Source organism: Echiichthys vipera (genome assembly GCF_963691815.1).
Source record: "Echiichthys vipera genome assembly, chromosome: 12".
NCBI lineage: Eukaryota > Metazoa > Chordata > Actinopteri > Perciformes > Trachinidae > Echiichthys > Echiichthys vipera.
Genome location: NC_139837.1, coordinates 7,165,330 through 7,226,277, shown reverse-complemented (window position 1 = coordinate 7,226,277; position 60,948 = coordinate 7,165,330). Strand labels below are relative to the sequence as shown.

At 39.7% G+C, this 60,948-nt stretch overlaps 4 protein-coding genes across 4 annotated transcripts; 1 reads left to right on the top strand and 3 right to left on the bottom strand.

Annotated features, from left to right (window-relative positions):
- Window positions 1-202: 202 nt before the first annotated feature.
- On the bottom strand, window positions 203-16,410 carry asxl2 (ASXL transcriptional regulator 2). Its single transcript, XM_083924299.1, has 12 exons — window positions 16,292-16,410; window positions 14,087-14,169; window positions 12,903-13,011; window positions 11,656-11,797; window positions 10,145-10,263; window positions 9,004-9,115; window positions 8,640-8,699; window positions 7,537-7,697; window positions 7,107-7,203; window positions 6,870-6,975; window positions 5,103-5,829; window positions 203-4,692 (listed from the first exon to the last, which is right to left on the bottom strand). The coding sequence occupies exons 1-12, from the start codon at window positions 16,346-16,348 to the stop codon at window positions 2,899-2,901; spliced, it is 3,567 nt and encodes a 1,188-aa protein (XP_083780425.1). The 5' UTR covers window positions 16,349-16,410; the 3' UTR covers window positions 203-2,898.
- Window positions 16,411-17,692: 1,282 nt separating this feature from the next.
- LOC310954788 (kinesin-like protein KIF3B) lies at window positions 17,693-24,969 on the bottom strand (the record flags this gene model as incomplete). Its single annotated transcript, XM_083924471.1, has 8 exons — window positions 17,693-17,843; window positions 18,982-19,160; window positions 19,578-19,692; window positions 20,970-21,086; window positions 22,412-22,530; window positions 23,110-23,232; window positions 23,365-23,466; window positions 23,566-24,969. 8 exons carry the CDS (start codon window positions 24,967-24,969, stop codon window positions 17,693-17,695), a joined length of 2,310 nt encoding a protein of 769 aa, XP_083780597.1.
- A 450-nt stretch (window positions 24,970-25,419) lies between these two features.
- On the bottom strand, window positions 25,420-33,303 carry hadhab (hydroxyacyl-CoA dehydrogenase trifunctional multienzyme complex subunit alpha b). Its single transcript, XM_083923614.1, has 20 exons — window positions 33,170-33,303; window positions 32,415-32,456; window positions 32,182-32,252; window positions 31,967-32,100; window positions 31,556-31,694; window positions 31,315-31,434; window positions 30,851-30,953; window positions 30,496-30,618; window positions 30,269-30,387; window positions 29,976-30,032; window positions 29,779-29,888; window positions 29,053-29,187; window positions 28,665-28,836; window positions 28,419-28,505; window positions 28,194-28,334; window positions 27,901-27,969; window positions 27,526-27,721; window positions 27,306-27,420; window positions 26,504-26,649; window positions 25,420-26,068 (listed from the first exon to the last, which is right to left on the bottom strand). Exons 1-20 carry the CDS (start codon window positions 33,234-33,236, stop codon window positions 25,923-25,925), a joined length of 2,292 nt encoding a protein of 763 aa, XP_083779740.1. The 5' UTR covers window positions 33,237-33,303; the 3' UTR covers window positions 25,420-25,922.
- A 5,782-nt stretch (window positions 33,304-39,085) lies between these two features.
- Window positions 39,086-60,436, top strand: rps6ka5 (ribosomal protein S6 kinase, polypeptide 5). Its single transcript, XM_083924187.1, has 17 exons — window positions 39,086-39,354; window positions 42,559-42,630; window positions 42,818-43,036; window positions 43,245-43,360; window positions 43,442-43,543; window positions 43,991-44,074; window positions 44,228-44,331; window positions 44,427-44,577; window positions 44,767-44,928; window positions 46,430-46,555; window positions 48,272-48,405; window positions 49,429-49,522; window positions 50,401-50,571; window positions 50,886-51,077; window positions 53,440-53,599; window positions 54,249-54,412; window positions 54,909-60,436. Exons 1-17 carry the CDS (start codon window positions 39,285-39,287, stop codon window positions 55,212-55,214), a joined length of 2,427 nt encoding a protein of 808 aa, XP_083780313.1. The 5' UTR covers window positions 39,086-39,284; the 3' UTR covers window positions 55,215-60,436.
- The last annotated feature ends 512 nt before the right edge of the window (window positions 60,437-60,948 follow it).

The following is a 60,948-nucleotide window of genomic DNA, read 5'->3' as shown; positions in this document are numbered from 1 at the left end:
TTCAAGCCCAATCCAAGGTATTTATGTTTTCAAAGCTTCTCCCAGAGCCACAGAGGACATTATACAATTGTGTTCACAGACTGTTTAGGACTGAATTTCAGGTTTTCCCGATACACAGTAAACACACAAAATGCTTTATTTTCATTATTTATTCATAATAGTCTATAACTTCTGATAAAATACACTTTGTTTACTAGTGCTGATTACTATATTACATTCCCCCAGAGTGTAAATGGAGACAAAATGACACAGACATAAAATTCACGTAGGGATAAACTTGACATTTCAGAGTGGTGGTGATTGCCCATGACACTTTCTGGCCCTTTCTATATGAAGTGCTCTTCTGAATGCACACACACCAAGTACTTCAGTGGCGGTGGGGACTGCTGCCTGACTCACGTTTCAGTCCTTATTAACAAAGATTTCAGCTGCCTTTTGGGTTGATTGTTTTTGTTCATTGTTTTTGCAGTGCAGTCCAGTCCCCAGCTCTACACCAGTAAATACAACATCCTAACATCACATTCGACCAAATAAGACCTAAATGTTTATGGGGGGGTCATTTGTGTTAACAGAATCAAATACTGGTTACTCCAATTTTAGCGAAATGACTATGCTAAATATGTGGAAAAATCTCCTGATTCTAGCCCTACAATCTTAAAAAACTAATTTCCACAAGACAGAACCCCTTATTTAAGAACAAATACATTTAAACATGGACTTTGATTAATTTGTTGACCTAAAATGGTGATTTAAAAAACGTATCTTTTTGTTTTCATTAGGTAATGACACAATTGTAGACAGCTAAAAGGGTACACACATTAGACAATATCTCTATGGAAACATATAGACCAACAGATGCATTGGATAAAAACAAAAACTGGGCCATACAGAATATTGATACCTGGGCAATTTGAGTTATAAAAGTCAAGTTATTCTCTGTATGGTGGTCTGTCCAGTCCAAACAAAATTATAGGAAAAACGGACAGCCGATATATTATTATAGTAAATACCCTGTTGATTTTCAAAAGCAATTAGCAAATAGATTTTTTTTTATATTAAAATATATTAATTAAAATATATTACTTTGATTAACTAGTAGACATTAAAAACGGATTATTTTGTTTTCTTTAAAGGTGACTTTGGCATATTACCTTGGAAATATTTTCTATAAAAACAGGCCGTCTTTGCACCTCGAGGAAATTTCAAAATAAAGTTGATGCGTATTAATTTGCAATCAGCGTGAACACCTGCAAAACCTGCGGAGGTAACATGTCGCACTGGCCTTTTTGCACGTTAATAAGTAAGTAAGAATTTATACTGCAGCTACAGAGCTGTTACAACAGTAATCACACCACACATGTGTTGGTTCATCCTTCAGCATCACACACATAAATTATTGTAAATAACATTAACATGATCCAGTATTATGTTGTGCTTACAATACTTCAGACCACATTACAATGGAGGGTAACTCTCAATTCTCTGGAAAAAGGCCATTTTGAAGTGAAATGTTACACCCGCCTGTTAATCGGTGTCATATTGTACCTCCAAATAATTCTCTAAAACTGAAGCATGCTATGCTGAATCATTCTATGATCAAGCATTAAGCTATTAGCATAACGTGCTGTTCTTCTCCGTTTTCTTTCCACAGTAAAAATTATTTTGAAATAAACAAGATATGCTCAAGCAATGTGTGCTGCACGAATAAAATAAAATACATTTCTACATCTATGCATATACCGTAAATGAGCAAATATTTACATTGAAAAAAACAGAATTGTCTTCATTTTCTCCCCTGCCTTGAGTGTTTTTTTTTTACTGTTTGCCACTGCCGCTCTATCTTTACAGACATACAAGCATGAGAAAACCCACCTCAGGGGAGACAATATCTACAAATTGGCTTTTTTGGGGGAGAAAATGAAGGTTCACACAGTAGGAAGTGACTCAGACCTTAACCTGGAATGGAAAAGATCTCAATTTGCCAAAAGGAACATACAGGCATTTTTTTTATAAATGATTCTTCTTGTATGTAAGTGCTGTACACAGTTACTACCATATATCTAGGTGGTTTTCAAGTGCTTCGCCTTGTAACTGTTCAAAAAATGATGTGGTGTGCAATACTCACGAGTTGATTATATTATCATTCATATTCTCTCTCTAAAACTATACATATTCTTTCTAGTTTTTAAATCTGAGTGTGTTCAGTAATAAATGTACAGTTTTTATATAAAATGGTTACTGTGAGTTGCACTTCCCTGCCACGCGTGCATAAATGCCAGGAGGTACTCTACAACCAATGATTATCATTTGCGCCCTTCTTTTTTGCCTTTCAACCATAACTGATTAGGCCCAATAATAAAAAAAAGTGTCAGTCTTAAACACAACAGTCATTATGTTATACAAAAATAGCAACATTCATTTTCCCTCCTTTTTTAAAAACTACACATATCTATATATATCTATCTATATATGTATGTATATATATGTATGTATATATATATATATATATATATATATATATATATACCGTATATATAGATATGTATGAATATATTTAAAAAATATATCAAAATAATCCTAGCGGAGTGCAAACATTGCCAGATTTTACATTTGTCACGCATCTGACAGACTACTGATTTGATTGAAAACAGATTAACATTTCTACCAAAAAATCGTACAAAACAACCTTTCATTGATGTTAGCGAAACAAAAGACCGTCCAGTGTAAACCCTTGTCTTTCCAATAGCGACCACATGCTGGCTGTTTAGTCTGGAGTGCAGCTAACATGCTTCACCCCAACGATGATTTTGTATCGATTCTGAATGACCTGCTTCTGCTTTGTGTCTTGCTTCAATACAAATCAAACCATGAAATGTTCTAATTATTATCAATTTCATATCATCGTACAACTAAACATGACACGCACAGTTTCGAGGGGCCGATGCAGTCATCATGGCAGAAGGCTCCACATCCTTTGCACATGATCATCGCCTTCAGTCGGCAGTAGCATTTAGACTGTACTTCCTCCATGTTGGAGCCCTCGATGAACGACTGCTCAGGTGAGGGCTCACCCTGGTTACCATGGTCTAATGAGTGGCCGGCAGGTATGGTGGTGACAGTCACTGAGAAAGACATGACACTCCCGTGGACGCCGCCGCTGTCTGCCTCTGATGAGGCTGTGGAAGGGCAGATTCCTGCAATGCTGTGGTTCAAAGTGTGAGGTACAGACATGCTGATAGTGCCACCGTAGCATGATGCTGCCACAACTTCCTGATTATCGAGCGTTTTCTGGGTTTGAAAGGCAGACTGCCGCTGGTGACTGGGCTCCACTTGGGTAAGATATGGCTCTGTGTTTCCTTGGTTACTATTGCAGAGTTCGAGGTGCCTAGGGTGTGATTGAGAAAGGGGGCTGGTGTCTTTGGCTGTCGCACTGGTGCTGTTGGTATCTGCACAGGCTGCACTATCCTCCGGTCTAGGCTCAGTCTTTACATTGGAGCAATGCTGAATGCTCGCTGCTTCATCTGACTTGGTTATTGAGTATCCAAGCTGCTCTGTTTTAACCCCAGAAGCAGACAAGAAACATTTACTGGCTGGTTGTTCTTCCTTAACGGCCTCCTCTCCTTCTGTGCTTTCCCTTTTTAAACTGGACATAGACGTGTTCGGGATCACAGAGTGGTGCAGTCTCTTGCTCTCTGGTCCTCGGCCATATGTGGACACATTGAGCAGGTAATGTCCTGTCATGGCAGGCCTGGGCATCATCCTACGACCCAGAAATCCTACCGAAATCCTGGATTGGGCTTGACGCTCTTCTGCTTGCACCAGCTGATGTACTTTGTACTGAGTGTGCTGAGGCCCCATACCACCATAAGGCTGGCTCTGCTGGCCTTTCCTCTGCATTAGAGCCTGCAGGATCTGCTCCTGAGTCTCCTTATCAGGAAGTTCCCTATGGTGTCTTGTGTATTCTGAGAAAAAGCCTCCTGCTCCTCCTGCAGCATTGAACTGGTGGGACATCTGCTTATCAGCCCTGTGCTCAGGGTGTGGTACCTTACTACCGGAGGGTATGTTTGACATCTTTGCTTCCACCTTGGATAACGGTTTTGGGAGGATTTGCTCCAATGGAACCTCTTTGCCCTGCAGAAGCTGAGTGACCAACGGGTTATTTGCAGGGATACAGGAGCTGGTCTTGGTTGATGATCCAGCAGGTGATGGATTTTCCTGTCCCACAGATGGTGGAGAGGGTTGCATTTGAATGCAAACAGGTTCTGCAGTACCAGCAGAATAACATTTGTGTTTTTCGTCAGTTTTGCTTGAGTAAGACATTTGAGACCAGTTTGGGCTTACCTGCCCAAAAGATTCCAGTGGGCGAGAAGAAGGTGTACTGGTCTGATTGCTGCTGATAGAGGCTGGTAACCTGATTGATGCCTTTGGGGATGTTGTGCTTGGACTGGACAATGGCTGTGTCTGCTCACTACTGCCTCCCCCTGGCCCTGGGCCTGGAACTGCTCCCTTTGATGCAGATGATACTGCAGCAGCCGCTGCTCGCTGCGCTCTGGCTAGCTGGGCTTTGGCTTTAATGTCAGCCAAAGTGCGAGCACCAGTACGGCCTGGGCTGCTCAGTGGAGCCGGGAGTGGAGTCCTGGGCGAGACTTGGCTAGGTGACAAAGGAATGGGAAGAATTCGTGACACTGGGATCTGCAAAGTGAAAACAGGAGATGTTAGAGAATGATTTTAATATATGCATAATTAGGTAAATGAAAAACATCTACAGCCCGTCACTATGTCACAGGTACAAAACTCTGCTGGAAGTTTCTAATTTGGGGATGGAAGCGAAGACTTTGTGGAACATACGCATAGAGCAAAAGAAGCATAAGACGCATAAAGATGAACAGCAGAGAAATGCATGAGGGTTTTGAGAAATTTCTGTGCGTATTTGATCCTTGTTTGATAATTTTTGCCATTGGAATCAACACTACTGTGAATCCAAGCTGACTACACCTGCAGAAAAGCAGGCTACAAACTTGTCAGAGTCACTGTTTAATCTTTGAATACTCAAAGGATGGATGGATCAGTGGAGACATTACCCTCACAAACAACATTCCTACCTTAAGTGGTGGAACCCTCTGATTTGTTGTTGAAGTTGGTGTTGCGGGGCTGGATATTGATGACGGTGAAGGAGAGACAGAAGAGACTGAGGAAACTGAAGAAATGCGGGGCCTTTTCTCTGGTGTCAGTTCATCCCCAATCTCACTGAGAGATTTCCTTTTCAGAGGCTCTGAGGGGCCCGTGGGCTCAGGGATGACCTCTTCCCTCTCCACAGCAGGCTTAACCACAGACACCGGCTGATCCTCTTTTAACTCTGAGCTTGCATTTGGTGGGTCACTCTTCTTTACAGGCAACTGCGGGAGTTCAGTGTTGGCCTCCTTCACTTTCTCTTTATGCTCCTTTTCAGGCAGTGTACCAACAGCGGCCCGTTCAGTCTGCCTCTCAACCTCTGGTGTTTTCACTGCAGGTGTTGGCCCAGACTGAGCTGTTGCATTCAACTTACGATCCTCAGCGTACTGTGAACGGCGTGTCTTCATGGGCTCTGTGGTGGAGACTGACTCTCTCTGAGCAGGCTGTGGCTTCAGAGGCTCCTTTGTTGGCTTCATGTCTTTTACAGCGGTAGCAGCAGCAGCAGCATCAGTCTGGCTGCTGTCCTTGGTGCCCTTGGGATGCTCTGGTGCTTGGGCAGCAGGTCCTGTCTGATGAGGGGGGGACTGGGGCCTGGCAGACTTCTGATTCACATCAGCCTTTGTCAGCTCTTTGGATTCCTCAAAGCTAAGCCCAGAACTATACAGAGAGAGAAGACGAAGGTGGAAAGACAAAGAAATAAATCCAAAAATCATTTCTTCAAAGGAGATTTTATAAAACCCTGAGCTATGACAGGAACTGTTAGGAATACACACAAAGTTGAACATGAGGGTGTCAAAGAAAACATATTAAAAACAACAATTTAGTTGTAAGCATTGTTTTATACATCACAGGAAAGAAAAAACATTATTGTGTAGTTGTTACTGTTATTTTAATAATTGAACGTATTAATAAACTAATAATGAATTAAACAATTAAATACAATGTGATGAATGCCGTGAAAAAACACTGTGATGGTCTATGTTCCTGAAAAGAAATCTGACTCCTGTAATGTGAGAGGGAGATGAGGGTGGTGTTTAGCTCATATATAAAAACTCATTCAACTAATCCTTTTAAACACGCCACCATTTAATAACAATGCATTCATGAAATTAGATATTTGGCCCACGACAACTATCTTTATAAAGTGCTTTTGGCTGCAACCAAGAAGGCCATTACATGGAAATGGCCGCAGACAACTTTGCCATCAAGGATCTTCATATACAATGCATGGAAAAACTGACCTTCACCCTAAGACTACGGGCTGAACAGTATACAAAGTACTGGGAAAGGTGGACTTCATACTCCTTAACGTGTAATTCATTGTGTGAATGATCAATCCATTTTGAACCAATGTACGACCTGTGTCAGCCTTTATCAACCTGCCTGTTTCGCTTTACTCTCTGTCTATTTTTGTTCTTTATTTGTTTTTTATTTGGTGGATAAACTGAGAAAATTAAATTAAAAAGAAAGTTTCAAATTAAATTAGATATTTAATCTTGGTAATGACGTGAAGAAAAAATCCTGCCAATTAAGCCTGCCATACTTATGTTTGTAGGTCCTATGGGTTGAGGGCTTTTAGTTAGAAAGGAACTGTCTTATGGTGTTTGTAAAATGTGAAACAAAATATGCCTTCCACTTCTCTAAAGCTGGATGGGATTAATGATTGAACAAATAATATGTCATAGAAGAGAACTTACTTTTCACCATAATAGTTTTCAAAGAAGGCTTCCTTCCAGTGCTCAACTCTCTTTTCCTTCTCAATTTCTTGGCGCATCCGTAGCTGCAACTCAGGAGTGAATTCCCCTGTAAAGAAAAAAGTTATATAATTATAAAAAAAAGAAAAGTTACACTTGCACTTACAACCTTGATGACATAACTGTTCATTGCATATGAACTAAATGCAGTTATTATCAGTTGGAAACTGTTGCACTGACCCTCAGCCAGTCTCTCCTTCCAAGACTGAGCTGCCGATGTGAAGAACTCATTGTTCAAGGCCGAACTGGTGACCTTCAGAAGGCCGTCCATGCAAGCCTGGGGAGAGGAGGCACAATGTTATGACTAACATCACAATCACCATCACTGCATCGGTAAATCGACTTTTCCTTCCCATTTGTCACGTACAGTAAACCATGTAGAATTGGTCAACATGATTTAATGCTGTACAGAGGTTAGCTGTGTGTAAAAATGTATATCCACATGCAGAGATGTTTTATACATTTTTAAAACAACAATTTTCTGAGATAGTTGGATAGAAATAACACATTATATGACATTCGAAAGAAAAGATGTATAATTACATGCAATAATGTTACACATTAGATAACGCAGCAAAAGCATAAAAAGTATGTAGAATTTTAGAGCCACCTGCCGGTCAACTTCAGGCAGAAGTTTGAGCAGTCTCTGTTGACAGTCGGATGGCAGTACAGAGAAGGTGTGCTTGTTGATGATCGCTCTCAAGTTGGTGTTAACCAAAATGGAGTCTGGTGTTTCCACATCTATATTACACTTGGTACGTTTCAGCTGCCCTGCAATACAAAACAGGAAACAGATGTAAGCCAAGACAGATCAAGCAATGCAGAAACATGCCAACTGACATCTACAGCAATGTACTCTCACATTTGATCATTAGATTATTTTTTAAAGATTCAGTTTTCCAATCCTTTATTATATAGGACGGACAGGAAATTTGGTGAGAGAGAGATGGGGAGACATGCAGCAAAGGGCCACAGGTCAGCGTCAGACCCGCGTCAGACCCGCGTCAGCTGCCTTGAGGACCTTCTGCCTCTTTACACTGTGCCACCGGCCACCCCTGTCGACAAATTTTGCCGCAGTGACAGTATTGCAACTGTGCAGGATACAGTCAGGAAACTTTGCAGGTGTGTTGTTGAGAACAAAATGGGTGTGATCCGAGCAAGAAAGCCTAAAGTAACTCTAGTCCAGTCTCCAGTGTATTTTCTTGTTGTGAACAAATCCCATGAAAACATCAAAACTGCACCCTCCTCTCAATACTGTCCGCCTCCCTGCCCTGTATATGGCACAAAGCCCTGAACAAAGTTGTTCCTACTGAATAAAAAACCCTTTAGAAACACAAATATAGAGTTTCATCCAAAACACAAAAGGCTAAATAATGTCATAAAAACAGCTGGGTGTGTATTTAGTGAGTATTTACATCACCAGGACAGTGCAGCTGAGATCGACTCAAAATAAGCTGCAGTGTCTTGTGCTCACTGTTATGAAAGAACATGCCATTCAGTGTATCTGTGTGGTTTGTAATAGTTGTTAGACAACAATGGAGGACTATGCCTAAGAGGAATATGCTCTACTAGGCTTTGACAACACGGGCAATACTTGATAGTAGGATAGGAATGTTGGTTTTGGTCTTTTTGTTGGATATGTTATCACCACCCTTTCCTTTAAGATTTCCAAACCAATCGGTTGAATTATAGAAATTAGACTTGCTGACTTACCTGCACTAAGGCGGCCCGACCTCTGGGAAACCTTCCTGGGGACAACTGGGTGGCATAAGTCTGTTTGGACAGAAGGAAAGGAGTAGAAGGGCTCTGAGAAATTGCAAGCCAGAGATGTAACTGTTTCCACTCTGATGCTGCCAATTCTATGAGTCATGTTTGGAGGGTGATAATATAATGCCTTTTGTTGTGTAGTAATGAAAACCTGTAATAACAGTTACAAACCTAAGAACTGCATGAATATCAGTCATTTATCGTCAAGACTGTGTGTAACATCTTACAATGAACGTCAGTGAAATATCCAAAGGGACCACTGCTAACTTCATTTTATATTGTATTTGATAATATAATAGCAGCCACCTACCAGTCTTTGTAGTAATGTTGTCCGCCATGGTTTTCAGAAGCAGTCTAGGACTGGAGGAGGTTGGCATTCCCCCCTGTCTGCGCTGGTTTCTCTGTTGCTGCTGCTTCAAGGCCTGGAAATAAGCAAAATAAGGAAGGAACAAATAGCCAGCAGTATGAGAAAACAAGAGTGTGAATGTGTGTTTCCCTGCAACTACTCCCCCGGGGCCACTTGCCTGGTTAAATAACAGCTAAATAAGAGTGCAGCAACGAAGCATAGGTTGCATAACACAAGCATAAATCAACTCTGTGCAATCTGGCAAGAAGTCTGAACACCTCACAAACACAATGTCCACCGATTAAAGAAGCAATCCAAGACAGTCCACTGCCTTTATTTTGTTTTAGCTGATTGAAATAAAAAAGGAAATTTCAGAAGGACAATACACAATAGGTCTCTCCAGCACTCATATTTCAGCCCAATCACCATCTTCAAGTGTTGCTTACACCCAATAAATGAACACAAATTGCTCTTACAGAGCTGAAAATTCCACACCAGCACAGATGGAGTGAATTACAATCTGTGCAATCAAGTGAAATCTAATTTAATGGAACACAAAAAGCAAAAAGCAGCCAATAGGAAAATGTTGAACGGGGTGGATTATGAGGACATTAATACTGTAAAACCAGCTATAGGCATTTTTCCTGCCGCCTCGTTGTTTTTAAATAATCAGCACAAGATGTTTTACAGACAGGGAATGGAAGGATAGTTGGCGCCTGCTGACCCGCTATCATGGGTTTTGTACATGTTTACGGAAAAAGTGTCAGCAAAAAAGTTTGGATAAATCTGGTGGTGAAATCTGTACAAAAGTATGAGTAAGTATTTTGATGTGGATTAGAGGTGTGAGATTCAGACTCAGATCGGCACTGTTTTAGTACTAGTCTTCTTTAAAACCTCCACACTTGTTATACAAATGCAGGGAACGCTACATAAAAACATTACTTTACTGAACAATTATGTATTTGTGTGTTGCAGTGGTGGCAGGGATTTATATGGGTGTATGTGAATAAGAGGGTGTGGCAGGAATTCCCTCTGAAACGTGAAAGAAGCTGTTCTTAACTCCAATAAACAATAAAACAATAAGGAATAGCAAACCCATCAGTACCTGTTTCAGAGCTTTCTTGCTGTGTTTCTGCGAGGGCGAGATGAGTTTACTGGTGGGGACAGAAGGCGACGAGCATCGAGGCTGCGGAGAAGACGGCTGTGACTGCAGCATGGAGGGAACTATGAAATACAAAAGCACAAAACAGATGTTACAAAATACACTTCCTGAGGGAGGTATACAGACTTTATCACATCATGCTTTTGTTGTGATGAAACTGAAACCAACACTGTGCACAAAAAAAGCAGATTGCATTACCTTGCTAAAATATCATATTACTAAAAATGGGCTTAATATCTCAATAGAAAAATAGTTCACAATAAACTCTGTGTTCTATATTTCTAACAAAAGCACCTTCTCTACTCACTGTAGCAGCTCCACCTTTTTCTTTTTCTATATCACTTAATCTGCATTTGACTTTGTGGCTTTTCCCATTGATTAGTTTAAAAATACAACAACATGAATCCTCCCACTCCCATACAGTATAAACCAAGTTTATTTGCTTGGCAGTTTCTATCTTGTGCATAATGAGGAAGTGGTCACAGGTCATACTGAGAAAATACAGCTTCCTGTTTGAACCGTCACTTAAAGTATTGAAGTGGCACAGAGGAATAATGAGTCAGTGAAAGCACAGCCTGAGGAAAACAAAATAATTGCTACTTGAAGAAAAAGCTCATTCTCCGAAGTTGCTATACAAGCCAGTGCAACCAGGTGTGTAATTCACCATAAAGCAATGATTTGAACCCACAGACACACAAAAGAGCGAAAACTGCTGTGATGTAAACGTTGTGTGCAGCCTGCAACTTCTCTGCTGACAATTAACGGGAGACATTATGGACACAGCGTGTTTGTTTAAAGGATAAAACCCACCTTTTGCTATCATCATGTTTGATGCTCAGTGTATTCCAGTAATTACTTTGTGAGGAGACGGTGTAATTTATGTTTGCCTCTTCTACTGCTACAGAGCTGGTTTCCTGTGTTTCCGCAATGACTTTTAACAGCGGCTGGGAGGGGGCGTTAACACTGATTTTAATAACTTGGTAACCAGCCAACGAAAATCAGCTAATGACCAGAGCTACAGTCAGCATTATTTGCTGTTGATGGAGAACAGTGGATCTTTCTGTTCTGTTGATTCGACTGTTAAACAGCAGTGACAGTTACTTAACTCCTTAACTATTTAATATTTTAAACAGAGCTTGCAAATAAAGCTAATTTGAACGCCAGCTTTTAATATTAATTAGCTTGTGAAACTGGTCTACTATCAGGAACATCTAGGTATGATGTAGTGGTGACTTTTATTTTAGTTTCTTTGTGAATTTAATGCTGTATGATAATTCCTGTTAACATCTACATTAAATACCCGTGTTCAAGCTGTTATGAATGTTGATGCGTGAATCCTTAATGACCCAAAAAAGGTTTTGGAGATAATTGTCTGTAAACTCTACTTAGAGAAGTGACTTAAGGGAAGTATAAACAGTTAATAATGATCCTGTACGCGATGCGGTGCACAGTACCTCTTCGCATCCACCTTCCTCTCCTGCCCTCTCCTGCGATGGCACTGCTATTGTTTTCTGTGCTCTGGGAGTCCGAAAGATTTTCGCTGCTCTCCTCAGAGTCCTCATCAGACAGCTCCTTCACATCATCTGAGATGTCCTTCTACATAAAAATAGGAGATAGACATAAAACACAACACATAAAAATAGAGTACATAGAATATATAACCTTCATGTTATAGATGCAGAACTAGAATTATCGCCTTGAGGTTGTATGCCACCGCCAACCAGTCAAGTTGCAATTTACATCCAGATAGTCCAGACTTACATAATCAAGTGAAGACTCACAAGGAATTTAATGAAAGGTATTAAGTGTATTTTTTGGAGAAACGTTGATGCTTCACACACATCTTCAACCTGGCAGCACAGAAGCTGTACGATCAGCCCAGTTTCAAGATTACTGTCATTAGTGTCAAGATCAGTAAAGATTAGTGTCACCAATACAGTACTGGACCAAATGTTTTATGATATGATTTATGAAAAATTCCCAGAAAAGCGGCCATTATAAAGGTCACAGTGATGTAACTTTGACCTTTTGGACATAAAATATCATCACATCATAATTTTATCCTATTTGCTATTTGTGTGAAATGTTGTCCTTATTATTGTTGAAATTCAAAAATGCATTTTGTGAGGTCACAGTGAACTTCTAATCAGTTCATCCTTAAACCAAAGTGGATGTTTGTGCCAAATTTGAAGACAATCCCTCCAGGGGTTCATGAGATATCATGTTGACAAGAATCGGACGGATGGCCACAGCTGTCGCTGGCGTGGAGGAATAAAAGGAGGAGCCTAGCAGTAATTCAAACACTTCTTGTGGGGTACACACACACATTGGTCACAGAATTCCTCCAAAGCATTCATATTTAGGTATAAGAGAGTATAACCGTTTTTATCTATGGTTATCGTATCATGATGCTAACCAAGATATATGTTTTCTTGTCCCTGAAGTAGACTGACATAATAATAATAATGAGTAATAACACATTTTATTTGTATAGCGCTTTTCAAAAGTACTCAAATACACTTTACATACAGTAATACAATTTTTAAAAAATCAAAACATTTAAAACAAGTACAATTAGCAACAAGCATGCTACAAGTGAGTACATTAAAAACAAGCAGGCTAAATCTAAGACATGAATGATCTTTTACCCATTCACAGTATTTGGCCTCAGGGCACAGTTGCTGCTTTGTGCCCAACTAACCTTTAACGTGTAGACCCCCATTCTGCCTGGAACTTTGTAGAACATCCCCTCCTCACCACGAGAGTTTGTGTGCAGCATTGCGTTCAGACATGCCAGCGGTGAGGTTCCACTGGATCATGAGAGAAAAAACACAAATTACACATCTGTTCCCCAATAAATCAGACAGCTGGGAGAAAAATGCAAGACGGGTAAAGGCTGCTCTGATATCTGGGGAGAAAATGATATCTTGCGTTAAGAGGACATGTATGAGTTCACATCATATTCACATCATTGTAGTTGTGGGGTGATTAATTACATTTTCAATACAGAATCAGTTGCATAAAACTGCTTCAAGACTAATCATTGTAAGGACCTGATAGTGTCATATAAAACTGGTCTGGCATAACTACGTCTGTTGCATAAAAATCTGCTCTAGTTAAGTGAAACCTTTTTAAAGCAAACTTGAGTTAATTAAGTGTGCACAATAATGCCGCAGCAGTCATGCAAGATCTGTAACCAGAGCTATAGTACATAGTGAAGCAAAAATATGTTCTGTCAACTTACTTAAAGTGCATTAAGCAAAATGTTTAGTAATAAAACACACTGAAATTGAGACATCTATTCTTCAGAACAGAAGATTACACTAGTGCAGCATATCTCATTACATTTACACTCTCACTAAATTCTTTACATGTCATGCAACATTGTTCAACTTTTGAATCTAAAGAATAAAAACAATACATTGGCATCGGATCCATGCTTTACTGTGTTAGAGCGTAATTTACCATACTGAAAAACAGAATTATGCTTTTATGCAACAGATAGCTATGGATGGCTATAGCAAGTCTAGGTAGAATATGAGAGTGAGACTAACACTGTCTTTATGCAACTGAGCCTAGGACATGTTATTGTTAATAACATGCAAAAGGTAAAACCAAAGTGGTATTGCGGTGAGCTTGTTAAGATAAGGGGTGGGGGCTAGCTTTTTCTTACCTTCTGGATGAGAACAGTGACAATGAAACAAAAAGAAACGAACAATTATTAATTGAGTGAAAATACTTTACTATGTAAACAAGAAAAAGGGATGTACATGATATGAGCAATCAACAACTGAGGGAGATAGATGTGCGCTCTCTTTAATGAAAACGTCTCCTATCTGAAGGGTCCTTGCCGTGGTAAACCTAAAATTCCAGGATTATATTTACCTTATTTCCTTAAGCCTTTCTCTTTGGATCACCTGCAAGATCTCTTTATGGCTCATGGGCGTGTTAGGGTATTTCTCCAAAACCTACAATAATAAAATATCATTAATAATAAAAAGTGGTTAAGAAGAGAGAAAAAGAGAGTGGTTATCAGAAAACATGACACAGCTGAAGCCTGCGATTTCTCATACTTAAGATGTCTGACTTCTTTCATCAGTTCATTTGACTGCAATTGCAGAATAACCAAGACCCTAAACATGGTGGCCTTTTGCCTTTAATACAGATACATCTTCTGCTATGATGTTGCGCCAATCTCTTGACCAAATGCTTAGTTAACTGCTAAGTTATAACTTCCACATGTCTCTGAGGCACTGCCATCCTGTGAAACACTGCTATGTTATAACACGGACAGGGAATGCAGGAGGAAACAAAATCACAGTAATAAAACATTAATTTAAACAACCAAACATGTCAACAGAAACATCTCAGTACAGTAACCATACAGAAACGTTCACTCCATGATTAAAAAACAATATAAATATACAACAATTGGCACGTTAAATTTTTATAATGTCTAAGGTTAGAGATGTTACGGTTCTCACAGAAGGGATCTTTGACAGCAATCCACAAAACTTGGGACCCTCTGCTGACTTTTATTAATAATAGTCCTACTGTTATTCCTGATGATGCTTCCTAATACTTAGAATAATAATATATTAATAGTATTACTAATATTATACGACTTGTGACTCCACATGGCCGTCCTCCACAGAGCTGGGTCTGTCTGACGTTCCTGTCTGTTATAGGGAAAGTTTTCGTTGCCACCGTACTCTACGGGGGAATTGTTGGGTCTATGTAAATCATAAATAAGTCATAGAGTGTGGTCTTTACCTAGTTTATAATATGTCCTGAGATACTTTTGTTATGATTTGGCACTATAAATAAAATTGAATTGAATTGAATTGAATTAATACATCCTTTAATTACTTTATTTACTTTTACTATTACTTTTTTACTCTGTTTTGTCTCTTTGTACCTTGATTAGTAACTTATGTTACATGTTAGTTAAATACCTAGTTATTTACTGTGACTACGTCTGACTTGGGTTGTTGGGAGGGATATTGGGATTCATGTTGGGGTTTTTTGTTTTTCTATTCCACTTTAAAGCAGACACCTTTATTAGCCTGTCTGCAAAAAATCAATAAATACATCTGAAAAAAAAGAAAATATATAATATTGCTTTTATTTTGCTCCCACCTTGTGCATGTTTGTAACTACTGTCTATGTATCCTCGCATCACTGTAATATATTGAGCATCTCAGCAAAACAGGACTTCATGGGTGTTTAGACTCAGAACCAGAATCAACTTTATTGCCAAGTATGTAATCACATTACACACCAGGAACTGGACCTGGTGGTTTTGTGAAATAAACAGAAATACACAGTAAAAATACACTGAATTTAAGTTACACGCCGAAATCAGGAAGGACGACTATATAAGAATAATTATTGAAAGTTATAAACATTGAATATAAAATAAAAAAGTTACTACAATTAACTATATATAGAGTTACAGCTAAGGTATGTGTGACAACAAGTTACTGTAAATAACTCATGCATATCTGAACAGTGGCTGCTTGAATGGTGAAATAGTTGAGTTTTAATATTCTGCAGATTAGCATGCTAGGCTACACAGCTAGCTACAATGCTAGCACCATCCGTAACTGTATTCTGATATATCGCCAAACGTTGGCATTATATATATTAACTTCTATTATGGATTTAAGGTAAGGTAACGGGGGTGCGTTAAACAGTCGTTTCCTTGCGATGTATTTCCCAAACTTGTTGACGAGCTGAGTTAGCAGGAGCTAGCGTGCTAACGTGGCTAACTGACGTGATGACTTCACCGTTACTTTACTCGACTTCACAGCGGGACAAACATGACACCCGCACCGCGTGGAAACAACACGCAGCAGGGCTGTGTGGAGATGTTTGGGTGCACACAGACGACACCTGTCACCTCGCTGCATTAGTGCTCAACTGTGACAGCTGCTCTCCCCCGTGTCTGACCGACAACACGGACCTGGCGCGGTGCATGCAACATCTCGTCTCCACTAGCGGGTCATGAACTCATAAACACAGTTGTACAAGTGGGAGCGTTCAAGGAAAACAACCACAACAAACGACACGTAAAAACACCCAGAATACCGTTTTAGCGGCTTCCGCCCACGTCCTGCCCTTCTTCTTCTTCTGCCTCTCCCTCATTGTTGACGTCTAGTTTGCAGAGTAGTGTTGAATGCGTCTGTTCCAGTTGAAATGTTGCTTTAGTTACCGCGTAAGATCCACTCCGTCTGCCATGTTGGACTTACTGTAAAGAGTCATGTGACTCCGAGGGAAACGTCACCTTACTGTATGAAGCTGTCATTGCAAAGTCTTTAAGTTTCCCACATATGTTTATGAAGCTGTCAGCTGCAGGTATGTCCAGGTTTACAGGGAGACAGCGACATGAGTGAAACACAGGAGGCACTTCAAGATCGTTCAGTGTTTATTTATCATGTCTAAGCAAATGAACTTTGCACGAAGAAATAAGGCAGCTATCAAGAGAGAATTGCAAGCTTTTTTTTCTCCACACATTCTTTGGCTCACAATTACATTAGCTAGATACTAAAGCAACAGTTCATCAAGCATACAGGCTAGACCAGGGTGGCCCCCGAGTGTCCACTGATTTGGTAAATTAAACATTTTAATAAGAATAAGTAAAAATAAGAATTAAAAGATCCTCCTAACAATTTAGAAGTTTAAGTTTTGAATGTGCTATTCATTAAGACTGGGGTACGCCAAGAGAAACTACATGGTTTATAGGCAACTAAGTTGAATGCATGCTTACTGAGCGGCTGTAGCTCAGTCCATAGGGACTAGGAAACCAGAGGGTTGCCGGTTCAAGTCCCCATTCAGACCAGGTATGGAATTTGGACTGGTAGCTGGAGAGGTGCCAGCTTGCTTCCTGGGCCAATGCATTAGTGATGTGCCATTCACAAACGATGAAGGGACCAAAGTTGTTTTTACATTTTACCAAATCTCACTGCCTGCCCCAGATCTGCAGCGCCAGGTTCATGCTAACACAAGCGCTTTGCAGCACTTCTGCCTCCTCCTGTGGTTGTGACAGTTACAGCAGCAGCTGCAGGATGCACTGACAGCTGTTTCACTGAAAACCCACCAAACATGCTTTTATTGACACTTTTATCCAGCATGTGTGACAGGCAAGCGCGCATACTGATCGGTATTCCCAGATGACTATTAACCCTTACAAAAAAGAAAGATATGGCTCCCATCAAAGAGCCGTAACTCCCATCGGTCCTGTTTGTGCATGTGTGTGTATTTTGAGCCTGTGTGTTTGTAATGTGTATAATGTACATCTCCCCCAGGGATGAATAAAGAAGAAATCTAAAGTGATTCTTTCTCAGCAAAAAAAAGAAACAGAAAAAAGTGTGAAATCAATTTAAGATCAAGGCATATGATTTTTCCCCCCCATGTCTCTCAGATGCCAATCTGGAGTCCTTTGTGCCACATTGAACTAAGGCCAGCGCTGTGTAGTTGTGTTGACACACATCAGGGGCTTTTCTGAATTGGACCTTCCACTGGAAGAAAGGCAGCAGAGGATGGTCTTTGTCTCCGAGAGGGAGAGAAGCTCTGAGCTCCTGATGCCAGAGTGGAGGATGACGCGGATGATGTGATGGATGCTGCTTGCGGCGCCTGATACCTGTAGACCATTAAACAAAACAAATTACTATGATCACTGGGGGAAAAACAGATCACTCTCTTCAGCATTTAAATGAGAGTTCTGTGGTCAGGGAGGCTCAGAAGATTGTGAACAACCCAGCACACACTTTGAAACCAGAATTTGAGAGATGTTGACATTTCCTTCTGGCGGATGGTTCAGAATTGCGGGTTAAACTGATTAATTAAACCAAAAAAGGAGTCATGTCATCTTCCATCAACATATAAAAACAGCAACAAGTAGCATTATATGATATGATTGTAACTTGATTATATTATCTTGTTTGATTATACCTAGTTTTATTATTTGAAACTATTGTCTTTTTACCACCTTTTATTTTTTTTAAAGGACTTTACTTGACATTCAGAGCATTAATATACCGGCAAACAACTATATGCCATTAAAAAACAACCGTATTTCATGTTTTGGGCGAGAGCTGTGTGGAGACATTCCCAGCCCACTTTTTTTTCCAGTATTTTGAGTAGAGCATCTTGTGCACCTTGAGCAACATGTGGATTTAAGCATGTTTATGCATGAGTATGTGACGTTCACAAGTGTGTTGTGTGATGCATTGGCATTGTGATGCACTCATGACAACTTTTCCTGTGGGATAATAAAGTATATCTTATCTTATTTAAGATGAAATATGTTTAATTGTACTGTCTCATATCACAAAATGACCAAATGTATCTAAAGGGTTTAATGAGGTTGAGCAATAGCCATATATTAGTCCAGTACTTATTAAACAAGTGCTGAGTCTTCTGGCATTTTAAAGTCTTTACCGGTGGATTTGCATGTTAAAAAATGGTATTTTTGGGGAAACTGGTCAACAGAAATGTAAAGTACGCATGGTATGTAATAAAAGGGGGAAAACATGCATGCATGACACTTTTTTAGTGCTTTAAAATCCACTTTCTGTACTGATAAGTACACAAAGACAGTACTTACTTAACAGCACTAACACATTATAAACTGTATTTCAGAATTGACCCAGCATCCGTGACAGTTCTTCATATAACTTTGCGACTGAAGTGTTCAGTCTTATTCTGAACTAACGCCTCTAAAAAAGAGAACTTTCAGCATCTGTAAGCATGTCTTTCTTTCTTAGCAGTTCTCTCACCAGGATTGGGATTTCCTGACCCGTGATGCTGCCGTGCTCCTCTCTCTGATGGGAACAGTTGCCAGAAGATTCTGCATCAGCATTGGAGAAAAGGCTCTCTCCAGGTGAGCGCCATTAAGGTTCAGGGCGAACATGGTCGGTGGAGACATGTCTAACTCCAGCAGCATTATATTTTCAGCCTGCAAGAACAGATACAAGTAAAGTTGGAGTTATAATAGTATGATTAAATATGGAAACATATATATATATTTTTAAGTAAGAAGCCTCTGTCAGAGTGTGAACTATATTGTACTTTTGGAAATAATGCTGTTAAAACGCATAATAAACTGCATTCCTTGCTATTATTTGAAATCCAGCCATTATTGGAGTGCTGGCTTTTATTTCTACAGTATTTTTTTGACATAGTTTTATTAAATTGATGGTTCACTTGCACAAGATGCAACTGTTAAAGCTCTGAATGGTTTCCATGGCTACAACCATCTTCACATCCTCCAGCTCCAACAAGGAGGCTGTGAACATGGAAGCACGGTGCGCAAGACCACGATTTCACATCTCCATCTCTGCTGTACTTTTTTGCCAACTGTCCAAGCACTGACCTGGTATCTAGATGGCGCCCCGGTTGCTGTGGAAACCGCCATCTGTGCGTATTGGCTGATTGGCCTCTTGTATCCCACAGCTGAGAGAGGCCTTCTCTTGACCTGAGTGGGTGCACTGGGGTAAAGTCGTGGGAAAAGAAGGGTTTGTATTCAGTTTAGTACACATGGAGGTTAAGATGCAGGCTTCTGGAAGCTCAAGAGCTCCATATATGGTCAACTGGTCAGCTGCCACCAGAAATATCTCCCGTTATCTTCCGTCGAGCTGTCTCAGTAAAGACAAATACCAAGGATGTCTGGTGTTCCTGGTTTTCTCGGTTTGTTTCCTGGAGAGTCAGGACTGCATACATTATCTATAGCATGTAAGGTCAGATTGCCTTACAGCTTTTCTGTGTATGCTTTAAAAAAAGTATGACTATGCCGACTCCTAGCGGTTGAACCAAAATAGACGGAGTAATGTAAAAACTTTGAAAGATGCTATCATCACAGTTATACATAAGTAAACTCTGTTTAAATCTATGACTTTTTAAATGATGAAGGTTATTGTTTAATTATTTTTTTTCTGTGTCCACTTTCAGTTTATTTAATCTATTTATACTTCTGTTACTGATTTCCTACCTGCAGATTCATGCAGGTGTAACATATGGAGGTCAAAAGAACCAAAACAGCAATAGCAGAGTTAATGTTTTTTTTTCTCAAGTTTTAAAGAAGCACTACAAAGGTATACAATTTACCTTACAGCTGCATTGCATTATGGTCTATTTACTATAGGTCAGTGGTTCCCAAACTGTCAGATGGACTCGCACATCCTTATCCGATGAGCACAAGTCGCACAAGTCACACCTGTCATGTTCTAAATGTTCCTATGAATGGATCATAACCTGGATGTTATGTCAATGCCTGGTTTGCTTTGGTCAATTGTATTTGTACCATAACTATTTTGGAGTGGCACAAGCTGGACATTTCATTACTCTTAGCTATTTCAACAGTTTATCCATATTATTAGCTAATTATTTCATCCATTTACCATTATTTTAGGTGACTATTTCCGCTTCTCTGCGCACTTGCTAACTCGTTTTTACACACTCTTGCAACATGTGGTGTTTATGTGTTACAGCTGATTCAAGGTGATGGGCATCTTATTGATTACCGTCAATTCACTAAAGATCAGCATCACACAATTGTAATTCTATTTGGCTGTTTATTTTCCTCCTGAACAAAAATATGTAGATATATCCTCAACTCAGCTATAGTTGGGGAAATGCACGAGTACCCCCTGGTCAGGAGTCACTGCTGTAGGTAACTGAGGGTGCAGACTCTCCCCAGTAGGTCATTTTTATACTCTACTTGATTCATTTAGAATTAGTTTTGGAGTATTTTCTTTCTCTACCGTACCTCTCTGATGGGATGACAGGCTGGAGTCTCCACTGATCCTCCTCACGGTCAAAGTGCAGCCTGTTCATGATCTTGTTCTTTTCCTCTGGAGGTATAAAGTTCTCAATCAAGAGATGTCTGCAATGTGAAACACAAATATGTGTCAGCCGAGCTCACTGGCAGCACTCCATTATTAACAACCACAAAATCAAATCAGATAGTTTCACTACTTTACAGAGAAAAAAAACAATACCAGAATAAATGTAACAAATATTTGGTAATGTAACAAATATTTGGTATTAAAATGACACAGTACACATAAATCAAAAGCCATCAAATAATAGAGATCATCGACATCAACAAACAACTTTCCAAGCAACAACAAAAACGTTATTTCCACACCTAGTTAAAGGTTCTAATTGATCCCTCTCTGATAAGAAAAACATCTTATTAAGAACAGAATGCTTTGAAATGCCGTTGATTTGTCTCTTCAGCATAAAATATCTAGAAATGCATTGGGTATAATCTGAACAATCAAAGACATGGTGAAGCATATATATTGCCAAATTTCACAAAAGCAAAAAAAGTATGAAGAGGAATTAAAAAAGATGTTGTTCACTGTCATCGAAAGAAAAATCTCCAATATCAGATGTTTTATAAACCACATTTCTGCAAAAGTCAGTACACAACTGACACCATCCCATATGTGTCCAAAGACTATATTTAGTATGTTAAAGTATAATGTGTTCTGGATGGTCTTGAGATCTGTTATGAACATACTTACAGTAGTATCTAACAGAACAACTTTGGCATTTTTGGATCACATGAAAAATCACACTTTTATCAACAGTCCAAATTTTCAGGGTAAACACTAACATTGTGTTTAATAAATGTCTGTTACGCTCATAGACTGTTACATTTTATGTGTGCATACCTTTGATATTCAACTTGTTATGAGTTATAACAAGTTGTTATGAGTGTATCCATATAAAATACTTGACTGTGCTCCATGTAGTTTCTGAGATGCAGCTGTTTTCTTATCATACTATATTTAGTCTTTGGGCACATGGCACTACTGCTTTTTTTTACCTAGAATATAATAAAATATGTAGAAATACCAGGAGTCCCATGTGCACAAAGACTAAATATATAACAAGAAACAAAGATGTCAGTTGCAGGCACAAATGAGTTATTTGCAGCAAACATTTTACAACAATATGATAAAGTCTGACAGCATCCAGGTAAAAATCGTTTCCACAAATAAACTATATTATTATTTTTATTATTAAATGGTTGAGATATGTAACTCTTTATGACCACTGTGTTGTAGCAACTTTGTCATGATTAATACATGTTGTGAGCTCTTAAATGGCAAAATCTCTGTCTTTATATGCACGGGAATGATGGAAATAAGCTAGAAAGCCACATATGATGTGAGAAAAGTAGACATTGTGGCTACTTACTTGTACTTGAGTTCTCTGGTGAGTTCAGTCTGTGTTTGTTCGAGCTCCTGTCTGATTATGATGTGTTCATCATAGACATCTCTCGTCTCTGCCTTCACCAGCTGTAGTTTAGCATACAACTGTACAGAAAAGGAACAAATACAAAATGTAAAGCTGTACTGGACGAGATGTTTATATAAAAACCAAACACTAGGGGCCTAAACCACCAGGAAAATGTGTGTGTATATATACATAAAGGATATGATACTCAGCTATTTTTGGCATTAACACTGCATATTTACATTGCAAAAATAAATGTATACTGCATTATTATAGTATTACTAACACTATTGTTATATATTGTAGTATGCATATTTACACTTCATTTTTATTTCTATTTCTCTATATGTATTTTTGCTATGTATTGTAGTAGATTGTACATGTGTTTACATATTTCTCATTTCTATTTCTTATGTTTCTATTCTTGAATGGGAGCAAATGTAACAAAGCCAACAACATAAGTGAAAGAAATGTAATTATTCCAAAACACCCAGAAGCACGAGCTGTGTCCAGAGAAACCCGCACCCACCAGTGTTGCCTCTCCTGGGGAAGTCTCTCTTGAAAAAGAAGGATTCTCAATTGCAAATAACTGCTTCAATTATGATTTATTGCTTCTGTGATAACAGCCTCGGGACACATCCGCGGGTGAGTCATCTTACCCTCTTCAGCTTTTTTGTCTTGTGTTCCACCTCCTGCTGCAGGGAGGAGAACGTCTCTCTCATTTCTAAGGTCTCCTCGTCCTGCAACATCATCTCCTGCTGGATCTCTCGCTCTCGTCTTATCTGCAAATCAGAACATTCAGCTTTGCTAAAGATGAATGGCACGCCCTTAAAATTCTCCTTACCATGAATGGAAACACAAAAGTAAGCAGGAAAAAGCATTACAGCCTATATTATTGTTGTTTTTTTACATACTTGTTCTGCAATTTCTTGCCTCTTCAGCTCCAGCATCTTTTGCTGTTCATTGGTGTGATCAATTATAGTTTTTCCTCCCACTAACAGTTTGCTCTCCATAGTCTGTGAACAAAGACATACAATTAATTATTGATGTAAATTTCTTTTGTTCTGCCATTCCCATTTATCAGACACTGTACTGTATTATGATCTTCACAGTACCTTATATTTCTCAATGATCTTCTCCAGAGCATCTTGATCCCAGTGCATGTCCTGTACACTTTTTCTGTTTTCAATCAGGTGCTTCAGCTTCTCACCGCTCCCCTGGCAGGTCAGAGCCTTTGGGATGTCACCTCCATCTTTCATGCGATGTCTCACCTCGGGTTCCTCCTCAAAAGCATTCCACACGTCGGCATCCCTCTCTCTGAGCATCTCCTCTTCCATACCGGCCATGCTTTTACTCAGTCTTTTGCTGTTCCTTCTCCTCCTCCTCTCCTTCACCAGCATCCCTCGCTCCTCTAGTTGGGCTTTCAAGCGTGCAATCTCCGCCTGAAACTCCCTCAGCAGGGCATCTTTGGGATCCTCGTTAATCCGAGGTTTGTTCTTTATGTTCTTGGCCCGGTTGGCGTACCTCAGAGTGGCCAGGGATTCTTCAAAGTTCTTGTGCGAAGGCCCCACCGTTGCTATCATGACTGTCTTTGCGTTGCCACCGAGTGAGTCCTGGAGTAAGCGGGTCAGTTTGGAATCTCTGTAAGGGACGTGGGTGCTCTTCCCATCCACCAGGGCCGAGATGACGTTCCCCAGTGCTGAGAGGGACAGGTTGATTTTGGCTGCTTCCTTAAGTCGCTTCCCTTTGGCACCTGTCTTGCTCTGGCGCTCACTGCCTGCCAGGTCAACCATGTTCAGCTTCCCAACACGGATGTGGTCCTCACCATCTGGCCCCACTTCACTACACTCCACAGTTATGAGGAAAATGGCATGAGACCGAGAGCTGTGTTCATTCATGTTCGTGAACCCCACTGACCTGGACTGGTTGCCTAAGTCCATCACATGTTCAATCTCAGTGGCATTCTTTGTCACCACTGAAGACAGATCTTTCACATAAACACCAAAGTCAGGATTTTCTTTAAGCTCCAGTTTCTTGTTGTTATCTTTGCACAGCAGATCTCGGATTTCCTCCTGGTAGATCTCAAGGTAAGATGACCTCACCAGGTATTTCTGATTCTGAGTTCTGGAGATTTGTGTAAAAATGTGCTGAAATGAATTTGGGATGACCCCTCTCATCTCTGGGTCGCTTGAAACCCCGTGCATGGTGTGTGTTTTACCTGTCCCAGTTTGTCCATACGCAAACATAGTCCCGTTGAAGCCGTGGAGCACGGACTCCACCAGAGGTCTCGCGGCATCATCATAAATGTTGCTTTGTTTTGAATCCCAGCCATACACAGCATCAAACGTGAATACTTTCATTGGCTCATCAGGTGGTGCCTTTGGGTTCCTGAGGGTGATCTGCCCCAGTCTGTCATCAATCTGCAAAATGTTTTCACAGCCCGCTGTCTCCTCTCTCCTGCTGAATGGCCGGCAGCGGACCACCACCCTGACTGCCTCGCAATGTTTGGCTTTTGACATTTTGGTCAAAAAAATTAAAAAGTATCCTCACCACGTTAAAAATACTTTTTATTCGGGCGGTGTCCACAATGTTGTTTCTCTGTGCAGGTGCGGCAGAAAGCGGTCAGCCACTCCTCATGTGAGCCGCTTTCACCATCATGAACCATGAACGCAGCGTCTCCTCCGCCCTGAGCATCCCTCCGAAAACAAGCGATGTCACGGGATGTTAAAAGGATGCTGCTGAGCAAAAAAAAAAACACCCAGACGCCCCGGCCCAGCCCGCACAGCCCACCGGCGGAACACACCCTGCTCTGCGGACAATGGAAATAAGACATGTGACCTGAGCAACGAATGGGATTGGACGAAATGTTCCCATGGTACACAGCTATGGTCTCGTTCTGTAAACGTGATAAATGACCCTCCGAACTGACACTTGAACGCACCTTGAGAGAAAACGCAGGTTTGATTCAATACCAAAAGTTTATTCAGGCTTAACCTTTACAACATCGCTCAAACCAGGCCAGAAAGTCTTTAATGTACAAAAAAAAGAGACTGTCTTTGAACCATGCTGGTAGACATTCATTATCCTTGAAAATTCATTTGCCAGTTGCAAAATATTTTTAACTTCTCTACATCTGCAATGTGTGAATAATTAGCTTCTACCATTCATACATCCTCATCAAGTAAATCAATAATGTTAAAGTACAAAAAAACATCAAATTCTGCTGACATTACACACTCACTTGCCACTTTATTAGATGCACCAGCTAAAACAAATAATACAGCAGTCCTGCATAAATGTACTGTTCAGTCTGCTGTATTAGACTGCAGTAGTTTGAACTAAGTGCACCTATAAACTGACAACATGAGCATATTTTCAGCGTGTTTGCCCCCACTCATGATATAAATGTTAGGCACATTCTAGTGGCAGACTGGAGGTCAATTAAAAGCTACTGGCACACACGGCGAGTCGGTCACTTGTGAAATTTCTTGCTTGAATCTTTTGCATGATCGAGGAGGAGCTGGCACGGTGTGAACTGATTCCCGTAGACTGCTTCGAAACGCCTCATCTTCTCCACCAGCTTGTCGGCACCAAAGGAGTCCACGAAACGGAACGGTCCTGAAAGTGGTAAATTATGATGTTAGAAATATAACGACAGGATACATGTGTTTTAGGGTTGTTTTCATTTCTCTATGGAGAGGTGTTTAATAAAGCCAGATCACTGGTTAAACCAGGCTTATTTCAGTAAATAAGGCTTATTTTCAGAAGATTCTGTCTCATAAAGCAGGTTTAAACAGGTAGGAAACATATTTTTCCAGACTGCACTTGTATAGTTTTCAGGTCTGAGTTACTGAACTATAAATGACACTGGATTAACAGGTGAATTGGTCAATTCTTTTTTTCCAAAAATGCTTTGTGACTACAAATCCCGGGCTTTCAAATTCACATGAAACATAGAACAAAAGAACTCTCCTTATCCTCTTTTCATTGACAGAGGATGCAGCCTCGGAGCACAAGCGTCTCAAATGACCATGACTAAGGTTGAACTCTGACCTCCAAGGCAGGGGGGGAATCCCAGCCCAAACACGGCCCCGATGTCTCCTTCCAAAGGGTTGGCCAAAATGCCCTCCTGCAAACACAACACGGCCTCGTTGACGAATCGGGAGATGAGCCTGTACTGCACATCAGAGTCTGAGGAACTGTAAAAAAGATTCACAGGTAAGAATACAGTATTTCAAGAGTTAAACATGTTAAAATCAGTTAGATGTAATATAATATCATGGCTCAAAGTCTCATTTTGTCAGGCCCATTGGAGAACAAAAAAGTGTTGAAATCAAAAGCATTTTTTTTATTGGGGGCCGACCGATATGGGATTTTTGAGGCCGATGCTGATAGCAATTTTTCGGAGGGGGGGGGGGGGGGGGGATATATATATCATAGTTTATTGATATGGCGGCAATTAGAGTGAATTTTTGAGATGGAATGAAAATACAACTTTTCTATGAGAATTATGCAACGATTTTGCACCAATATGACAAATGTATTAAAGAGGTACTGCACAATTAAAACATGTTTTCAGAGCTGTAAACTAAATTATATGAATGTAATGTGGTGAAACACAACTGAACTCAAACTCAATGCTGGTATTAATATTGCCATTTCTTTTTTTTTTTTTAATTTAATTAAAATTGGCATTTTTATGGGTTGAAAATGGCTCAAATAAAAAGCTAAATAAACATAAGGTTCTATAATAGCAGCAGACCGATATATCAGTCTGGGTCTAATTTTTATACATGCAATGAACTCAAGTAATTTTACAAAAGACAAGTTTTATAGTTGTCCAGTGTCAACTTACACAGCCGGATTGGGTGTCATTTTATATTTCTCAAGGATATCTCCAATTTCTGGGTTCACTTCTTTGGTCTTGAGTCCCGGCTGGTAGATGTAGCAACCCTTTCCTGATTTGCGGCCTTGAGAATAACAAAGCAAGGATTAATACACCTCATAAAACAAGTACATCAAACTCAAGTACTTTATCCAACTAACACTGGGCACAATTCTTTGATGTGACCTACCCTTGAATCCCTGGTCTACCATGGTCTTCAGAACCTCCACATTTCCACCACCAAAGCGGGAGCCGAAAGCTTTGCCGAGGTCCTCAGCCACGTGGGCGGCGACGTCAATACCAACTTCATCAGACAGTGTGGCCGCACCCACAGGGAACCCAAAGCCTGTTGTGAGTGCATCTAACTTCTTGGGGTCAACTCCTTCCTGTAAGTGCAAATGGATAAATTAATTATACAGTATGTTTAACAGCTATCCAAGAATAATGAATACGCTTTGTTCAAATGTGCCGACTCTGTCCGTCTTGAGCCCTAAATCCTACTACTACAGTACATAACAAATACAGTGTTCACGGCTGCATTTACGACTGCAGTAAAACTACTAACCTGAAGTACTCGTACTGCTTCAGCCAACATCGGAGCCAGGCACCTTGTTGTGTAGAATCCAGGTCCATCCTGCAATTAAATTAGTGTAATTTTACACAATAGTGTAGTGCAATAACGTTCATATTATTAACATGCATCATCATGGTTGTCATTACTTAAAAACTACTGCTATGATAAATATTTTTGTGGAATCACCTTCAACTACTTTACAACTTGTTCGAACAGTTAAAACTATATTTAGTGGTTAGTAAGTACACAGGGAAAGAATAAACAAATATGACGTTAAACCTCACCCCAACAACTATGATGACTTTGCCCTGCTTCAGGCCGACTGCCACAGCAGAGGCTGTAGTGTCCTTTGACGTCTGATCAGTGGTTATGATCTCCAGGAGCTGCATCTTGTCCACTGGAGAGAAGTAGTGCATCCCAATCACCTAAAGACACACAGAAAATATTCAGCAACATTGTTTTCTTTCATTTAGAAGCACTTTAAAACTACAAGGCCCCCAGGTCCAAACCTTGTCTGGTCTCTTGCTGGCGGCAGCAATATCCTTGATGGGCAGTGCAGATGTGTTGCTGGCAAATATGCAGTGAGGGGAAACCACCTGCAAGCAAACGTTTGTTAAGTTGTTGTTCAAAGTCACAGCTGATAGTTACAACAATACTGCTCTGGATTTAATGCTTAATAGACTGATATTTATAACTAAGGAGTACATTCTTTTTGTAACAAAAGGTCTATTGAGCCCATTTTCAGTCACACTTACAGCCTCCACCTCCTTCAGGACTGCATGCTTGATGTTAATGTCTTCAAAGACAGCTTCAATAACCATATCGGCCTTCTCAAAGCCGCTGTAATCCAGCTGGCCAGTCAAGTTGGACATTATAGAGTCTCTCTGAAATGATGTGATGCTCTTCTTTTTGGTCTTGTCATTGAGCCTTGTTTAAAGTAAGACACATATTTTAGGTTCCAACACAATTATGCTTCATCATATGCAAGCCACTTTCAAATATCATATTTCATAGCTGATTTGAAAGATTATTCTGTAGACTTGCACTATGTCTAGACAAATTTACAGTCAGGATGTGAACTTGCTGTTGAAAAACATCCTCAATGTAACAACTAATATTTAAATTCCTGATATGATAACCCACCCTTTGAAGACTTGCTGCTCTCCCCTGGCCAGTCCAGGCAGAGCGGTGTCTTTCAGGACTGTGTGCACACCTTTGTCCACAGTTACCTGGGCGATACCTGCTCCCATCAGACCTGCTCCCAAGATGGCAAGGGTCCTAGTGGTAAACAACAAAAACAGACAATTAGTAGATTACGGGAAGACTCCTATACTTATTTTAAACCAAAGCGAAGACTTGGGCTCATGGATGTATTGAGAGAACCGGAAACAGCGCTCGAGGCAGAACCCTGTTCATTCCTATGATAGTTCAACTACCGTGTCTAAACACACAGATGATCAACCCTACTTCCATCAAACTTCTGCACTGTAGGGCCAACAGAGCAGGCGCACTAGAGACTTCTCACAGCCGAGCCACCTACTTCCAGTTTAACTCTCTGACTAATTAATTATTAATGGTGCGACTCTTCTCGACTTTCAAAATGTTATCGGACCGAATGGATCAAATTCTAATACTAACACTAAGTCATTTTGCAGGGGCTTGCAGTGCTCAAATATATTTGGGCCAGATGGCATCAAGTGGAAGCAGAAGTTGTAATCCCACCATTTGTCTCCTGTTTTCCAACATTGTAAATCAGACCTGGCTTTGTCATTAGTGCCAACCCAGTATTTAACCATAACCAAATAAACTAGCTTGTAATATCAAATGCAGGTTAACCAGCTCAATATATGAAGATTATAAAAAACTTACTTCACTTCTCTTTGAGGAGTTCCAAAGCGGTTCTTCTTGCATGCAACTTGACCCTGGTAGAGACCAATAAGGGCTGCCGACTCTGTGGTTTTTGCCAACTGACCAAAATTCTGTGGCAAGCATGAAAATTGGTGATGTTCACTTGCACAATGTACTACTGTACAGTATATGCCAAGGATTTAGCCAACAAAACTTACCTGAGACTCAGCCAAGTATCCAGCAGTGGGGCCTTGTTCCACTCCAGTCTTCGCACACTGAGAAGGAGAGATGGTGGAGAAAAATTAACATTAATTTAAATATGAGAACAACAAAGCAGAGAAAGCTAGAGACTTGAAGGCTATTGCAGAATTTTCCAAACCAATTATTAAAAAATAAAATTGCACACTGGTTTGTCTCCTTTTACTTAAAATTGCCAATAATTTGAAAACAGGCTTTAAAATGAAATAACATAGTGCTTTCGAGTTATTGCTTAGGCGGAGTTTTTACTTACTTCAATTATTTTCAGGGGTGCTGGATAAAGTCCCTTGCTCTGCTTCATAACTTTACCGTGGACAGTTTTGTAAATCTGATTCCGCACAAACTCAAAGCTCATAACGTAGTCTTGAATTTCTATGGAGAAAGAACATTAGGATTAATGTAGGATTTCATTTAGTCATAATGAAACCAACTAAAGGGAAAAGAATGAGACAAATGCTCAATAATTGCAGCACAACTTACTCTCCATCCTGCCTTTAGCTTTGTGGAGAGGGATCTTCTTATTGACAATCCCTCTGGCGTATTCAATGGCAACTTCCTCAAGGTAGTCTATTGTTCTTTCTTCTGGACTCTTCAGCCCAGGTCCTGTATTAGGAGCAGAAATATCATAAGACTCATGACAAGATCATTTTATCAATTCATTCTAGCCTAAAGATCCACTGATGCACAGTAAAATACCTTATAATCAATCAGTTACATTGCGTTCTGAATTACTAAATTACTAAAGATTACACTTTCTGCAGGTGGTAATATTTTAGAACTTGCCATTTGAAGCAGTTCAATGTTTTCTAATAATGTGTAGATCAAGATATCTTACCTAGGGGGTCTACAAGTTGGTTGACAAGCCCCATCTTCTTAGCTTTATCTGCTCGGATGTTTCTTCCAGTCAGCATCATGTCAAAGGCATTAGGCAGACCAACCTACAGGTAATAAAAGGAAACATACGTGAACTGATTTATCTTAAATATTGAGTGTGTTGTTGTGCGTTTAGAGTACAATTCTTTTTTATGTTATGGACATAAATTAGTCATAATCCTGCGCTTTGAAAGACAGGGTTGCTAAATGACAAACTGGGCAGGGGGAATAATCTGTTTGCAGGATCTCCAAGGTGCACGTAAACATCTTAAACCAATTATGAGCATTAGCCAGATTATTTTGCTTCTTGTCTTGTCCTGACACAAGATATAACGATCTGCATCATTCTGCAGTGTTTGTTTTTTGTACTTAGTCAAGTAATTTAAATAGGAAATTTAGGGACTGTAACTCTAGACCTTTACTAACCATTTTGGGGAGTCTCTGAGTACCACCAGCTCCAGGTAGAAGACCCAGCATTACTTCAGGAGTGCCAAGAACTGTTTTCTTGCTCTTTGTTGCAATTCTGTACTGGCAGGCGATGGCAAACTGAAATGCAAAAAGGACCCATTAGATAAGAAATTACTATTTTTATCAGTCAACCTAGTCAAATAGTTTCACTAAAGTCAAGCATATTCTGTATTTGGTTGTTGAAATTACTTTTTGTTACCTCTAAGCCTCCTCCTAAGCACGAGCCGTTGATGGCAGCAACAATGGGTTTAGGAGACTTTTCTATCTTATCAAACATCTTCTGCCCTTCCTGAGAAAGTTTGGTGACCTCTTCCGCATTGTTGCAGGCCTGAATCATACTGTAACAGATGTGAAGTTTATCAAAAGAAAATTCAAGGCATGACCATTTTTGACAAGTCATTCAAGTATAGTAAAATATCTTAATTCAAAGGATGCATAATATAAATTTGTGTTGTGTTTCAGCAACAACGTTTTAACATAAAACAGGTCGTGATGAGACAAATCTGTTAATTATACTGTACAAGAAATTAAAGAAGAAGTCAAAATGGCATGATTAAGGTACCACACACACCAAAATAAATTGGCAGTGGATTTATGACATTTATCTTACTTAATATCAGCTCCTGCAATGAAGCATCCCGGCTTTGAGGAGATGAGGACGGCACTTTGAACAGCATTGTTGGCCCATACTTCATCCATTACTTCTGCCATCTCCTTTTGCATTTGGACTGACAGGGTGTTAACCTGGAGGGGAAAAAATGACCTTTAAACCCACATAATTCAGAAGTGAAAACTGTCACATTTTCAATCTTAATGAGCACACACCTTGGAGTTTGGGTCGTTGATCCGTACGACAGCAACATCGCCCTTGACTTCATAGTTCACATGGCTTCGGGCTAAAAATAGAGAAGGAAGATACAGTACAGTGAGAAAATAATTGTGTCAATGGACAAGGTGACCTATTTTTACCCATGTATATATATATATATATATATATGTGTGTGTGTGTGTGTGTGTGTGTGTGTGTGTGTGTCTGTGTGTGTGTATTTTGGAATTACCTAGCATGGCGGGAGCTACTGAGAAGGTGCGAAAGGTACCACCTGTATGGAAGGATATGACAGTAAGTAATACATTATTACAGTTACGTATCTAATACTTTATAAGTCATTTAAACTCCTTCACATTGCTGCTAGCTGCTTCACCCTTACGTCCATATCATAAACACTACATTAAGCCTTAAACACTATCTAAACAAAACTGTCTGCGTGCAACGTGCACATGAAACGTCACATAATATCTCCATGACCTCAGCCGGTCTCAGTCAGGCTGTGCAACCCAGTGACTAAATGACCCTTCACCTACATTCCCCGACTACCATTCAGACAGAAAGAGACAACAGTATCCAACACAATGGCGAACAAATGGTGCAAGTCTTTTTATTACTGTCTATGGTGTCCTAAAGGAAACATTTTTAAAGTCAAAAGTGAAAGCAAACAGTCTAAAACTTTTATTTTGAAGAGAGTAGCCGTCAGCTAACGTTAGCTAGCACACATAGCAAGTTAACAACCTTTGCTCGTTAAAAAACCCTCTACTCTCAATGAATATCATTGCTAAACTTTTGTTGAGATATGTTTCCTGAAAAAAAAACAGAAAAATGACACCGCATATGTCTGCATAAGGAGCTAACAGCTAATTAGTCTAACAGCTAATTATCCATCTAACGTTACGGCACCTGGAGAAGGTCGAAGTTTCAGTATCATTCTCTCGCGGTTGTTTCTTTATTGTTGAAACAACAAATAAGTTTATTTTCTACCTGAGGAGAGAGGGTATCTCCGTGATGTGAATCTGGAGAGAACACCAAGGGCTCGAACACCAGCCATGTCGGGAGCGGAGGTCAGTACAGTGTGAAGCAGAAGTGAAGCTAGCTAGCTAGCTGTCACACTGGGGCACGGCAAATAGTGTGGCACTTCCGGAAAACGGGACCAGTCAGATCAGAAGCTGATTGGTGCTCATCAAAAGCTCCCGCACGCCCATTGGCTGATTCTGTAGAACTCGCAGCTCATTGGACGGTTTTTTTATTAAACCAAATCAAAGCAGTAGCGCCATGCTGCCACAAGGCATAGGCAAAAAACAGTTTGAGAGACTTCAAACTGTAAATGGACATAATCAAAATAACTGTGTGCACTAGGAAATAAGTGCATTTTAAAACAATGAATAATATGTATCCATCTAAAAATTTTCTACACCACAGATTTTGTAAAAAAAAAAGGGAATTGAAACCACAACATATATCTTTAGTACCTGTTTATATACACAGAGTTTCTGAATGGTGGAGAAAAACCTGTTGACAGTTTCTGGACCGAGCTTTACAACTAATGAACTTACTCTCGGCACCACAAGGGGAAATTCAGAAGAAAATTACATGGTGAATGTGTGGATTATATTGGGGATGTTTTTTATTCATAAAAACAAACATTTAAAAATATCACCTCCTAGTGTTTAAGAGAGAATTTAACACATGTACGAAATCCCTTGATAAAATGACAAGGAAGAAAGCAACAGTTTGAATTAATATTATACTTAAATATAGGTTATCTAACGTGTACTAAGCCCCTTTTCTGAAGAGAAAAAGACAATGACACAATCCCTGTTTATACAATTATCTGTGGTATTTTAAAACAATGTTACAAAGAAACACTTCAAATATAAAATTGTGATTTCCCTTAGTTTTGTTTATTCTTTAGTTGCTTTTTGTTTTGTTTGCTGCTTAACCTTTTATGTAAATCTTACGTCTGTCTGAAGAATGGATTCACTTGTTTAACTGTACTACATACAATGTACTGAATTTTGAATTACTGAATAAACAAAACTAGGACAGTGGTTCTCAAACTTTGTACATGAGGTACCACCTCAGAAAAGATCAGGCTGTCTCAAGTACCACTACTAAAACCAATGTTAAAATACACTATTCAGCTACGGACAGGAAGGTTTTTTCCTATTCAGAAGATCATTCATTGTTGTCTGTCTTCAGCCACAGCCTCAAAGCATTGGAAAGAAACCCATGTGAAATGACAAGTAAAATATTGGACAAGTAAAATTATAACAGTTTTACGAAAAGTAAAGGAAAACATATAAAATGACATTTGAGTAATATAAGTAAAAGATTATTGAAAGCATTAACATTTAAGTATCATTTTCAAGACATGTAATTGAAGATACAGTGCAGTAGAGGGAGTTTAATAAAAAAGCAGCGGCAAAAATAAAAGTCTTCTTTAATTTAAAAGAACTGAGAGTTGCAGCAGTTTTCTGGAAGTTTGTTCCAGATTTGTGGAGCATAAAAACTGAATGCTGCCTCTCCATGTTTAGTCCTGACTCTGGGGACACAGAGCAGACCTGTCCCATGTTTAGTCCTGACTCTGGGGACACAGAGCAGACCTGTCCCATGTTTAGTCCTGACTCTGGGGACACAGAGCAGACCTGTCCCATGTTTAGTCCTGACTCTGGGGACACAGAGCAGACCTGTCCCATGTTTAGTCCTGACTCTGGGGACACAGAGCAGACCTGTCCCATGTTTAGTCCTGACTCTGGGGACACAGAGCAGACCTGTCCCATGTTTAGTCCTGACTCTGAGGACACAGAGCAGACCTGTCCCATGTTTAGTCCTGACTCTGGGGACACAGATTAGACCTGTCCCATGTTTAGTCCTGACTCTGGGGACACAGAGCAGACCTGTCCCATGTTTAGTCCTGACTCTGGGGACACAGAGCAGACCTGTCCCATGTTTAATCCTGACTCTGAGGACACAGAGCAGACCTGTCCCATGTTTAGTCCTGACTCTGGGGACACAGATTAGACCTGTCCCATGTTTAGTCCTGACTCTGGGGACACAGAGTAGACCTGTCCCATGTTTAGTCCTGACTCTGGGGTGACAGATCAGACCTGTCCCGTGTTTAGACCTGACTCTGGGGACACAGAGCAGACCTGTCCCATGTTTAGTCCAGACTCTGGGGACACAGAGCAGACCTGTCCCATGTTTAGTCCTGACTCTGGGGACACAGAGCAGACCTGTCCCATGTTTAGTCCTGACTCTGGGGACACAGAGCAGACCTGTCCCGTGTTTAGTCCTGACTCTGGGGACACAGAGCAGACCTGTCCCATGTTTAGTCCTGACTCTGGGGACACAGAGCAGACCTGTCCCATGTTTAGTCCTGACTCTGGGGACACAGAGCAGACCTGTCCCATGTTTAGTCCTGACTCTGGGGACACAGAGCAGACCTGTCCCGTGTTTAGTCCTGACTCTGGGGACACAGAGCAGACCTGTCCCATGTTTAGTCCTGACTCTGGGGACACAGAGCAGACCTGTCCCATGTTTAGTCCTGGCTCTGGGGACACAGAGCAGACCTGTCCCATGTTTAGTCCTGACTCTGGGGACACAGAGCAGACCTGTCCCATGTTTAGTCCTGACTCTGGGGACACAGAGCAGACCTGTCCCAGAGGATCTGAGAGGTCTGGATGGTTCGTAGCTGAGCAGAAGATCTGAAATGTATTTTGGTCCTAAACCATTCAGTGATTTGTAAATCAACAGCTGTTGTAAAATGATTGGTTTAACCTTTTCAAACCAATCATTTTACCTCTGCGTACTCTCTTCCATCACAGTTTAGCTCATAATTTTTTCACAGATCTTAACATTTAAGTATTTTCTTCATTTAGATTCCTTTGTGAACCACCAGTTGTACAAATACCACAAATTGAGAACCAGTGCACTAGGATGTTTAAATAGCCTTTAGCTACACATTCAGAAAAGACGTTTGTTGTTTAACTTATCTGAAACTTACTGTCCTTCAGGGCAAATGCTAATTACAAATGTAAATATATATAGTCATTACAAATTTTAAAAAAAGCTGTGAGGACACATGAAATACATCAGCAATATATAATTCCAAATATCTGACTCAATATTTAATTTTCCTCTTTTCCATAATTATGTGTTTACCTCTTTCTGTTGAACTGTCCCTTAATAGATGTTTACCATACATTTAATCCTGGACATTTAACAGGAAAAAACAAGAAAACTCCTGAATTATGTATGTTGTGTAGATTCTGTTATGTTTGTACAAAAATATCCTTGTGTTTTAGTTATTCCTTCTGTAAGCTGTTTCTCACAACTATGGATATCCTGCTTACTGCAACACTGTTTGTATTTTCATCATTCAGATATCTACAGTTGCTAGCAGTTCTAACAAAGAGACCTTCCCTGCTCTAAAATTCAGTTTGAGCCCAAAGGCGTAATCCAATATTTCCCCAAAACAGAAAAACGCATTAGGAAAGTCAGAAAAATGTGAATGTTCTTCCTATATCCTGTATCGATCACAGCACAAAGGTGACACCTTGTGTACAAGTTGGTGAACTGCATTACATTGACCTCTGTTTGAGAGTGCGTGTAGCTGTTTTAATGCTGAATGTCTCTAAAGTTTACCTCAGGTTTTAGGGTGGACAGGTATAATTATAGATTGATGATGAAGCTCCTGGCTCCGATCCCTTTATTCATGCAGTCATTCATCACCAGCAGCACTTTGCATTAGTTTGCATTTTCTCTGACACCCTGTAAAATGAACACATCGTACTGTTGCTTCAAATGAAAACATATAGTGACATGAAAAAGCAAATGTGAACAAGCAAAATGACATAACAAAATACAATATATATTACATAAATGTAGTGTAACAAAAAACTCAGTTTACACACACAGGTATGTTTACGTTTAATCCTGATCTTAATCTCTGCGTAGTCAGATCTTCTTCTTTTTTCTTTTTTTTTTTTACCTCAACAGAAACTGATCATTTTCCTGATATGTCCTGTCTTGCCAAACAATATACTGTTTCTTACTTCTGTCTAGTTTTCACTTGCACAAAACAAGATGCTTCAAATTGCTGTTGGAAAATTCAAACGACATAAAGGTCATTCAGTTGTATTCTAGATGTGAATGTTATAGTAATGTTACAGTATCAGATTGAAGCTTTTGAAATGAATTGATTATTATCAATGATGCAGTACTGTGTAATGATCATATGTTTTGTAAGTGCAATTGTGATCTTCACAGTAGTAATTATCTTTCAAATAAATGTTCTGGTACAAAAAGTACCTTTAAAATGTACTGAGGTAGAATTATAAAGTAGCCTAACCTAAAATTGAGTAACTTGCTAAAGCACAAGTCCCTCAAAATTGTACTTGAATACAGAACTTGAGTAAATAACTTAGTTACTCTCCATTATTGTTCTAGTACAACTACCTATACAGCTTTTCTGCTTATTTTCCAGAGTAATTAAAAACCCACCAAAGCACAATTTTGTTCTCTTTACAATGCTATTCACAGTGGTGGAATATAACTGAATACGTTTACTCATACATGTCATACTTAAGTTGAGTATTTCTATTTTATGGTACTGTATAGCCTACTTCTACTCCACTACATTTTTGAAGCAAATATCATACTTTTTACTCCACTACATATATTTGATACCTGTAGTTACTGGTTACTTTTCAGGTTTAAAATAGTAATACAAAATATAAAAGCAACCAATAAATTATAATTACTTTCCCAGCTGTAACACATTAATGTGTCAATATTATAATCCAGTAATATATTATATTATAGTATTCCGGCCCTTCTGTATAATTTACTTTTGGTGCTTTAAGTATATGTGGATGCTGATACTCAGAGACAGGGGATCCCCTTCACTCACATGGCAAGTGTACGGTTCATTCATCCAACAGTAGTATCGGATGGTATCGGCTGATACGCTCAGCCCAGGTATCGTTATCAGATTGGATCAGAAAAAAATGGAAAGGTGCATCTGTAATATTTTTCCAGAACTTCCTCTCTGATGTTCTCTCTATACCTGTAGAGTGATAATAATAATGTTCCATCTCTTAATGCACAGGCTGGCCAGACTATTTTTTTTTATTATTTACTACACATAGGGAAAAAAAAACTTGCCTCCTATTGAGGCCCTTAAAAACATTAAAAAAAACATTTACATTTACCCAATCAGCTGCCATCATGTTTGGTTCATAAGGTCAGTTTTGTTGTCAAATGTTAGACGCTCACTGTTAATAGACAGTAAAGCGAAATAGCAAAATGTCAGAAAGGAAATGTGATAGCAGAGCATGAAAAAGAAAAGCACGACTGAAAGAACAGCGGGACCAAGATCTAATAAATAAAATCCCTAAATTGACAGGATTTTTCAAGGTTGCAGAGTTTTCTTCTGTTCCAGCATTTGTTTGTTTTTCTGATAAAGCATGGGTAATAATGTGGGGGGCCCAAACAAACCACTTTAATCCGCCCCTGCTGATACTAACCTGTGTATTTTTACTTGAGCAAGATTTTGAATGCAGGACTTGTAACACAGTATTTTCACACTGTAGTTTTGCTACTTTTATTTACTTAAAGTACTTAAAGTAAATCAAAACACTTTGACTATTCCCAACTTGTAAGTCCCCTATCTTTTTAATGCGCAATACATTGCAATTTTTTCACTTATGACCTTTGACTTGAGCGTGTACGAGGGACAAGTGAAGGCAGCACCAGTCTTCTGAGGGAGGCGGGATCATGCGTCGTTAACACGAGAACATCCAATCAGGGCTCAGACCTTCCCATAGCAACGCCAATCAGCGAAGAGGGACCGTCTGGTTGCGAAGGTAGTTGTAGTGGTGGTGTGCTGGAAGAAGCGAGTGGTTCCCTTTGGGCTTTCTCGCTGTTTGTAGCAACAATCTGCCCATTTATCGGTTAAGTTTGGCGCCTAACCAACAGGCGTTTAACTTTCTTGTATTAATAGTTAATTATCTGCATGTTTATATTGTTAATTACATTTGCGACGTGGACGTATCCGTCTCTGGAAAAGCATATTTGAACGTAATTGGAAATAACGATGCCATCCCCGATGGAGGGGTCTTCTAGAGAAGGTGACCTCTTTACTGTGAAACACGAGCTGAAAAATGGTAAGTTAGTAAGCGAGCTGGGTTGAAGTTGTAATGCAGTCAGCTGTATGTGCCATTTGATCTTTCAGAGGCACTTGCCCGGGGGGAAATGTTAGCTGGCTAGCTTGGAAGAGCCAACTGTCACTGTCAATGGGCGTTTGTAGTGAGCGCTAACGTGACCGTGAACGTTACTCCAGTCCAAACATGGCAGAGGAAGGCTAACATTAGCTGACTGTCCTGTCCGTATTACTGCTATCTCACGCAAACTAACGTTACCTGATCATACTACTAGCTTACCGCTACATAATAACTGTGTTCAACCCAGGTAATAACACGAGCTTAAGCTAGTCGTTAACGTTGTTAACTAGGCTAAATCAGACCACAAACATGGTTTCAGCAAGTTTGTGCCACTGTTAACGCCTTAACTTAACCTTAATCTCTAAATGAGTTGGTTTTGCAGGTTGCCAATTGTCAGTTGTCACAGCTGACTTGTCCTTAGCCAACGAAGAGCAGACACAGCTGCAGTGCTGTCAAGTGTCAAAGTGAACGTGAGCTCCCAGTAGTTTTCTTTCTGCACATTAAACAGGGGAGTCACACTGCTGGTTCGTGTTATCATGGATGACATGTCAATGCATTCGTCTCTTGGTCATTCACTTTATTCAGAATCATCCTGAATCAGAATCAGTTTAAATGACCAAGTAAGTGTGAGCACATGCAAGGAATTTGACTCGACTCTTTGTCACTCAATTTACAAAATTTAAAAACACAAATTAAAAAAGGTAAACAAACATTTAACTCATATGTACAGATACATCGGGCAATGGAATTATAAACATGATAATCGTGCAATGGTGTAGAGCACAAGGGTGCTGTAATAAATATGGGATTATTGATGTTACAGGCGGCTTTATTGGATATTAAGTGTCCATTATAGCAACAGCCTGCGGGAAGAGACTGTCCCTGTTTCTGGTGGTATAGGTGTACGGTGGTCTGTAGCAGATTAAAAGGTTGTGCCGAATCATACTGACTTTTATTGAAATCATTTTGCTGAACGATATTACAAACTGAAATAGTGTTGTTGCATGTACAAGCATCATCTCAACATAGTTAGGATTGAGACTTCAGTGAAGGCGGTTGTTTTTGAGCACAGTGGCTTGTCTACTGACTCAATGCAGAGGGCTTCTGAATGAAGTTGGACACTGCTTTATCTGCAACTGGTTTATAATGACACAGTGCTACTGTTCAAGCTGCAACATGACTATGCTGCACCCCCATTTACTGCCCTGCCCTAAATATGCAGTCAGTCTAGTTGTCACTGGCACTCGTTTTTTTGTGTGTGAAATTTCACACAGCGTTGTAGGCGCTGTGTCAACGTAACCCTGCTTTGGACCCCTGCTGTAACACTTGTACTAGTCGAGAGTAAGATTTCAAAATGATAGGATAAATGATCTATTAAGTCTTAATCTTCCTGTTTTATATCAGGGCGTTTGGTATGGAAAGTTGTAAAAATATGATGCAGGGGACATAATTGCTATAGTTTGAATAATCTTAGACATAGTTCTGCCAATACTTTGAAAGACAGAATATCCACTTTTCCAAGTGAACGATTTGTTGAAATTTAGTTGTGATGTTGGGTTTAGATCAACCAACCATATAAACTATCCGTTTCATGTAAGCTTTTTATTTTGAGTTTCATAAGCGTTTCTCTTCTGTAGACTGAAGGTTCCTCTTGTCTATCAGTAAGGCAATCATCTGATTGAACACCTCTGTTAGGCTATTAATAAACACCTAAATCAAACTTGGTCTTTGCAGATGAGCTTGACAAGGGTGTTATGCAATGTGAACCCCTGACCTCAGATTTGAAGGACAACAATGTTGTTTTCAAATAATTGAGATGATGATGGGTATGAAAGATGTCGCATTTCTTCTCGTGCGTAACAGGAGAAGCAGCGGAAAAAGATTAAATCAGCCGCTTTAATTGCTCAGTAGCCTATTTTCAGTGTGGGAGACAGAAGGAATGTGTTCACTACGGTGGACATGCATGTCTTTGCTCTCCCAGTACAGATGACTGAGCATAGCATGCTAGGAGTCACTGACAGTGTGTGCTGAAGTCACAGGAGATCTCTGATGGAAGATGATAAACCCTTTTATGGTTAATATAGCAAGTGTGCTTGCAGTTGCATGGGAGATAATCTCATGTTGTTTGTTAGTTATTTGTACAGGAAGTTTAATGATTATGCTTGTGTTCTATCTGCAGTATTTGCACAGTTTTACAATTAAACAAATTTGCCTGTGCAGCATGCAAAGTCTGCTGCTGTTGGCTATGCGTTCATCTTAGCACCAACCAGACTTTCAGAAATGTCCTTACTTGTCCAGTGTTTGACTTAATTTGCCTCAAAGCATCCTGGCTGAGAGTCTCTTTGTATCAAAATGAAATGCAATAATGCATTATTTATTATAACGGGCACCAGTTACAGAACAACAATATACAGGACTGTACGGTGGTGTAATGTGCCTTCTGGTGTCCATCTTTTGGCAACAACGGTTTACAACAGCTGATCAGTTTTAACTGTTTTTACCACTTGGCGTTATCAATGGTATTCAATAATAAATGAGAATATCTCCACAGATTTTGACTAGAAGCGGATCATTTTATTCACCTTTTTATAATTTTGGAGCTAAAACAGCTGTACTTTGGAGAAGGACCAGGATTCTAGATGGTCTTAACATACTTTCTTTTTCTTTTTTTTAAGTTAACCAGACTCTTCATTTTCAAACTCCAATGTGTGTCCACAAGTTGTACCTTTTTATATTTTAAATGTCTTGGTTTTAGTACATAGTATTATTCTCCTGGGAGTCGATTTAATGCGACGCCAATCATGACAGGAGGGAGATTTATAATGCAACTGCAAACAGCAGGGCTATCAGTGCAGTGATTAAACATACTTTTTCCCATGTTCCAGATTAGTCTCAGGCGAAAAGATACCTAATATGTAAAATATTCTTTTATTCTTTGCGAGCTACTCTTTTATATTGTGTCTCTGCGTACAGATGTAAAAATATACACTCACACATCATTTTCTGAGAGTGAATGACCCTTGAGGGAATACATTTATCCTACTGATCTCCAGTAATATACACATGACATTTGTTATTTCTTTTTCTCAAGTATGTTATCATTCAAATCACTTTTGCTTTGTATTTTTATTTCTGCTCTGACTTCAGCCAACCTGACGGGCCATGTAGAGAGGGTGGGCATTGAAAACTTTGAGCTATTAAAGGTGCTGGGCACAGGAGGTGAGTGAAACCTAAAACTGTCCCTGTGTTGAACAGAACATGATATTTAGATGATACTTTGCATGCCAGTCTGGCATCTGATATTGTGTGTTTTTGGAATGATAAGCATGTCATACCAGTCATTTCTGTTTAAGCCTTTGCTCGGCACTGAACTTTGCACTCTGTCTTTGTTTATTTTAACCACCAGCATATGGCAAGGTGTTCCTGGTGAGGAAAGTGAGTGGTCATGATGCAGGGAAGCTGTATGCCATGAAGGTTTTGAAGAAGGCCACTATTGTACAGAAGGCAAAGACTGCTGAACACACGCGAACAGAGCGGCAAGTGCTGGAGCACATCCGCCAGTCTCCATTCCTCGTCACACTTCACTATGCCTTCCAGACGGATACTAAGCTGCATCTCATTCTCGGTTAGGATGTTTTATAGGAAAATGCCTTCTGTGTTATGCTTACACAAGAAAAAAAAAAGGTTAATGATTGAGTGAAAGTGAGAGAAATGGGTTTTCACTTGCTGAATGAATTATTACAAACAGAAGTTCATGCACTTCCTTTTAGAAAAAAGAACCCGCTTATATTATTTTGGATGAAACATGACATGCATGATATCTTTTATTATAGATTATGTAAATGGTGGTGAGCTCTTTACACATCTGGTGCAAAGGGTGCGATTTAAGGAACAAGAAGTTGCCTTGTACAGTGGAGAGATTGTGTCAGCGCTAGAACATCTTCACAAGGTAAGCCCCAGCTTCAACAGAACCGAGGCCTCTTGACTTCAGAAGTTGCTTTGTGATTCTCTCTTCATTTTCTTGTTGCAGCTCGGGATTGTCTACCGCGACCTGAAACTGGAGAATGTTCTGCTGGATTCAAGTGGTCATATAGTTCTCACAGACTTTGGCCTGAGTAAAGAATTTGATCAGGTAGAGTATATCTTAACAATATGTGTTAAAACCCCCCAGTCCTTAAACTGATGACCCGCACAGTCCTTATGAAGCAGTGTTAAGCTCCCTAAACTCAATAAATAATAAATAAATAAATAAATAACAAAAAATGTTGCTCATTTAGTCACTAATATTCATGGTTACCTGTAAAATTGTATTGAAAATAACCAAAATTTGTCTTTATATTGAGTGTTTCTCACAAAAACATTTTGCTTGTGTCCTTGAGGTCTAAAAAGACGTGATGAAAGCACAGCCTTCCTCATAAAACATTGACAAATTTAACTTTTCTTATATATAGATTTGAAAGCTCAGTTTTTACAGGGTCTTTAATCTTGATATGCACAGAGAAGACTGTTATTTTCTATATTTTTTTGTGATATTTGGGATCTTAAATGTGTCTATTGATTTGCGCATTTGCCAAAACAGGTGGAAAGGGCGTTTTCTGTCTGTGGCACCATTGAATATATGGCTCCAGAAATTGTGGAAGGAGGAGAGTCTGGACATGATAAGGTAATTTGTAGTTTTATGCCGTCGTCTTTTCAATCAAATCAAGCAGCACAGGCTCTCCTCCCTGTAGTCCTGAATGTGTGTGTGCTCTCCAGGGAGATTCTTCTTTTAGACTGTTAAGCCAAAGTCACAGGTGATTGCTTTCATGCATTCCAGGCCGTGGACTGGTGGAGCCTCGGTGTGTTGATGTACGAGCTTTTGACTGGTGGATCACCCTTCACCGTTGATGGAGATGAGAACTCTCACACAGACATTGCCAAGTATGGATTCTCTCTGATCATCAGCCGCAGTTTCCAGCTAGTCTTAAGGTATAATCATTCTACAGCACTGACCATATCTGTCTCACGCATCACAGGAGGATTTCAAAAAAGGATCCGCCTTTCCCCAAAGATATGGGACAACTGGCCAAAGACCTCATCCAGCGACTCCTCATCAAAGATCCAAAGACAAGATTGGGCTCAGGTCCTCATGGAGCAGAGAATGTAAAAAAACACCCGTTTTACCAGGTGGATCTCGTTGCTTGTCTTGAATATCTCACAATGTTTAGAAAAACAAAATGGCAGGGTGGGCTGTTACTCCACATAATGGGGCTGCTTTGAGTGAGCAGCATTTATAAAAAACGGAGTGTTTGTATAAGCTGTGTTAATAGGAACGAGACGAACCACAATGTTTTTCTTTTTCCCAACTCACTTTAGAAAATAAATTGGGAGGACTTGGCAGCTAAGAAGGTGCCTGCACCGTTCAAGCCCGTCATTCGGGATGAGCTGGATGTCAGCAACTTTGCAGAAGAGTTCACAGAGATGGACCCCACCTACTCTCCGGCAGCTCTGCCCCAGAACTGTGACCGCATCTTCCAGGTGGGAGAGTATTAAGGGGTGTTAGACAACTAAACTAATTTGTTTTGTTGTGACTTATTGTTTGGTTGTTTACATACAGGAACATTCCTTTGTGCTCCTTGCAGGTCATCCCACAGGACAACATTTGTACTTACACTTGCTTTGTGCCGATGTTTGTCTGGGCTTTGGTTGCAGGGAGTGTGAAATGTTGACACGGGTGAAAAATTCTATTATACATTATCCACTTTTTGTCTGTAACTATATTTGAAATACTCCACAGCAATTGAAGTAATCAAGTGAAGTTTTGAATGTCCTCAAAAGGTTGCTGTAAGTCAACATGAGTCTGTCTGTGTGCACTGGTATTCAAATTGACTAAAGAGTCTTTTATTGAAGTAATTGCTGCCATATGCAGCTCTTATTGAAGTAACAGATGTGAATGACTATTTTTGATGTAGCTTTGAACCATAATATGGCCCACAACTCTGTGCCAGCTGATGGCTGTCTGATGTATTGCATGAAATTTCAACTCTGATTGCCTTCTGGATCCTTGAGCTCGGTAGATCAATAGATCCATTAACGGGCTTCTCTCATGGAATAAAAGGTTACACTTTGAGAGCATCACCACGTCTGTCTCGGTTACGCCTTCAGGCTTTGATTGCCAACTTCATCTTGGCTTTTTTCGCTCTCAGCTGCCATTCACATAGTCTGAAATTTTGTGGTCTTTATAATTTGCAAGCCTAGCAATCTCTGAGATAACGACAGCAATCCCAATTTTAAACTGTGCACTTGCTCCCCCACGGTGCCTCACAAAACAAAATTAAAATTGCATTAAGAGCGCCAAGACGTAATTTCACAGCAGAGCAATCAAATATTCAAGCCCGGCAATTTAGGGCAACTCATTCATTCACCACCCATCCTTCCGTCCATCCGTGGCTGTCACTACATACCACACAGCTGTGTGTGTGTCGGTGAAAACGGGAGAGAGAGAGATTAATGCTAGCTCAAAGCGTTGGGCTCCCCACAGCTGGAATTAGGCAGGCAGTGCTTCACAATGACAGGTCTAACAATAGGAACAGCTGGACAGCCACTGTCACTCACAAATGAACAGAATTGGGTTTATTGTGAAGCTGTCGGGCTGGTTTGACAGAGACATTTGAAGAAAAATGTACAATTTTAAGTTTCACAGTAAATATAAAAATACATACGTACATACGTACATGAATACATGAATACATACATACATACATACATGCATACATGAATACATACATACATACATGCAGGCATATAAAACACATTAAGTACATACATGCATATGAAACACATTAAGTGTCTATAAATGTCTGTATGTATGAAGTATATATATATATATATATATATATATATATATATATATATATATAGGTATTTTAATGCTGCAATTTCTGAGGCTGTAAACTGCAGCAATGGATGTTGCCTTCTATCTGTCTTTTTTATAGTCCAACATTCATAACAAATGTAAACAGCTAGTTTCTGTTTGCAGGGCTACTCTTTCATGGCCCCCTCTATCCTGTTTAAGAGGAATGTGGTGATGGATGACCATGTCCAGCTGTGTGGGGGCTCTGAGAGGCCGGGCTCTGCTGCGGTGGCCCGCAGCGCCATGATGAAGGTAAGATGAATGGACTTGGATCCCCCTGCACAAACACACTTAAGCTAATGGCTGCTGTCACAAACAGATGAGATTTTTCCCCTCCTCCATTTCACTAGAACTTTTCTTTCCTACTGTACCTGTTTGACTCAGGCTCATTTCACCTGATTGAGTTTTCAGGCATGATCCCATTAATTTAATGTTTGTTCATAAATGCAGTTATCTATCCGCATAACCTAATGCTTTGTAAGATGGTAGCTATGCATTGCTTTTTGTGGGCTAATTGGATTTCAAGCTCTTTCATTAACGTCGTTTGTACTTGTATCAAACTTTGCCGTTTTCATGACTTATTATCCGATATATTAAGCGGGCCTTGGGGATAATAATTGATCAGTTTAATGCTTTTCAGTCTAGGCCAAAAGCCTGTTTTTACCAATGTTCAATTAATCAACAAAATGCTGGAATATTAAAATGAATTTTTATTTAAAAAAAAGAACATCAGCGTTTTAGCTTGCGTGTCAGCTTGGTCATAGCGTAGTACTCTTAGTGCTTACTGTCTAGAGAGGGGAAGTTTTAGCCGTGTATTTGGATAGCAATATGCTCCAAATGGGCTCTCATTTCCAATAAAGTCTTAGCTCAGCATCCTTTACAGGTTCAGGTTCTAAAGCCGTCCCCAGTTATGACCTAGCAGAAAGATAGTGAGGTTTAAGAATAGATATAGGAGAGTGCATACAAAAAACATTTCCATAGTCTATAACACATAAAGGAGTTGTACACTGTACAATTTGCTTTCTGAAAAGCATTGGGTAAAGCATGCTTTATTTCAATAGACCTTAGTTCTATAGGGACTTATGTATTAGGGCTGTAAGTCTATTGAAATATTTAAACGTGATTAATCGCATGATTGTCCATAGTTAACTTGCGATTAATCACACTTTTATCTGTTCTAAATCTATTTTAAAGGGATATTTTTTCAAGTTTTTAGTAACCTCATTAACATGAGAGTGGACAAATATGCTTGCTTTATGTAAATGTATGTTTATTATTATTATTGAAACAATTCAAAACAATGAAAAATACTGTCTCCAGAAAACCATCTAAATTACTGCATTCTCAAAAAATATGCTGAAAGGGCATATTGACCTGAATGTAACATTACTTAGTAGTCTTACATTATACAATATATACATACATTATTATTATTATTATTATTATGTTGTCATCTGCATTCATACAGATGAATTGAATGGTTTCCAACATTCACACCTATCATTTCTAAAAATGTAATAAAAAAGTAGTGGACCGAGAACAGAACCCTGCGGCACACCCATGTAAACATCAGAAAGCTCGACTAATTGCAATCAGCCACTACAGCTGTATTCTACCAAATAATTAGCAAACCAGTTAAACGATTTATGATCAAATATGGTTTTAAGTGTCTCAAAAGAATTTTAGGATTGACAGTATCTAAAGCCTTGGATACATCAATACAAGGGCAACACTATCCTGCTTGTTATCTCAAGCACAAGCAACAATACACACATGATCACAAGGAAAGTTTACAAATTAAGTGCACTATATTATATTTTAATATAAAAATTATTTAATACATTTTTACTAAAGACTTAACAAAATTGAGGTAATTCTTTAATTAAGGTAATTATTGGACACCTTGGTGACCCCAAAATCTACATTTGACCAAACAACTTGTTTTGGTGCACTGTTCTCCCTCTGCAGGACTCACCTTTCTATATGAGTTATGAGATGGACCTGAAGGACAGTGCTTTAGGAGAGGGTAGCTTCTCCATCTGCAGACGATGCACACACAAGAAGACGGGACAGAAATATGCAGTCAAGATTGTCAGCAAGAGGTACAAACTCACATCCTGCTTGCTCAGTGTTTGTCAGCCCAGATGTTTTCTAGCTGTGTGATGTTTATAGTTGCACTCGGTGAATCAGGCAGCCACCCACCTCCTCTCCCTGGCAAAACTCAGACCATGTCAGCCAACTCTAAACAAACAAAACCTTTTCAAATCTTAACAAAGATTATGAAATGAGAATGTTATCTTAAACAGACGAATGCAAAATAATGTCATAATGTGAAACGATTACAGGATTTTTTTTATTTATGTATATATATAGAGTATATATATTTATTTATTTGTCCTATTACTCTGCTTAAGGTTGCCAGATGTGGGTTACATAAATGTAAATACATCTCTGCTTACAAACCTGGTTGTTTTTGCTGGCAACTGCTACAAAACAATCTTTGATCTTGTGCGCTGACTGCAGTCCGACACTACACTCCTCCACTGACAGCACGGCACCAAATATTATGGCTCTAATAAGAGTAAGCCTCACTGGGGCGATCCGCCTGACACAAACGTATTCCTTCTTCTAACTGGGCGTTACTGGGATTTGTCCATTTCAGAGTAAAAAAAGATTTTGTTGTGGAGTAAAACCGCACTTAAAATGGACGGAACTGCCTCTGAAATGTATTATTGAGAACTGAACCATGTGGGTTATCCTAGGTGAATTGTTGCAAAACACAAGAAGCAAAAAAATGGCAACTCCGCAAAAACCCCATACAAAAAGTACCAAGTTAATTAGTGATTTTCTGTCTTATTTTCCAAACCATACTTTTGCCTCTCTCTGTACATTATTCTGACTCTATTATTTATATTTATTTATATATTTGCTAATATGTCATATAAAGGCACTTCTGCATAATGCAATAAAATTTGCCCAGTTTTGGCCAGAATGTCAATTGAAAACCTGTTAAAAGTTACAAAATCTGCCTTCTAAAAAGTCAAAGTTCTCACCCTTCTGTGTATGTGTGTATTTATGTTGTATTTCGTGACAGTTATCTGGCTTCCTGCTTCTGTTTGCTGCAGGATGGAGGCACAGACTCAGCGAGAGATAGCAGCCCTGAAGCTCTGCGATGGCCACCCTAACATTGTCAAGTTACATGAAATTTACCATGACCAGGTAAGGTTAATCCGAGGAATACATTGGCGACCAAAAGAATGTGTTTTGCATGGCTCTTTGTGGAGCCTGTGGGAACGGTAGCCTTTTTAAGTCTTGAAACTGGAACAAGGCAGATTAATGGGGATGCTGGGAGCACTCAATATCTTTATTTTAATCTCTAAATGTATCGTCCCATAAACATTTCTCTGTGGGCTCAATATTTCACACCTAACACATTTTCAAACTGCAGCTGCACAAGCATCCATTTCATACCACTGAATAGAAACAACCTAGATTTACTTGTGTTGCTAATTGAGCAGCACACTCAAACCAAACTAAGTGCGCATGTGTTCCAACTGTAGCTTACCTTGGTTATTGGGAAGGTGTGTCCGTGTGGCTGACTGTGTACAGGTTCATTAGCTCCGGTCCTTCAAGCCAAGAGCACCACTTTAGTCCTGATGAGCTCAGTGGGGTTATTACTGTACCTCCTAGGCCTGTGACCCAGATCAAAGCAGCGCTGCCTCGCTTCGCCTCAACCGAGTCCTGCCTTTGTTCCCCAGACCCAGCACTAATGAGAAACTCTACCCCGCCGCCCAGACACATTATTCCCTTTCCACTTTGTTTCGCCCCTTTCACTTTTACTCACAATCATGGGTTCAAGGATGTGCTGTTTTTGCTATATTTATTTCACATGTTAAGATTCAGCTGTTTTCAACGTGCAGTTCAAGCTGTGAAAGCAAGATTGAAAATACATTAGAAAACACAAAGCTTTCGATTTACGTTTAATTGCAAAACCTATAGGAGTGTTTGCACCTGCTGTGCTATTTCAGAGCATGTCATGGTTAGGGAGAAGTGTAATCTTGTGTGTGTGTGTATGTTTGTGTGTGTGACGCCTTTAGCTCCACACATATCTGGTACTGGAGCTGCTTGGTGGAGGGGAGCTGCTGGAGAGGATCCGCAGAAAGCAACATTTTAGCGAAACAGAGGCCAGCCGCATCATGAGAAAACTGGTGTCGGCTGTCAGCCACATGCACGATGTAGGAGTGGTACACAGGGACCTTAAACCGGAGGTACTGGACATACACTCAGAAGTACTACAGCGCAGGTTTTTACAGTGTCTTTGTGATGAATACAGACACACTGAATCATAAGTTTTCAAAACTAAATTACTGTGTTTTTCTGAACTTTAGTATGATCTGTTGTATTCTCATTCTGACTGCAATCTTCTACAAAACAAGAGTAAAATTGTTTGACCCTAACATGGGTCAAAAGTAGCTGGTCAGACAAGTCTTGATGTCCAATTTAGTAACCTCTTGAGTGGACCAGTTTTGCTGAGCAGAAAGAAATGATTGCTGTCTCTCCAATGTCTCCAATTGCTTTGTAGAACCTGCTCTTCACAGACGAGAGTGAGAACTCCGAGATAAAAATCATAGACTTTGGCTTTGCTCGCCTCAAACCACCAGACAATCAGCTCCTGAAGACTCCCTGCTTCACCCTGCACTACGCAGCACCAGAGATACTCAAGTATGACGGCTACGATGAGTCCTGTGACCTGTGGAGTCTGGGGGTCATTCTGGTGAGTGTGTGAGAGAAGACAGAGCCATTCTCGGGTTAAAACAAAATTTAAAATGATGGAGAATCATTCATTATTCAGCTCCATGCCTTCCTGAGGGGAAAGAAACATATTAGCAGCTTGTTACCTCCGCACATACAAAAGTATTTTATTTTAGTTTACGGCTTATTAAATGTGAATATTTGCTTGCTCTCTTTGATTATATTTGATGACTTTGAGTTGTCTAACTATTTATCGGATTGAGGAAACAATTTAAGAGCATCACTTTGAGATCAGCTCATTTCTGACATAATGATTACTCACCTAATGAAAGAATTACTTTGATCAATAAAATAAAATATTCATTTGTGGCGGCATTAATCCAAATGATGCTTTATGGTCACTGAAGTTGGTTTGCTTGATAAAAATATCGAACTGCAAACATTTATGCAGACAGAACAGTGTTAGGGCTGCACAATATGAGGACAATAAATGTGCAATAACATTGTTGACTATCACGCTAACTATATTGCTTGTGATAAATTAGTATTGTAGTGCACTCAATTCTGTGTTTCTGCTGTTTACAGTATACTACTAAAATACAACAAATTGCCTTTTGAGTTAAAATAAAAGAGAAAGTCTTGAACATTGAATTGAACACAACAGGTGTAAAACAAAAAAACGAGGAATCATAACTACATTTTAAAATGCAGTTTTCTACTGATACTCTTTCAACCAACTCAAAAATTGTCTTGAGCTATGTATTTATTTCACAGGTTGATAATGCAGTGACTATCAAAAGAAACGATTTATTGTGCATATTTTTAATCCCAGGGTGTATTAATATTTTAGAATTCATAATATTTGATATGATCAAGTTAAAAGTTACTGAGGATAGTTGAGGATGCATTGAAACTAAGCTTTGTTGATGCTGCTCAGTCAGGAATAGGATTAAATAGAAGATCATTGATTGACCCTATTCAGGAGCATCATTATTTGTTGATGAGTATAGTTCTACTTTAGACTGTCACGTTCTCCAATGCTACATGAGAGTGACCTCATTATAGACATTTTATTCCAAAATCCACAGCTCCGAGCTCACTTTAAAGTTGTTTTTCATCATATTATTATTAACTGAAGCAATTTTCATCATGAGCTCCATACAGTGTTGATTTGTTGATCTTATCAATTTTGTGTATAAACATTTGCTTCAGGCCATTCTGGTGTGTGTGTGTTTGTGTGTGTGTGTGTTTGTGTGTGTGTGTGTGTGTGTGTGTGTGTGTGTGTGTGTGTGTGTGTGTGTGTGTGTGTGTGTGTGTGTGTGTGTGTGTGTGTGTGTGTGTGTGTGTGTGTGTGTGTGTGTGTGTGTGTGTGTGTGTGTGTGTGTGTGTGTGTGTGTGTGTGTGTGTGTGTGTGTGTGTGTGTGTGTGTGTGTGTGTGTGTGTGTGTGTGTGTGTGTGTGTGTGTGTGCATGTTCTGTTAAATCTCATTTGCATGATATTCATCTCCCTCTCTTGTTCAGCGCTACAACCTTCAGCATCCTGTGGTGAGCTGACACAGTTTAACGCTCACCACTGACTGAAGAGCAACCAGCCTGGTTTTAAGAGCTGTTTAAGGCTGCACTAATATGAGATGTTGCTTCCTGGTAGCGGAAGTGTCATCCTAATTCAACCCTTTTCTGTGTAGAGTAGGGAAATTAAAAGGAAAGGTAGAGAGGAGAATGAGAGGGCATACAAGGGGGTGAGGTGAGGTGAGGGAGAGTTGAGAGAGATTTCTATACTCGGCCAGTCATCTTTAGAGAGTCTGGGCTCTCTGTCCAAGTGTTGTTTCACACTGATGCCCCCTGGGGGGGATATGGGAGTAGTGAGCCTCACAGAGCTTTGATGAAATGCTTACTGACAAGCTGTGTGCACAATGCCCTGGAAGCAAAGTGAGCAGACGCAGGGCGGGAGCTAGAGAGAGGGAGAGATCAGGACAGATCATCCACTGCCAAAAGGGCTGTTCCCAAATACTGTCATTTTAATGAGAATTCTGAGGGCAGATGTAAGCAGGCCAAGGTGAGAGTGTCTTGCTTATTCAGCTGAGCACAGACTGCTCTTCTGTTTGGCGCTGGTTCAACCGCAGTCGGCAACACGCAACATAACAATAGAATTATGTGAATCGTCTTGATAGGATTTTTTTTTTTTTAAAGCGTGTTACTTGAACAGCAGATAACACTGGTGCCTACTTAAACTAATGTTACTTTCTTGGGTGAAAAGTTAAAGCATGTAGCATTTCCTGTGCCACCCAAAAGATTTTAGATTTGATTACAGTGCAGATATTTAAGCCTGGAAACTATATTCATGGTGTTTTGACTGAATCTTGTGTGGTTTTCCTCTGTTTGCAGTACACCATGCTGTCTGGGCAGGTGCCTTTTCAGTGTCAGGAGAAGAGCCTGACCCACACCAGTGCAGAGGAAATTATGAAGAAAATCAAACAGGGGGACTTCTCTTTTGAAGGCGAGGCCTGGAGAAATGTGTCCGAGCATGCCAAGGACCTGATCCAAGGTGGGGATGGAACTGGTGGCTTGTTTTAAATCCAGTGTGTTGAACTAAGTCGAAATTTGTTGTTTCCTTCATCAAATGAGTGCTCAGATGTTACAGTATTGGGGTTAAAGCACTTTTTAAAAGTGTATTAGCGTAAAGATTTTAGAGGAACTTGTTTCACTATCGTGTGTATGTTCTGCTAAAATACTTTAATTACAAAAAAATACAAGACCACAGAAACGTTGTCTCATGCCATCGCCCGTATTTAGAAGCTATAAGAACAACTGAGATTAATATGGTGACTTGTGTGTTTTTCAACTAATCATAATTAAAAATACAGGCCGCTTTTCTTTCTCCAGTTTTAGATGTGAACTGATGTGAAGGAATCTCTCCAGCATTAGAAAACATTACAAACTTAAATGTAGTTGTGTGTCTATATAATTGGTATCTGTTTTAAAAGACCTGTCAGACAGTTTATGTCCAAAAATATTGGATGTTTTGAATTTTTGTTAGCAGGACTACCTATTTGTCACAGATTAAACGTTTAACCCGCAAAGTAGCTCACAGTGACTGAGCTACCTAAAGAGGGAACCACTTTGTCGTCGTGGCTCACCTCCTGACTTGCGTATTTAGAGGGCTAATGGTAATTATCTGTGCCTTGTTCCTACAGAGCTGCTGACGGTGGACCCAAACAAGAGGATTAAGATGTGCGGCCTACGTTACAATGCCTGGCTCCAGGACGACAGCCAGCTGTCCTCAAACCCACTCATGACCCCGGACATTCTAGGCTCCTCCACTGCCTCTGTCCACACCTACGTCAAAGCTACCTTTAATGTAAGAGATGACAAGCAGTGTATGCTTGTTTGAGATGTAGGTCATGTATTGACAAAATGTGTATTTGTATTGTAATATGTTGTATTAAACTATTGCTGTTCAAACGTCCAAACCTGCTGCTGCTCATGAACCTATAATGATTGACCTGAAAGCCAAAATATAGAGATTAACATTATTTTAAGTGTATCATGAGGTTAATTTCCAGTACAGTTGAAAGGATCAGTTATCATCATTAATCATTAACTTTTTAGATCAATATATCTTATTAATGACTTATTGTCTTATGTGGTAGTAAATCTTTTAGTTTTGATCTGCTGGTCAGACATTTGCTGTCATTTTAAAGGTGAAATGATAAATCGCTTAACGGAGAAAGCATTGACAGAAAAATCAAATCAAATCAATCAAATCCAAAACAGTGCAGAAAAGATTAGCAGATAATTAATAATTCAGAGAAATCTTGATATTTGGCTCACCAAACCCCCTTTTTTTGTCCCAGGCATTTAACAAATGTAAGCGGGAAGGTTTCCGCCTGCAGACGGTGGACAAAGCGCCACTAGCCAAGAGGAGGAAGATGAAAAAGACAAGTACCAGCACAGAGACCCGCAGCAGTTCCAGTGAGAGCACTCATTCCTCATCCTCCTCCTCCCAGTCTCAGGAGAAGACTTTTCCAGAGGGCAACACAAAGCCGCAGCCCTCTAACAGCACACCTCTCATCACGCCGGTCAACACACCTGTGGCTCTGGGAACTGACTCTGAGCACCAGCCAGCACATCCAGCCTTTCACTTCTCAGAAGGACAGTGAGACAGCGAGAGCAAAAAGGGAGATTCTGACAGTTTCATGACCCACAGGATGGCTTGGACCAGTGTAGAGACAGCTCTCTTCTTTTTCTCTCTGTCCCTGGCAGCACTCTGCCTCTAGCTCATTTGCATGGACATTCGCATGTCTCCAAAACCAAGCATGCAGCAGGAGCAGCAACCGTCAATATCAATCAATCATCACTAGCAATAGCCTATCCCTTTTCTTTCTCTCTCACTTTCACACACAGTGTCAATCAGGGACTGGACCAGGAAGAAGTTGTCACAAGTGTCCAAAATGAAAAGGGCTGCCCTACTGCCCCAGGTCCAGACAGACAATGGAGAGACATCTGCAGTCTCTTCATAAAATCGCAGCTCTGTCTCTGTCCGCTCCATTTACCTGTCTTTGTCCTTGCCTCTAGAGGTTTTAAAGGGAAAGTCGTAGTGTTTACACCATGGATGCTTTGTATTTTTGGGTCAAAGGGAGAGATGAAATGCGGCGTAACGTAACGTGGGTCCACTTCTCTTTTCTGGGAAGTCTCTGCAAGATGGAGCAGGGTATTTATATGTGAATTTTACAGACTGAGATTTATTTATGAAAAGCTATATTAACTTATTTATGGTTCAGACTGATCTGAAAAGATAATGGATACAGTGAGTCTTTAAAAAAAGAGAAAAAGACATTTGTGTATATTTGTATGTTTTTCCCTTTTCAGCTCAAAAGACTGTTTTAATGTAGTCAGATGGTTGTTCATTCATCTTTGTAATCATGTAGACATCAATGCTTCAAGTAGGCTATTGAGACAGTTATGTTGACATTGTAAGACTATTATAGGCAAGAGGAGATTAACACCATTAGCTTCTTAATGGTTGTCAAATTTATCCTTTCGACTATTTATTAATTTATGGAGGCTAGTGAAATTTGGAATTGAACTTCATCTGTGTCCAGTGGTCAAAAAAAGTGATTTCCTTGTTCAGGATTAAAGAAGTAAAAGTGTAAACATGGTTTTAATGGGAACAACCAGATGTGAATGCAGTATGCTCAGCCAAATCTGTGGTTTTATTGTTATATTGGGAGTACTACTGCCCGAGGGGAAGTGACCCAACACAAAGAGCTATATTTAGACATATTTATGCCTCCGATGTGGGAGTGTGACTACTTCAAGACTTGCCATTGCTGCTCTTCCACATGGTGTGATCCTCAAGTCAGTATTTAGCCCAGCAGTGGATTTGCCTTGTGTGGTACAGGACTTAGATGTCTCATTATGACTACAACCAATTGGATTGAGCAGAATGTTCCAAATGGAGAGATTAGTGCGAGGTGAATTTGAGGTGGAGTTTTCCGTTACCAAGATGCCAAAGGGCAGATTCAAGTGACTTCCTTTTCAGATGAAAGAGTAAAGTATAAATGCAAAGGTTTATGTGCCAAAAAAATGCAGTTAGATCAGGTAATGGACAGGTTTAAGTCTATGACTTAAGGATACTTTGGGACATTTTAATGCAGCATTGTGCAAAAAGTCGCCCCTTGTGTCACTACCCAACGTATTAAAACTACTGCAGAACATCCACCCTTTATGAAAACATCGAGTCCTTGAGGACAGGCCTCAAACAAACACTCCTTTACGTTTGACACCACCCCGTGCTCTATTTACCATGTTGTATTGCATGACTGAAGTGGTGATCTTTGCACTGTGTGACAGCTCTTACTTTGAGTCAGATATCTGGGTAGTAGTAGGTCCACAGTGCATGATGTAAACTGAAACATCAACATCTTATTTTCCTTGTTTTTATGGACTTTTTGGCAGATTCTTACTTGCTTTGATGCAAGTTGGTTTACTTGCACATCTGAATATCCCCGATTTTAATTTGGGGCTTTGAAGTTTTACTGTTTGAGTTGTTTGGATGTAAACACCAAAACCCTTTTTACAATAGCCAGAATATGTTCCCAATGTTCGAGTACTGATGTTAGTCAGGATAGTGTGGCAAGTATATCCCGTGCTCTGTTAAATTCTTTTTTGCAAGTATGTTTTAGTCTGTTTCTATGGTAATAGTTGAAATACTGTATTCTGTTGATATGCTTAGAAACTCAATCAGGATACAAGATCTTAGTTGGACTACTGTGTGCTTTTAAACACACTCCCCTCATCTTCTTCCATTCGAATGCACTCTGAACCAAAGCATTAACCTCAAGGTAGCTGCTCTAAGCTGCGTGAGATATTTCCTTTCATGCAAATAGATTCTGTACGGGAAAATATCCATATCCAGCACATTATCATGTTGAAAACTATGCATCTCTTTTCATTTATGTGTTGCTTTTGCCATTTAAAAAAACCCCCAACTAAATGGGTTCAAACGTAATGCTTTAAAGGACGCAACATAATGTACATATACTGTACTTTTACCCTGATAGCATCCACCACAATAGAAATGGCGAAGTAGAATCCATTGGCTGCATGAAAAGCAGGAATCCTTGGAGCTGAACACTACAAGGCTCTTGTCTAACTTAGTTCGCATGAGTTCCCCGTTGCTGCCTCATTAAGCCTCTTTTCTTTTGTTTGGGTGTATTAATAGCTCAAGTGGAGGAAGAGGAAAAGTGTCCTATATTGAGCTCCCCTCTGGGAGCCAGGCTCCATTAGCTGATATTCTGCAGTGCTGTTTGTTCCAAAGAAAATACCGTACTCTACACACTGCCTCTGTGGGACCCAGCTCGCTTTTCTTTTTGTAGGAAAATAACAGTGTAGGGAAGGGTTGGTTTAGTACCAGCGTCTCTCGGGGCAGATTTTTAAAACGAGGTCCCCCCCCTTTGATGATCAACTTGTTCAGCGTGCCACTATGAGGAAGAGATGAGGGAGGGAAGACAATTTGGGGTTTTCTTTGATACATTTTTGTTTATTAGTTCCCTGGAATTCGAATGAAAGTTCCTATTTTTGCATAGAGTGTTTCCTCAGGTAGGGCTGAAAGCACCCCACCTGAGAGCCTAAACCTTTGCACCTTTTTGCAACATTAATTAGAGGGCTGGTAGTTTGAGATGTTTTGTATAAACCAGTGACTACTGTTGTGCGTTTTAGAGTCAAAGGATTGGACTTGGGGTGTTCCCGTGTGCTTCTGTACTTCTGTCAGTGGTCATGTTTGTGCTAAAGAGACTGCCAAACCTAAAAGTAACGGCTCCTCAGTTGGTGCTTTTGTGCATGTATTTTCCTGTGAAAGTGACACATTTTAAGACAAGTGCTGTGACTACTGTGGCTCTTTCAGCTTTTACGATGGGCTGATATGGAGCTGTCCACGGTGCTGAAGTGACCTGACCTCTGGCGGTGCTGTGAAAACGTGGGGAAAAAATGAAAAATCCTTCAAAGCAGTGATTCCTAACTAGGAGCACTTGTACCCCGAGGGTTACATGTGCAGTTGCCAAGGGGTACCTGTGCAGTTTTTTAAGAACTAGAAATTATTGCTAAGGAGGCAAACAAACATACAACTATGAATACAATTCGGTATGAGGGAGTACTATGGCATAGGAGCGGAATGGCTCCAGTGTGGTGGTGTGGAGTTGGAAAGACGTGAGCTTACCAGACCAGAAACTATATACAATTATGTATATAATTAATAGTGTCAAAGGCATATAGCAGCAAACAAATATTTGCTCTGTAAAGATGAAAGTAAAGTAACGGCGTCCTGAGCAGAGATTGAAGTCACTCTCCCTCTGTGTGGTTTGTAGTTCCAGTTTCTCAATTGTGGCCGTGAAAAAACGTTGATATTTCATATACTGAAGAACGGTCTGTGAGAGCCGTGTGGAGGCAATCGCAGCCCACTCTTTTTTTTCAGTATTTCGAGTACAGCTCCTTAAGGTTTGGAAACACTGCTTTTAAGGGTCAGTTTCACTCAAATGACAAAAACAAACACACAGAACCACGCTGTTGACAGTTTTCATAGAAACCTCCTCTCTGACTTTTTATCCAAAGTAAGCGGGACATTGTTTCTGGAAATATGACATGAATGTTATGTTTTATGTTCGCAGTATAACAAACACTGATATCGCACAACCCGGGCTACATAAAACCAAAGCTAGATACCACTTTTAAGAAAGAACTGTGTATTTAGGTGAACTGACCCTTTCAGGAAATCATTTTTCTTTTAAATTCTTCCAGAGAGCACATGGTCAGCTACAGACCGTCACTGTTGTCTTGCTTTAAGACACTTAAGCAGCAACATTTGGACTCATGTTTATGAATTTATTAGGTTTACGCAGCCCAGTGCTGCTCTGTTGTTGACAGAGATTAATGCTGTGGGAAGGCTTTAGTGTTTTAATGAGGAGGAAAGTTGATGCTTTTGCGTAGACAAGGCGTAAGATATGTACTTCAGTGCTCATGCCGACCTGCCACTTTTGACATCATCATCATCATCATTATCATCATCCTCCTCTTCATCACCATCATGCATGTGCTACTGCTTGATTTTATTCCTGTCGATTTTCATTGATTCTTGTCATATTGTTACTGAAACGTGTCAAAAAAGTACTGTAGCAGTAATTCCCTTTGGTCAATATTAAACTGTTTTTAAACACGCAATCAAGCTTTAAAGGCAAAACTTTGCACTTGTATGTTATTTTCTATCATGCGATGGATTTTTGTTTTGTAGAAAAAAGAGGGGAAAATGTTTTTGTGCAGAAGAGAGAAGATACTATGATATAAACCTCAACACTGAATAGTACTTTTACGGCAAGGGTACACCGTGTGCATACCTGCTTCTTTAGGGCACTGTGAACATCATCATTCAGGTCTTTAGGCACACCGTTGATATTGTAGGAAAAAAACTCAATTTGCTTCAATAAATGCTTTACTTAGTGGCTGATTACACCTGTACATTTAGTGACCTGATACCGGTCACGATGAGTCTTTCAATAGACCTTTTGCTTCATTGTATTTTCAAGTGTATTACTGAAGATATTTTGTGATACTATGGCAGGATTTGTGTGTATGAGTTGTCATAAGGATAATAAATGTACAATTTCCTGTTCATTTATTGACTAATATATTAGGTACAAATGTTTTTATACATATTTAAAAGAAAATGGTATTAGAATTTAAAAAGGCACGTTAGGAGACATGGGAGCTTTATTTCAGCAGGCAGCCTATAGATGGCAGTGTTTGATAAAGTGCCACTTGGAGAACAGTTTCCTGTGCAGCATGAACTCCATTCAGCCTCCATTCAACCTTTTATTCATAGGTGAGTCGAATATAGGATTGTGTTAAATATGCTTCAAAGCTAAAATACAGTTTTTCATGTTGTCTAGCAGGACTAGAGATGTATGTCTACGTACCAGGTGGATTAAATGCATATTTATAACCAAATTAAGATTTGTGTCTTGTTGAACTGTAAGTACTGTAAATGTCCGGTTATATTATTTTTGTGCTTCGATTAAAATAGTTCCATGCGGTGGACCTGACAAAAGGGTTTCAGTCTCTTTTAAAAAGTGATTTTAAGTTGAACCCACATTATATATTTATGACAAATCTACTAGTGTGACACTGATCATGTGTAAAGTAATGATAAATTAGATTTTTTTTGTGTTTGCAGAGTTTTGTTTATTTAAGAAGTTAAGGGCTTTAGGGTCTTTGAATCCTTTCAGAAAATATGGATCTGTTGTCACATGTCATATTGCAATAAAACAATAAAATATTACATATCTTCTCCACTAGGGCTGAAACTAATGATTAATAAATTGATCTATAGAATATAACAGACAA

Bases quoted from the DNA above. Each gene is read 5' to 3' on its own strand.
- asxl2 (XM_083924299.1), bottom strand. From the start codon at position 16,348: ATGAGGGAGAGGCAGAAGAAGAAGAAGGGCAGGACGTGGGCGGAAGCC. The intron at 14,170-16,291 runs GTATTCTGGGTG...TTATTATTGTAG, and splicing joins GGGCGGAAGCCGCTAAAACG to GTTTTGGAGAAATACCCTAA. The intron at 4,693-5,102 runs GTAGGAATGTTG...TTCACTTTGCAG, and splicing joins AGAGGGTTCCACCACTTAAG to ATCCCAGTGTCACGAATTCT.
- hadhab (XM_083923614.1), bottom strand. From the start codon at position 33,236: ATGGCTGGTGTTCGAGCCCTTGGTGTTCTCTCCAGATTCACATCACGG. The intron at 32,101-32,181 runs GTGTGTGCTCAT...TTTCCCCTCCAG, and splicing joins TCAACGACCCAAACTCCAAG to GTTAACACCCTGTCAGTCCA. The intron at 31,695-31,966 runs GTAAGATAAATG...CATCTGTTACAG, and splicing joins ATTGCAGGAGCTGATATTAA to TATGATTCAGGCCTGCAACA.
- rps6ka5 (XM_083924187.1), top strand. From the start codon at position 39,285: ATGCCATCCCCGATGGAGGGGTCTTCTAGAGAAGGTGACCTCTTTACT. The intron at 44,578-44,766 runs GTGGATCTCGTT...AACTCACTTTAG, and splicing joins AAAAACACCCGTTTTACCAG to AAAATAAATTGGGAGGACTT. The intron at 51,078-53,439 runs GTGAGTGTGTGA...CTCTGTTTGCAG, and splicing joins GGAGTCTGGGGGTCATTCTG to TACACCATGCTGTCTGGGCA.